The sequence below is a fragment of the Balaenoptera borealis genome (genome assembly GCF_965194805.1).
Source record: "Balaenoptera borealis genome assembly, chromosome: 17".
Lineage (NCBI taxonomy): Eukaryota > Metazoa > Chordata > Mammalia > Artiodactyla > Balaenopteridae > Balaenoptera > Balaenoptera borealis.
The window spans coordinates 60,354,806-60,426,894 of record NC_138876.1 but is presented as its reverse complement, the minus strand read 5'-3'; the positions used below and the strand labels follow the sequence as shown (position 1 = coordinate 60,426,894).

At 38.3% G+C, this 72,089-nt stretch overlaps 1 protein-coding gene across 1 annotated transcript; it reads left to right on the top strand.

Moving 5' to 3' along the window:
• Nucleotides 1-13,481: 13,481 nt before the first annotated feature.
• On the top strand, nucleotides 13,482-64,306 carry STMN2 (stathmin 2). The gene is made up of 5 exons (XM_082363646.1): nucleotides 13,482-13,642; nucleotides 40,303-40,398; nucleotides 44,121-44,293; nucleotides 54,770-54,961; nucleotides 62,945-64,306. The coding sequence occupies exons 1-5, from the start codon at nucleotides 13,624-13,626 to the stop codon at nucleotides 63,002-63,004; spliced, it is 540 nt and encodes a 179-aa protein (XP_082219772.1). The 5' UTR covers nucleotides 13,482-13,623; the 3' UTR covers nucleotides 63,005-64,306.
• The last annotated feature ends 7,783 nt before the right edge of the window (nucleotides 64,307-72,089 follow it).

Sequence of the window (72,089 nt, the reverse complement as noted above, 5' to 3'; positions counted from 1 at the left end):
TGATAACTACATTAGAAGGAATCAGTAGCAGAATAACCGATGCAGAAGAACGGATAAGTGACCTGGAAGACAGAATGATGGTATTCACTGTGACGGAACAGAAAAAAGAATGAAAAGAAATGAAGACAGCCTAAGAGACCTCTGAGACAACATTAAACGCAACATCATTCGCATTATAAGGGTCCCAGAAGGAGAAGAGAAAGAGAAAGGACCCGAGAAAATATTTGAAGAGGTTATAGTCAAAAACTTCCCTAACATGGGAAAGGAAATAGCCACCCAAGTTCAGGAAGGGCAGAGAGTCCCACACAGGATAAACCCAAGGAGAAACAAGCCAAGACACATAGTAATCAAATTGGCAAAAATTAAAGACAAAGCAAAATTATTGACAACAGCAAGGGAAAACTGACAAATAACATACAAGGGAACTCCCATAAGGTTAACAGCTGATTTCTCAGCAGAAACTCTACAAACCAGAAGGGAGTGGTATGATATATTTAAAGTGATGAAAGGGAAGAATCTACAATCAAGATTACTCTACCCAGCAAGGATCTCATTCATATTCGATGGAGAAATCAAAAGCTTTACAGACAAGCAGAAGCTAAGAGAATTCAGCACCACCAAACCAGCTCTACAACAAATGCTAAAGGAGCTTCTCTAAGTGGGAAACACAAGAGAAGAAAAGGACCTACAAAAATAAACCCAAAACAATTAAGAAAATGGTAATAGGAACATACATATCAATAATTACCTTAAACGTGAATGGATTAAATGGTCCAACCAAAAGACACAGGCTTGCTGAATGGATACAAAAAAAAGACACATCTATATGCTATCTACAAGAGACCCACTTCAGACCTAGGGACACATACAGACTGAAAGTGAGGGGATGGAAAAAGATATTCCATGCAAATGGAAATCAAAAGAAAGCTGGAGTAGCAATACTCATATCAGATAAAATAGACTTGAAAATAAAGAATGTTACAAGAGACAAGGACACTACATAATGATCAAGCGATCAATCCAAGAAGAAAATATAACAATTATAAATATATATGCACCCAACATAGGAGCACCTCAATATATAAGGCAACTGCTAACAGCTATAAAAGACGAAATCAACAATAACACAATAAGAGTTGGGGATTTTAACACCTCACTTACACAAACGGACACATCATCCAAACAGAAAATTAATAAGGAAACACAAGCTTTAAATGACACAATAGACCAGAGAGATTTAATTGATATTTATAGGACATTCCATCCAGAAACAGAAGATTACACTTTCTTCTCAAGTGCCCACGGAACTCTCCTGCATAGATCACATCTTAGGTCACAAATCAAGCCACAGTAAATTTAAGAAAACTGAAATCATATCAAGTATCTTTTCTGACCACAACGCTATGAGATTAGAAATGAATTAGAGGGAAAAAAACGTAAAAAACACAAACACATGGAGGCTAAATAATACGTTACTAAATAACCAAGAGATCACTGAAGAAATCAAAGAGGAAATCAAAAAATACCTGGAGACAGATGACAATGAAAACACGATGATCCAAAACCTGTGGGATGCAGCAAAAGCAGTTCTAAGAGGGAAGTTTAGAGCTATACAAGCCTACCTAAAGAAACAAGAAAAATCTCAAATAAACAATCTAAACTTACACCTAAAGGAACTAGAGAAAGAAGAACAAACAAAACTCAAAGTTACAGAAGGAAAGAAATCATAAAGATCAGAACAGAAATAAATGAAATAGAAACAAAGAAAACAATGGCAAATATCAATAAAACTAAAAGCTGGTTCTTTGAGAAGATAAACAAAATTGATAAACCATTAACCAGACTCACCAAGAAAAAGAGGGAGAGGACTCAAATCAATAAAATTAGAAATGAAAAAGGAGAAGTTACAACAGACACTGCAGAAATACAAAGCATCCTAAGAGACTACTACAAGCAACTCTATGCCAATAAAATGGACAACCTGGAAGAAATGGACAAATTCTTAGAAAGGTATAACCTTCTAAGACTGAACCAGGAAGAAATAGAAAATATGAACAGACCAATCACAAGTAATGAAATTGAAACTGTGGTTAAAAATCTTCCAACAAACAAAAGTCCAGGACCAGATGGCTTCACAGGTGAATTCTATCAAATATTTAGAGAAGAGCTAACACCCATCCTTCTCAAACTCTTCCAAAAAATGGCAGAGGAAGGAACACTCTCAAACTCATTCTATGAGGCCACCATCACCCTGATACCAAAACCAAACAAAGATACCACAAAAAAAGAAAATTACAGACCAATATCACTGATGAATATAGATGCAAAAATCCTCCACAAAATACTAGCAAACAGAGTTCAACAACACATTTAAAGGATCGTACCCCATGATCAAATGAGATTTATCCCAGGGATGCAAGGATTCTTCAATATACACAAGTCAATCAATGTGATACACCATATTAACAAATTGAAGAAGAAAAACCATATGATCATCTCAATAGATGCAGAAAAAGCTTTTGAGAAAACTCAACACCCATTTATGAGAAAAACTCTCCAGAAAGTGGGCATAAAGGGAACCTACCTCAACATAATAAAGGCCAAATATGAAAAACCCACAGCAAAGATCATTCTCAATGGTGAAAAACTGAAACCATTCCTCTAAGATCAGGAACAAGACAAGGATGTCCACTCTTACCACTATTATTCAACACAGTTTTGGAAGTTCTAGCCATGGCAATCAGAGAAGGAAAAGAAATAAAAGGAATACAAATCAGGAAAGAAGAAGGAAAATTGTCACTGTTTGCAGATGAAATGATACTATACTTAGAGAACCCTAAAGATGCCACCAGAAAACTACTAGAGCTAATCAATGAATTTGGTAAAGTTGCAGGATACAAAATTAATGCACAGGAATCTCTTGCATTCCTATATACTAATGATGAAAAATCTGAAAAAGAAATTAAGGAAACACTCCCATTTACCATTGCAACAAAAAGAATAAAATACCTAGGAATAAACCTATCTAGGGAGACAAAAGACCTGTATGCAGAAAACTATAAGACACTGATGAAAGAAATTAAAGATGATACCAACAAATGGAAAGATATACCATGTCCTTGAATTGGAAGAATCAATATTGTGAAAATGACGATACTACCCAAAGCAATCTACAGATTCAATGCAATCTCTATCAGAATACCAATGGCATTTTTTATGGAACTAGAACAAAAATCTTAGAATTTGTATGGAGACACAAAAGACCCCGAATAGCCAAAGCAGTCTTCAGGGAAAAAAACGGAGCTGGAGGAATTAGACTCCCTGACTTCTAACTATACTACATAGCTACAGTAATCAAGACAATATGGTACTGGCACAAAAACAGAAATATAGATCAATGGAACAAGATTGAAAGCCCAGAGATAAAGCCATGCACCTATGGTCAACTAATCTATGACAAAGGAGGCAAGAATATACAATGGAGAAAAGACAGTCTCTTCAAAAAACTATGCGGGGAAAACTGGACAGCTACATGTAAAAGAATAAAATTAGAACACTCCCTAACAACATACACAAAAATAAACTCAAAATGGATTGACGATCTCAATGTAAGACTGGACACTATAAAACTCTTAGAGGAAAACATAGGAAGAACACTCTTTGACACAAATCACAGCAAGATCTTTTTTGATCCAACTCCTAGAGTAATGGAAATAAAAACAAAAATAAGCAAATGGGATCTAATGAAACTTCAAAGCTTTTGCACAGCAAAGGAAACCATAAACAAGATGAAAAGACAACCCTCAGAATGGGAGAAAATATTTGCAAACAAATCAACGGACAAAGGATTAATCTCCAAAATATATAAACAGCTCATGCAGCTCAATATTAAAAAACAAACCCAATCCAAAAATGGGCAGAAGATCTAACTAGACATTGCTCCAAAGAAGACATATAGATGGCCAAGAGGCACATGAAAAGATGTTCAACATCACTAATTGTTAGAGAAATGCAAATCAAAACTACAACGAGGTATCACCTCACACCAGTCAGAATGGCCATTATCAAAAAATCTACAAACAATAAATGCTGGAGAGGGTGTGGAGAAAAGGGAACCCTCTTGCACTGTTGGTGGGAAGGTAAATTGATACAGCCACTATGGAGAACAGTATTGAGGGTCCTTAAAAAACTAAAAATAGAATTACCATATGACCCAGCAATCCCACTACTGGGCATATACCCTGAGAAAACCATAATTCAAAAAGACCCATGCACCCCAATGTTCACTGCGGCACTATTTACAATAGCCAGGTCATGTAAGCAACCTAAATGCCCATTGACAGACGAATGGATAAAGAAGATGTGGTACATATATACAATGGAATATTACTCCGCCTTAAAAAGGAACGAAATTGGGTCATTTGTAGAGACGTGGATGGATCTAGAGACTGTCACACGGAGTGAAGTAAGTCAGAAAGAGAAGAACAAATATCATATATTAATGCATATATGTGGAACCTAGAAAACTGGTACAGATGAACCGGTTTGCAGGGCAGAAATTAAGACACAGATGTAGAGAACAAATGTATGGACACCAAGGGGGGAAAGCGGCAGGGAGTGGGGGTGGTGGTTTCATGAATTGGGAGATTGGGATTGACATGTATACACTGATGTGTATAAAATGGTTGACTAATAAGAACCTGCTGTATAAAAAAATAAATAAATTTATATTTTAAAAAAACTGGGTACAAATAGTGGGATTCCAAATATTTCTTTTGATATTTATGATTCTTCTTGGCTTTTCTACTGAATGATATGCAGGTGCTTAAAAACTACCACAGTGCCAGTATGCCACGCTGACGCTCAGCTTATGCTACTGCATCAAAAAGACTGAAGCCATTATGGCTCACTCAGCTGACTTTGACCAAAAGGAGGACAAAGTTATTCTAATAGAGAAATATTACAGTCTTACCTTAACGAAAGAGCAGAGTTCAGCAGAAGTCCAGCCAAGAGTTCAGCAAAAGCCATACCCAGAAATAAGACAATCACTTTCAGTCACAGGATTTCTCAGAAAACTCATAAATAACTAAAGTTGCCTTCCCTGATAACTGCCAGCCCCTGATGAATGCCACCTTGTTTCAAGGAAAATGTTCCCCCTGATAAATTTTAACTAATCACCTTGCCCATGGGCCAAAAATAATATTTCACTGTTCCTCAGATGCTGTGGTTTTTGCTTTTATAAACCATTCCTTGCCTCGGTTCCATGATTGATCTCCATCACATGTGAATAAATATCAGCTATGCTTTTAATTAAACTGAATACATCTGAGTTATTCTTTGACAAGATGATCCTGAATCTAATCAAGACTTGAAATTTGACTTCCATTTACAGGAAACTCAGTAAAAAGTTAAGTGACCAACTTAACTTGGAAGCATATAGGTACATGCAGAATGTAAAATAGTTCATAGGAAAATTGATCCAGTTTCTGCAATAACTCAATGGCAGGAATTTTTTAAATGAAGGGAGGTCTGCTCCAGATTAAAAGAGATTTGAGAAACATAAAACTGAATAGAATGTGTGCACCATATTTAGGTACCATTTCAAAAAAATAAACTGTAAAAAGGCATTTTCAAAACAATCATGAAAATGTGATTATGAGCCAGGTATTAGATGTTACCAATGAATTATTAAAATTGTTAAGAGTGACAATAGAATTGTATTTATGTAAGAAAAGGTGCATATGTTTTAGAAATACCTACTTAAGTATGTAAGAGCAAATTTAATAATGTCTATTTCCGCTTAAAGATTTCAACAAAGGTGGAAAAAATAAAGAAAAATGAAAAAATAGAAGCAAGGAAATCTTGATAATTTTTTAACTTGATTGAAATGAGTTCATTATTTGTTCTCTCTTCCTCTGTGTCCATTTGAAATTGTTCATCACAAAAATATTCTTAGTAAATATTCTTAATTTTGATAATATAAGATGTGTGCACAAGTTTTTGAAACCCTTTTTCCAAAAGAGGACATTTCCTGCATATTCTAAATAAACCCAAAGAGGAAAACTGTAGGCACCATTTGCTACCTAATCTGTACATTTCTCCCTTGTCGCTGACCTGAATTCCTGAAAAGTTAGCTGTAATTAGTTACCCTATGATTAAGGAAGCAACAGAAGAAAAAAAGAGGAAGAAGGAAGAGTCCATCAAGATGTGAAAAGATGAGAAAAAATAGAATGAGATTCTACTGTCTATAGCAGAGCTCAAGGCTAATGTTACTGTCAAACTGAATTTTTTATGAAATCACTTTTTAAAAATTCTACCTACATCTATTAATTCAATTCCATCTGATAATAAAGCAGGATGGGGTGTGGGAAGTTCAGAGGGTCAGAGAATGAGTTAATAAATGATTAGTGGAAAAGTATCTTTGGAAGACAGTACAATAAATTGCTTTTGCTTTTCTCTTTCCTAATTCCCCCTCCTCATCCTTCCAGATGCGATTTAAATAAAACGAAGTTCTTAGGCAACTAATGTTAACTGTGTGTATAGTGCAATGATTATGGTGGGGCTTCTGTTTAAAAAATAGAATAGAATAAGCCCTGTGGGATAAATGGAGTGAGTCATACTTCTCCTAGGTTTCTCTTCCAGGCACTTCAATATTGTCTCTGTTGTGTTCTCACTCGAGTGTTGAAAGCTAAAATGCTGAGTGGAATCCCAAGGGGAATCAAATTCCCAGCTTCAGTGGTGTCCACCTAATGTTCTCCTTGGACTCAAGTTGTAAATCAACACACAGAAAGAAGGAAAACATTACAGTAGTTGCTGTCAAGATAGCAAATAGTTTTTCAACATTACCAATTTAATGTAAAGATTCAACTTATTAAATGTACATTAAGTCTTTCTTATGATTAGGGCAAGTTCATTTCCAGAAAAGTTCAATTACAAAATCATCAATAACACTTATGAATTTCAATAAGTCATTTTGCTTCTGGGTAAATTATTCTTATTACTAATATGTGCAAGTCTCATTTGGACATAAAGAAAACCCTAGGTATAAGACAGGAGATAATAATTAACTAAGCATTCTTCATTTTTAATAACTAACCTAAGAGGAAAATAATGATATGTTCATTCACCACTGCAGAATCAACCAGAACTCACTGAACAATGTAGATTTCATTGTTAATAAGGAACACTAACTCCCTCCTTGGAATGACTTTCCTTTTAAGCAAACCATATTGGATGGTTCCATTAAAGGACATCACTACAAACAATAAATGCTGGAGAGGATGTGGAGAAAAGGGACCCCTCCTACACTGTTGGTGGGAATGTAAATTGGTACAGCCACTATGGAGAACAATATGGAGGTTCCTTAAAAAACTAAAAATAGAGGTACCATATGATCCAGCAATCCCACCCCTGGGCATACATCCCAAGAAAACCATGGTTCAAAAGGATAACATGCACCCCAGAGTTCATTGCAGCACTATTTACAATAGCCAAAATATGGAAGCAACCTAAATGCCCATCGACAAATAAATGGATAAAGATGAGGTACATATATACAATGGAATATTACTCAGACATAAAAAAGAACAAAATAATGCCATTTGCAGCAACATGGATGGACCTGGAGATTATCATACTAAGTGAAGTAAGTCAGACAGAGAAAGACAAATATCATATGATATCGCTTATATGCAGAATCTAAAATAGTTGATAGAAATGAACTTATTTACAAAATAGAAACAAACTCACAGATGTAGAGAATGAATTTATGGTTACCAGGGGAGAAAGCTGGGGGGAGGGATAGATTGGGAGTTTGAGATTGACATGTACACACTGCTGTATTTAAAATAGATAACCAACAAGGATCTACTGTATAGCACAGGGAACTCTGCTCAATATTTTGTAATAACCTGAACGGGAAAAGAAATTGAAAAGAATAGATACATGTATATGTATAATTGAATCATTTTGCTGTACGCCTCAAACTAACACAACATTGTAAATCAATTATACTCCAATATAAAATAAAAATTAAAAAATTTTAAATCAAATAAAAACAAAGGGCTTCCCTCGTGGCGCAGTGGCTGAGAATCTGCCTGTCAATGCAGGGGACACGGGTTCGAGCCCTGGTCTGGGAAGATCCCACATGCCGCGGAGCAGCTAGGCCCGTGAGCCACAATTGCTGAGCCTGCGCGTCTGGATCCTGTGCTCCGTAACAAGAGAGGCCGTGATAGTGAGAGGCCTGCGCACCGCGATGAAGAGTGGCCCCCACTTGCCGCAACTAGAGAAAGCCCTCGCACAGAAATGAAGACCCAACACAGCCATAAATAAATAAAATAAAATAAATATTAAAAAAAACAAAAAATAAATACATGATAACGGACATCGGGTCCTTTTATTTTTCATTAATCTATAAGGGTTTAAATGTGGCAAAACGATCAAAATGTTAATCAGTTAACTTTTTTCATGTGTTACTATTTTAGGTGCGTCTCTAGATATTTTCAGCTTTTACTGCATTTCCAATCACCTAAAAAAATTCTATGGCTCTTTTGCTTTTTCATAAACTTCTTTTGTAATCAACTGAGGTCAGATCAAAACAAGTAATTCAATTCTAACAATATTTTTCATATCTCACTAACTTTTAATAATTACTTTAAGATTCTTTCCCAGTCCCTTGATTATTATTAGCAGAAAATCATATGACTGTATTAGATGACATCAGCTAATCCTCCAAAGCAACTGCTCCTCTCCAGTTTGGAAAGAAACCAACACCTCAGGCCTCCTTGCAGAGATAATACACAATACACCACCGAAACCCACAGTAATTAAAATCTCTGTTAGCACGCCTTTGATTTCCACAACTTCCTCTTACTGCTGTTAAAGATTTTTAAAACTACCAAGGATCTTCTACTGACATGAGCTTTATCCCCTTAAGTCCTTTTGGGAATGGGGCAGGATATAAATAAAGAAACAATAGTAAACAGCTTAGTACCTGCTCCCAAGATGAGCTAAGCAAAGAAGGGCTGTTAGAAGCATGCTATGGTTTCAATGGGTTCAGTCATCTTGATTTATTTTCAACAGTGTTGAAAATTGTTGTTGTTGTTGTTATTTCACACACATTTATTGACTATCTACCCTGTGAATCATGAAGCCAAACACTAAAAGGGATATAAAGATATACACTACCCAGTCCCTACCTTTAAAAAGGTTAATTGTATTGAAAACCATAAACATAGTAGCCATAATTTATTAAACATTCATGGTGATTTAGGCAGTTTACACATGGTAACCCTTCAGCCTACCTCAAATTCTGTAATATAGGAATTGTTGTCCTTATTTACATTGTACATATCTAGTACCTATTCTTTAATTTTGGCATCCACCCATCCTCATCAAAACCATTTGCTTCATGGAAAGCTGATTCTCATCTTCAGACCTCTGGGACCTGCTCAATCTATAGTTAGATGAGCTGACAAATCCCCTTCTATTATCAAAGCCAGTTTGCATTGTTTTTTCTATTCTTTGCAACCAAAAGCACTCTAACTGATACACAGGATAATATTCATCCTTCAAAATTAATAACATTTTCTTAAGGAGGTGGGGGTTATAGTTTCCTTTATTTTATAATTTTTTAGACACTAAGGAGAAGCTTAGCTGATTTCATAATATAAAAACCGGAAATTTCATTAAATAAATATTTGCTGAATGAATGAACTGAACAAATGAATGAATAATGATTAAACTATTGAATATGAGATAATCTCTCTGTCCTTATTTTGCCCCTACCCCATCAGGCTAAGATGCATGATTGACATGGTTATGTTAAAAGAACATAAATATATAACAATAATTGATGTAACTCAGCTCTTTGAATTTATTTAGTTTTTCTTAGGCAGTTGATGATAGCCCCAGCTTGACATTATTTGAAAATCATACATAACAGGGGTTAAGTAGCTAGCACCTAGAAAGTCAGAAATAGAAAAGAGTCACCCATGTGACACTTGCCCCTGTGTATATTGACCTCCATCTCACATTCCTATACATCAGTAAGTAATGTTCCCAGAGAGTGAGAGATTAGACCGTAAAATGTGTGTTTTGTTTTGTTTTACTCACAGCGATCAAAAGTGCAATAGATCTTGTTCAACTGTTAATGGTGGTTGTTAAAGACATTAATGCCATGACTTAGGGACCTTTTTCTCCAAGGAAGCTAAAGAATGGGTAGAAATGACACATAGCCTGAGGGGAAAGGGTGTGGTGGGGAGAAGAGGAATACTTTAAGGATATTAATCACACAGACATACTGAAGATCCCTCATCTCATGATTGGAAACTACTCCACTGAGAGGGAATTAGCTCTCACATTTAAAGTGGGAAGTGACTATAGAGAGGGAGAAAAGGGTTGTTTATTTCCAGACGCTGCCAACTTCCATATTGCTCTCTTGCTGTGTCATAGTCACAGACCTATACAATGACAGGAAAGATAATTTCTAATCTTCCTGTTCAAGAAATGATTTTATTGATCTCCACTTTATCTTTTATTTTTCCTATGACTCAGCAGGTTAGAACTGCTCCAGCTCCTGTAGCTTTCTATCATTCAGCAAGATGTCCATGGCGTTAAAATGTCTTACAAGTTAATAGGTGAAGAAATTTATTTCAGCACCAAGGAGAGTACCCTGTAATTTTCAAATGGTTTTATGCATTCAAAGCTGCATATTACTCATGAGGCTAGAAAGAAATTTTGAAAGGTGGTTGGACAGAAAGCTGCTAAGAACTTATTTCATTCATGAGAAAAATTCTAATCATTTCTATAAAATTAAAAACTTGCCAGAGTTTTGTACCTGTACACGATTTCAACAATGCACTATTTTTTAGCTTTAAAATGCAATGGAATTAGAGATTATTTGTCTATTTCTCAAACGTCAAAACCACAGATTCTGTATGGACTTAGATTGAAGGAAGTTTCAGTGAAGTCACAGAAGAGTTAAATTAACAGTGATGCCCCATGATGCAACTAGAGATTATAATACTAAGTGAGGTAAGTCCAAAAGACAAATACAATATGATATCACTTATATATGGAATCTAAAATGTGACATAAATGAACCTATCTATGAAACAGAAACAAAATCAGGGACATAGAGAATAGATTTGTGGTTGCCAAGGGGGAGGGTCGTGGGAGAGGGTAGGAGTGGGAGTTTGGGATTAGAAGATGAAAACTGGTATATATAGAACAGATAAACAACAAGGTCCTATTGTATAGCACAGGGAACTATATTCAATATCCTGTGATACACCGGTCAGAATGGCCATCATCAAAAAATCTACAAACAATAAATGCTGGAGAAGGTGTGGAGAAAAGGGAACCCTCTTGCACTGTTGGTGGGAATGTAAATTGATACAGCCACTATGGAGAACAGTATGGAGGTTCCTTAAAAAACTAAAAATAGAACTACCGTACGACCCAGCAATCCCCCTACTGGGCATATACCCTGAGAAAACCATAATTCAAAAAGAGTCATGTACCACAGTGTTCATTGCAGCTCTATTTACAATAGCCAGGACATGGAAGCAACCTAAGTGTCCATCGACAGATGAATGGATAAAGATGTGGCACATATATACAATGGAATATTACTCAGCCATAAAAAGAAATGAAATTGAGTTGTTTGTAGTGAGGTGGATGGACCTAGAGTCTGTCATACAGAGTGAAGTAAGTCAGAAAGAGAAAAACAAATACCGTATGCTAACACATATATATGGAATCTAGAAAAAAAAAAAAAAAGGTCATGAAGACTCTAAGGGCAAGACGGGAATAAATACACAGAACTACTAGACAATGGACTTGAGGTTATGGGGAGGGGGAAGGGTAAGATGTGACAAAGAGAGAGAGTGTCATGGACATATATACACTACCAAATGTGAAATAGATAGCTAGTGGGAAGCAGCCGCATAGCACAGGGAGATCAGCTCGGTGCTCTGTGATCACCTAGAGGGGTGGGATAGGGAGGGTGGGAGGGAGGGAGACGCAAGAAGGAAGAGATATGGGGATATATGTATATGTATAACTGATTCACTTAGTTATAAAGCAGAAACTAACACACCATTGTAAAGCAATTATACTCCAATAAAGATGTTTAAATATATATATATATATATATATATCCTGTGATAAACCATAAAGGAAAAGAATATGAAAAAGAATGTGTATATATATATAACTGAGTCACTTTGATGTACAGCAGTAATTAACACAACATCGTAATTCAAATATACTTCAATAAAAAATAAATTAAAAATAAAAAAGCTCCATGAGAGCAAGTCCTAAAATCTTTCTCACTGCTCTATCCTCAGAGCTTGGCACATGGTAAATGCTCAATGAATATTCATGTGAGTCAAGTGAGAAAGAATGAATTAATGAATGTCATTCATTAAGTGAGTAGGAAGGAATTAAGGAATATCTTGTTTGTAATGAATCACTTTCTGCAACTGGTCTCAGAGACCCTCACATTGCTCAGCCTGAAATGTGGACACATCTTTCTTTGCCCTGTACCAATGGTGTTCTGGATCTCAGAAAAAATCACGCCCCAGATCATGCCTCTCGGCTCCATTAAGCTTTCAGTGTAAAGGGTTCTCCTTAGAGCCCTGGAAAGGTCACTGAAGTTTCTACCCATGTAATCCTACATCTCCAGGGTAGCATGCCATCCACCCACCTGTGGCTCCTCCAATGCTCAAGCCAACCAGTCAAGTTGGTTCTGCCCTGTTACCAGTCGGACAGGGCCCAGACACAGGAGGCTAGCTCTCATCCTCTTCCACAAAGTCCCCAGGTAGACCATAACTACTTGTCCTTATTCCCAAGCAACCCAGGCAGCCCCTTCCTTCTGTGCCAAAAGTAGAAAATATCAGGCCTTGCTCTACTGAGAGATCCTCAAGAGCCCAGAGACATCTTAGTTCAGCTGTGCTAGGAGACAAAGGACAATAGTGCAGTTCTCCTCTGAGTTACCACCATAGCCAGACATGAGGTCACCCTGAGAGACTAGAATCTACCAGAGACATGGCCAAAGGTGAAAGAGGAAACATGAACGAGTAAAAACAGTGTTGAAACAAATGTTTCCAGCAGTCAGCATGGCATGAAGAGTTCTCAGTCCTCTGAATCCCTTTCCTTGTTTTATGTCTATTTGTTCAATGAAACACGCGCAAATCAAGTCAAGCCTCCTGGCTCCCAGGTAGGTACAGCCCAGTTCTTAGCTCCTAGAAGGATTCTGGGCTAAGGCTCCACTCAACTTGGACTGTACTATCAGGCCCCCAAAACGGGGGGAGCTGCCAGGGAAGGACTGATTTCCATTTCAAACTGCATTCTGGTACTTTGTACTCCAGCACCATTGGCCGATCAATATTTAATGCTTGGAGATTCTGACTCTGCGGGAGTCATGTCAGGGGACCTTGGGAGCCAATCTGCTTGAGCTTCTGAGTGATAATTATTCATGGGCTCCTGCCTCTTGCTCTTTCTCTCGCACGGTCCCACTCTGCAGACTCAGTGCCTTATTCAGTCTTCTCTCTCGCTCTCTCCGCTGCTGTAGCTGGACCCTCCGCCTTCGCCAACGCTCAGCATCTGCACATCCCTACAATGGCTAAAACAGCAATGGGTAAGGCATCGCGCCTCGTTCTTCCTCGGCTCGACCTGGAGCCCACCTCTCACCCTCTCTCTTACAGCTTGGAAGACATTCGGAGATATTTTATAGAGAAAAAGACATTACTGTTAACATAGCAATCGGGAAGGATGGAGGCCGCTCTGGGGTTTGAGGGAGGGCAAAAAGGGGATCCTTGGAAATCTAAAGCTAAAGATTTTTTTTTTAAAGGTGGAAGCAGGTAAGTTGCCGTCCCATGGGTAGCGAATTTATTCTGTTTCCCTATTTAAAATTGGGGCGCAGTCGTGGGGGGGGAGGGGTCTACTCTAACTGTATGCCTTAAATGGGGTTAAGGGACATTTTGGAAAGTGCTTTGTAACATCCTTTATTTCTTCTCTAGTTAAAAAAAGAAAAGAAAAGAAAGAAAAAAGAAAGAAAATAGGGGAGAGGAAAGGGGGCGGGAGAAAGGAAAAAGAAAAACGCAAAGTCAAAGCGGTCCCATCTAGGCTGTTTGAAAGATGGGTGGAGACGAGGGAGGCGGGAGAAGAACCGGGCAAATGTATGGCATTGTCTGGTCGGAAAAACTGATAGTCCTGGGGCGCGGTGCGGAGAGGTGAGGGCGCGGGGCGGGGTTGGCGGTGGGGGGGAGACTTACACTCCTTTGTTTTAGGGAAAGGGAGGGGGAAGGAGAGAGGAAGTCGGGAGGGCACGGAGGGCGCGGGTGGGCAGCTGCAGGGGCGGGGAAGCGCGCGGTTGGGGAGGGGTGGAGGGACAGCGGTTTCGCAGGCTCTGGGGTGGGGTTTCTTTGTGTGAGGACGAGCTGTCCCGGGGGGGAGGCACCTGCAGCGCTGGGCACACAATGCGGACGGCCCCACCCTTTGCGGAGCCGCGCTGGCGCCCGCCCCCTCCCCCCAACCCGGTGCCGCGGAAAGGGGGCCGGGTGCGGAGCGCAGCGCGACGCCCAGGAGCCCAGCCCTGGGGAGACAGCAGCGCCACGCCCGGAGCCCCGCGCTCCCGACTCCCAGCCTCGGCTTCCGAGTGAGACCTGAGCATTGCCCCCGCCTTCCCCACCCTGGCCTCATTGTTCCGTTTTACAGAGAGAAGGGGGGAAAAGTGGGTTAACGTTTTTCTTTTCAAAACCACATTACATAGGGTTATTAGACATAAACGCGATAAAGCCTTCTTTGAACTCATTTGATCGTTTGGGGGGAAAGCTTCTGGAACCTAGATACGAGTATACATAATAATACAGACACAAAAGGGGTCAAGGTCTTAAATTGAGGCAAGTGAAGTATCTGTTTTGTAGGTCAGACAGGGCCACATATCGGCAATTTTCATAGGCTCAGCCTGTATCGGAAAGACGGTCGAGACGCAGAGACCAAACAAGGTTCCGGATCCAGGGCCTCCATCCCCAACGGGTCTTGCGCCTCCAGTGCCCCTCGGTTCGGCGCTCAGTGGCCCCGGGAGAAACAGGCAGGGAGGGACCCGAGGTCAGGTGGCGGCTGGAAGCACCCCTTCCGCGGGATCCGGTGGGGGATGCGGAGAAGGGGGAAAGAGGCGAAAAGGGCTCGCTCTGGTCAGCTCCGCCCTGCCCCACCCTCCCAGGCGGAGCCGGAAAGACCTCAGGCTCAGATACAGGGCAAGGAAAGGGGGCTGGGGAGGGGCCCTTGAGAGGTCTGCCGTCCTCGAGTCCTTTTTTCCAGCCCCGCAGTCCAGAACAGACCGGGCGCCCCTCGATGTGCGCAGACAGCGGGCGTTGCTCCGAGTCCCAGCGCCGAGCCCCTCCCAGCCAAGTGCGTAGCTTTGCGGAAAGGCCGGCTCGAGCCCCGCCCGGCCACACAAAGGCGCGGCCCCACCCCAGCCGGCCGCGGGACCGCAGAGGTGACCCCTTCCCAGGAGCGCGGGGAGGGTCTCTTCTCGCCCTCCCACAGCCCGTGGAGCATGGGGCTGTTTCCCGCAGCCAAAGCCCACGGTCCACGCCCTGTTCTCCATGCTTTCCTGGGTGGAGACCCCTTGGATGGTCTCGGTAGGAGAGACCCTCGCTCCTCGAGCGAGGGCCTCGGCCCCACCCTTCCCAGCTGGGGCCCAGACCCGACAGCCGCTGGCCGGATGGGGGCGCACGTGGCGAGCCGGCGAGTGGAGCGCAGCCAGCCCTGCAGAGCCCCGCGCCGCGCCCTGCGCACCGCTCCCCAGGGCTGGGCGCTCGCCCGCGTGGGTGCAGCCGGGAGAAGGGTTTCTGCGCAGTGTCCTGAACTACCCCGGCCTCCCGCGGTTTGCGGTTCGCCTGGCAGTCCGGCAAGGTTCTGAGAATGGGGGGATGGGGGCTCTCTCGCTCTGCGCTCTGCACCTCCACCGAGAGGTTTCTGCTGCAGGAGGGCGTCTGCAAACTCAGCAGCAGCAACATTATTGCTAGTATTTTAAATTATTATTGTTTCATGACTCACCGGCCATATTTGTTCAAAAGGTTTGAATGACTGCATCTGAATAAGGATTAACCCTTGTTGTGCTCACTTTTCTTTTCTTCCTCCTGTTCCCAACCCCCCTCCCAAAAAAAGAATGCGTTCCCCCTTTCATTTTACCTTATAAAACAAATACATGTTCGCTTCCTTTAGGGACTTTGTACGTTCATGTGGGTCAGATACAAGTGCAGGTGCTTGCTTAGGGCAGGGCTTGTGTGCCAGAGATTGCTGGAAAATTCTCCGCAGAGAATTGTTTGTGGCCGCAATGGATGAAAATATCCGTATATAATTGAAATATTTTGATCTTCACCTTATAGTCCATAGACCCTATCTACAAATATATAAATATAGGTTATGCACAAAATTTTAACTTTTTGTTTTTATTGCTAAATTCTTCTTCCAATTGCTGATTCTTGATACGGACTCAATTCTGCACAGAAACATGGATGGTGAAATAGCCACCATCCCATTAATAAAAATCCCACCCCAAATATGACAAACGCAAGGGCCCTTTCTGCCATGAGTAAGCAAATCATGAAAAGAAGTACAACCTCTGCATTATTAAAATAATGGAATTTGAAGTCATTCCAGTTGCAAAGCATAATCAGTTAATCACCAGGGCGGGAGTGTTTTCCTGATTCATTAAACAATTATTGTATTCAGCAAGATTGCACTAGGTGCATATAATATTCCCTGTTATCTTCTCTAATGAAGTGGGCACCTTATAAATGGATATATAAATAACTAGAAGTGTAAAGAGGAAGATTTTGTCAAATTTTCAGGATAAAATTGAAAGAGAAATAGCAGTAGTTTATCACTTAATCTTATATGCATAATCTTATATGCATAGTTCGTACCAGGAGAGTAAGCTGAGACTGCAGTAAGCATTACTGACCCAGTGTAGCAGCATTGCTGACCCAGCGTAGCTCAAGGCAGGTAGCTGGTTTAATGATATAAATTAATACACTGGGTGGTGGTTGTCTACCTACGCATGGTAAAATTCTCTGAAAGAAAATAAATTTTTCAATGATAATTATCAATGATTATTGGATTGGATGGTTTGTCATATTAAAATACACAACTTTAAAGTTAATTAAAATTAACCATGGTTTTGTGATGTGACTTACCAAATAATTGTACTAAATTATTCTAAGGGGGAAGGGAGTGTTTTTATTGTCAGAGCAATTGTCTCTGCCCTTAATCATTAACAGTTTTAGCAGAATTGTATTTGTTGCATTAAAAATACTTTTACTTACCTTCATATTCTTTTAATTGTTAATGGATAGATCGTGGAATAAGCATTTAATCATTTGGCACAATATATTTACCTTCAAATAACTTGTTCTCAATGGTGAAATGCTGCAAGAGGGTACATTTTCCTTAGATTCAAGAAATGTCCTCTCAGTGTCATAAAGCCGGTTCACGCAATAAAATAGCTTTCCTCCCTGTAATTTAGAATCAAAATAGTTACTCAATTCTGTGAATATTTAGTAGTAGCTATTAAGCAGAGTTTTAAAGTTAAATCTGTACAATTAAAAATGAAATGGAAGATAAATCAATTACATAATTAATTGAGGATTTTTGTCATTGATAAATCCAGACCATCCTTAGGAAAATTCCTGATTTATCGGTCACCGATGTTTTTTATTCCAACCGACTATACACCCACCCCAATAGCTCACTGCTCACACAGGCTGGATGACGCTGGCCTCAGAGCTGGTGGTTACCTGCTTTGGGTGTGGCCACCCCAAGCTGTTATATCTAACTCCAGCTCACACCAGTTTCCTCTGAGGTCTTAGAAAAACACACATTATTCTGTTGTCAAAGAACCTGTGACCTTATATGAAGAATGCAAGAAATTTTCCAGACAAGAAAAATAAACGGAATCAGCCAGTGACCCAGATGTTTCCAGAACCAAGGCTTGGAGTCTGCATTAACTTTTCACCCCACTAGAGGGCAATCAGGTTCTCCAAAGAAGTAGATTGATTTAAACCCTGTTCCAAATACTTGCTATTTAAGAACGTCTTTTATCTGGAGCATTCAATTGCTTATTGGATAAGTTTAATGCCATGCTTAGCCTAGTGAATGAAAAGGGTTTGTACACTTTTTCAAGGAGACGAGATGAAATGAGCCATCTTCATAATCTGGAAGTAGGTGTAGGTCCTGGTTAATTATTCTCTGATGATTTTACTTTCTAGTATCATTACATTGTTACTGTAATATCATTTATGTTATTAGGGAGTTTGTAGTGGATAAATAGTAGATGGTGGCCAGCAGTACTATCAAGATTATATAGGAACAGAATGTTTCAATGTTTAAATAAAGGAATAATTAAACAAAAACATTGTTTAGTTATTCATTTATTTAAAATGTGCTCAGTGTTGAGGACACATCTGAATGTCACTCACCACTTTCAGGGAGATGTCAAGTTAGTAGATAAAGCAGGTAGATACAATGTGATACTGAGAGGGGCCCCCCAAACAGGCTATTACTCTTTTTCCCACTTCTTGTTTTTTTTTTTTTCCATTTAAAGGATACCTTTTAAACCAAATCCAGTGTGATTTCAGCTTGAATATTCAAATCTAATGTTATGTCAGCTTTCAATAATTATTGAGTACCTCCTTGTAGTTTTATTATTTAGTAGAAAATTGATGTTAATTTTAATGAAATAAGAAATCGATAAGCATAAACTAATTTTTAGGATTATCAAAAGTGGATTTTTTAATGTTTGCAAAGGTAGGAAATTCTTTTTCTCTTATGTCATGTAACTCTAATCCAACCGTAAAATATTTAATAGGTTCATATTACTATGCTCCCCAGACTTTAATATGCATGTGAATTACCCTGGATTTTCATTAAAATGCAAATTCTAATACAGAAGGTCTGGTTGAAGCCAGATATTCTGCGTTCCTAACAAGCTTCCAGAAGATGCCGATTCTAGCCACCAAACACATCAGTTTAAGCAATATAAAATTGTGATAGACACGTTCCTTCCACAATAAGCTCTGGCATTACGTCTTAACATTCAAGTCTATGGCAATCTTTACAAAATATTTCACCTCCAAACTCATATACTTAGGGATTTTATTCCTCTGGGAGTTATGTGTTCTGTGCCATCATTCTCTTTTAATGGGATTTTTGTAATATATTCATATTGCAGGATTCAGCAAAAGACCTTCAAGAGAAATGTGGAAATAAGAATTTGACTCTGTTTGGGGGGGGCAGTGTGTGTGTAAGAAAAAAATGAATGTGGCTTGCAGCACAGTTGAGAAGGATGATAAATCAATACTGCTAGTTTACTGTCATTTACAAAACAATGCACAGAGCAAAAAGTTCAATTCAGAAACTTTTAGTTATGGAATATCGTGCAAAAGTCTGTAACCCCATTTACAATATGGCTAATTCATTGCAAATACTCTACATACTAAGGAAATTAACACAGAGGATTGAGCAGTCCTAAAGTTGTCTCTCAACATATCCCATACTTACTACTTACCAAATTATCTAACAGAGCATTTCTTCCTGGATACCACATGAGCAAATTATTAATACTTTATTGAGTATGGCTGCATATTTGAAAACAGATTACATGTGTGTTTTCTGCTTACTTAAGCCAATAAAGGACCTCCATTATTCTATACTAACTTTCTAAGAAAGTCAACCTAGAGGTAAAAAATGGGTCTTCAGCGATTATCATCAAAGATGTATTATGTCAGTCCCGGCATTCAGTGGGTGGGTGACCCAGCAAACATCACCACATCTCGGGAAATGCTCTCCTGCAAAAATGATACTATGCATGAAATATCTCAAATTAGAAATTTACCATTTCCCAAATAGGGCACTAAAAACATGGTCCCAAATAAAACTGGCCATAGAGATAAGAGGATATACTGTTTTTCCCCATGAAGTTGAATTAAGCCTCAAGGTTATCCATCCCTTTGTTCCTGTTGTTTTTAACTGTTCATTTCAGGGTCTCTCAAAAGCTAGGAAACTTTCAATTTTTGCAACTCCTGGTACATTTAAAAAGGAAGAAGACATGCTAAGCCAGCATTGTAAAAGTAATGATGTGTGTTTTAAACGTTTAATCCTAGCAGTCTGTTGTAGCTGTATGTATACTTCATTTGGAGATAACAGAAATTTAAACTAGTGGACCCTGAAGAATGAGGCAAAAAATTTCCTGACTGGTCCTTCAATCAACAATTTTCCTGTGACATTGCTTATTTTCAAGGATCATTTCTCTGGCATAGAAGTAAATTTCAGAGTGTCTATAAGAAGTTACTTTAATTTATTGCTTTCGTCCTTATATAGTATATATAACATGCTAGGCACTAAGCACTTTACACATATGAGCTATGTTCATCATCCAATAATCCTAAAAAGTAGGTACTATTACAGATGAGGAAACTGAGGTGCAGAAAAGACGAATGACTTGCCCAAGGTCACACAGTTATTCAGATCCAAGATTTGAACCCAGGCCTTCTGGCTCCAGAATCTTCACCTTTAACCAGTACCCTTAGACTTCAGAGGTGTTCTCATCATGGGGTTTGAACCAGTGATACTGCTATTTTGTTTAACAAGCCTGATGGTCTTATCCTTTCTGAGCACAGATCCACCTTGAAGATGAAATACCTTCAAATTAATGACTATTTTAATAGCTAACCTGGGGCCTGTTAAAATAATTGCTGGGATTTAGGCTTTTGGTGAAAGAGAGCTATAAGGCTTGGGGGCTCTAATGTGTGGAACCACCTCACTTTCTGAAGGCTCAACTAAGAACACTGCAGGGACTTCTCTTGTGGACACAGTGATTTTTTTTCTGGAAAAAAAGAATTCTTGACTTAATCTAATCAGTATCTTCCGGTTAACACATTTCAAAATGGGCTCTTAGCTGGTTCCGTAGACCCTAGATGTTTAATCTTAATAAAGATGTTTAATCTTTGTTTTATGAAATAAATCTAGAGCTAAAAGAGAGATACAGCCATGGCATTCACATTTAACATAATCATTAGATATTACTTCAAGACTTTCTCCATCTTATTACCTCAAAAGCAGACACTCAGGCAAGAGACATCTGCGGGGAGGCTCTTACTCCCTTGCAAACATTTTTAATTATCTTTTAATAAAGGAATCAGGTCTGTCATTTGTCAAGGAGACATCTGCAGTAGTAAAACCTGTGTTTATATAACCCATTTTTATTAGTCATGATTAAGATAACATTTTGTGTACATTTGTTCTCACAAAACACTTTTATGTGAATGTAAAGGTTAATTAATGCATTTCAGCAATCATTTTGCTAGTCATCTGGAAAGGTAGCTTCTCTAGGAATTGTACTTAAGAAAAGAAGCCACACATTATACTATAAAACCATAACAAAATTTTAAGGTTTTTCTCATTTGCAATTTTGTTGACCTCCAGATTAAAATATTTAATACTCTGAAAAATTATAAGATTTTAAAAATTTGTTTTTGTGATCAAAAATAATTACAGTTCTTGTATAGTCCATTAAATATAATATTATCTGGAATTGATTTTTTTAATTGTAAACCAATGCCTATAAGTATGCTTATTTAGCAGTTACTCTTCTGGAATAATTGTACTTTGGATGTCAGAATTTGTAAATCATCCATTAGCACAAGTACTTAGTATCACAATAGATGATCAGTAATATGAATCTGTCAACCATTTAGTTGTAGGTCTTTATATCTGGAAAAGAAATGGATGAAATTCATCTAAACTTAGTTCCACAAATACTCATACAAGAAAGCATTTTAAAGTTTACATTTTCATTCTACTCCCTCTTTCGGAAGATTTTTTTTTTCTATTAATGGCAGCCATAAAATTTAATTTCCATTCAACAAAACTGCTTACAGTAAACCTAATAACAGTCTTTCAGTTTGGGCTTCCTAGTAAATAGAAACCTAACTCACATGATAAAGCTCAACGGTATAAAACATTTGACTGTTGCAAAACTGAGACCAGAAAATCACATCAAGATGTCACTTGTTACCACTTCCAGACTCTAATGCGGAGGGCCACCAACCATCTCAGGCAACTGAACAGCAGCTAGAGTTACTGTAGCGTGCCTTGGAACCCTGCTTAGGAACATAATTGTCTTTACTACTGCGTGGTTCTTTTTGTTCCTGACACACTAGTATCTACTGTTCTTTTTGTTCCTGACACACTAGTATCTACTGTTGTTTTTTAAGTCTATGAGAAGTTAGCATACTTCTCATAGTCATTGTTCAAACACATGACAAATTACCAGAGTTGATTCTAGCCTTTTCATGCACAGATTACATGATCCAAGACTCCTGTCGCTTTAAAAATCATCTTTTCATTCTATTTCTGACCTAATCTTTACTTATAGAATAAAAAAAAAAAAAAAAAGGAGAAGATAAACACAGAAGATTGAAAACATTCAAAAGAAAAATTGGATAGCATGATCTATCAATGTGGGACCTTGTAGGTCTTAGAAAATACCCACCTGTGCCATAATTTTTAACCTTCCTATAATCCTTATGAGATGGGCATAGTATACATGTTACTCTGTTTAAAAATGAGTAAATTTAAGCTCAAAGAATTTAGTCAAGTTCACATGTGGTAAGTTTTAGAGCTAGGGCCAGAACACAGGTCTATGTGTGTGTGTATGTGTGTGTGTGTATATATATATATATATATATATACATATATATATGTAATTTCACTGATGGAATCCACAAAACAAATGAACAAACAAAACAAAATAGAAACAGAGTCATAGATACAGAGAACAAACTGGTGGTTGCCAGGGGGCAGAAAGGGGGCTTGGGCAAAATAGGTGAGGGAGACCAAAAGGTACAAACTTTCAGTTATAAAATAAATAAGTCACAGGGATGTAATGTACAGCATAGGGAATATAATCAATGATATTGTAATAACTTTGTATGATGACAGATGGTAATTAGACTTATTGTGGGAATCATTTTATAATGTATAAAAATATTGAATCAATATGCTGTGCACCTGACACTAATACAATATTGAAGTCAATTATACTTCAATAAAAAGATATAGATATCTAATATATATTAATATATATTATATGTATTAGATAGGATTAGATTAGATATGATATATATGAATATATCTAATGTATGTTACATCTATATTAGATATGATAATATATAATAAAAACAAAACTAATAAAATGTAGCACTTTCTTCTGTCCAGTAACAATATGCACAAGTGAGGAAAGGCACACACTAAGTGGGTTTACCTTCAGTCTAAATTTATTAATAGTTAATGGCATTCGCATAGCACAGGGAGATCAGCTCAGTGCTTTGTGACCACCTAGAGGGGTGGGATAGGGAGGGTGGGAGGGAGGGAGACGCAAGAGGGAAGAGATATGGGGACATATGTATATGTATAGCTGATTCACTTTGTTATAAAGCAGAAACTCACACACCATTGTAAAGCAATTATACTCCAATAAAGATGTTAAAAAAAATAGTTAATGGCATTAACTGCAGTAAAATAGATTCAAATACCAACTTTGTTCTGAAGCCTATGCTAGGTATTGTAAAAATATAAATAATCATGGTCCTTACCCTTGGAGAATTTAATCTTTTGAAGAAAACAGGACCCTGTACATACAAAAAAAATTAATAACCAGTAATTGTAGCTTGTAACTATAAATAGAAGTCTCCACCATTTTAACAATCTTATTACACTACCCTACAATATTATGAGGCAGCATATAATGATGTACTAAGACCACCAATTAGGAAATACAGAGAGCCACTCAAATGCTATAAGAGACCTCTAGCGGATAAGAGGTGGGTATGGGGATTAGATGGATGTAATTTTAAATCTTGTTCCACCTATTCACTAGTCGATAATCCTTGAGTGAATTATCATTTCTGTATTACAATTTTCTTGGTTATATCTCACAATATATCTCAGGTATAGCTCAGTTATATCTCAGGGGGAAATAAGACCACCTAAATTACACAGTTATCAGACAGAAAAAGACAAATACTGTGTAATATCACTTATATGTGGAATCTAAAAAATAAAAAATACAAATGAATGTATATGTCAAACAGAAACAGACTCACATAGAAGATAAATTTGTGGTTACCAAAGGGAAGAGGGAAGTAGCAAATTAGGGATATGGGATTAACAAATACAAACTACTATGTATAAAATAGATAAGCAATAAGGATAACTGTATAGCACAAGGAATTATAGCCTTTATCCTAGTAAGCTATGATGGAGTATAATCTGCAAAAATACTAAATCACTATGCTGTGCACCTGAAACTATTATAATATTGTAAATCAACTATACTTCAATTTTTTAAAACATCACATGGTTGTTGAGAGGATTAAGTAAGCAATTCAGTGTTAAGCACTTTGTAATCCAAAAGAGTAATCCCCTTCCCTGACACCCTAGATGGATGATGAAAACACTAAATAAAAATATTAATTTAAAGTAAATAACTAAATTCTTATACTTTGTAAATTTCTACATGTAATAACAAATTTACTGGAATTACTTGGAATTTAGGAAATGAGCATCACTCAATAATTCTTTGTGGTAGAGGGAGAACTGATGTGATATTTATGACACAGCCGTCAATATAGAACACCTCCAAGATAAATCCATTCCAGGTAATGCCAGAATTAAAAATACATTTCTTTTGCATTTATTTCTCATCTCATGTTTCCCTGTTATACTTCATATCTCATCCTCCTTCAAATACATACATAGCTTCAATAAAACTAACCCTTCTTGCCTACCCAGTAAGGCTCATCAACATAAAATGTCACATTCAGTAGAAATAAAAGCTGATTCCAGAAACATTAAAATGTAAAAGTCTTCCCTGACGTTTCTTGGAGAGCAGGAAAGGGGAAATTATATCACGTACCACACACATACACACACACACACACACACACGCACACGCACACACAGAGTCTCTTGTTTTTAAAATCTTCTTAACCCATCAATTTCACCCAAATCTCACATCACTTGACTGTTTCATAATCTCTCATTTCTGTTTCTCCAGTCTCCTCCCTGCCTGGAACTCTCCTGCTCTCCTACTTCCATTTTCAACACCGATCTTTCAGCTAGATCTTTTCTTTCAGGGATAACTTCAGGTATTTCTTACCTGGATCAATTTAGCCTTGCTACTCTCCACGCATTAGCAGATAAGTACAACAAAAATACTAGAGCCAAACAGAACAAACAGAATATTCCTTATATGACTGTAGTAAGAAAAAGGATATAGATACTTAGAGTTTAGTATTATTCTCCCAGTACTCATGAAAATAATACCTTTTCAATCAGTAGTGTTCCAGGTACCCATCAATAAAACACTGTAAAATGTTACTGGAATGTCATTATTAAAATAATAAAGATATCCTGAGAAATCAAATTAGCATTCATCTGACATCTGACTTGACAAAGGCTTAAGGGAGTGTAATTCTGTTATAAAAGAGCATTACAACTATTTTGTTTTGCCTCCAAAATATCATTTCATTTAAACATATGGTACATAAAGTTGGAATTATATTTATGACATAATTACAAGCATATTAATAGAAATATGTTTACATTTGCAAGTATAGTCCTTTTTCAAATTAGATACTGTTGATAATAACAATCTACATATAAAAAAACTCAATATTGTTCATATTTATAGGCCATAAAATGCAGATGATAAGATATACTCCTACTTTCTCATAAACATGAAATAATGACAAAGGAGGAGCTTTATATGAAAGCATCAATACAATTTAAATCCTCACGAGGTCATAATATATTGCAGTGAGTAAAAGAGTTCAGCTTTAAAGAAAATGTAGACATTCTTTCATTTAAAAAAAATTGAACAAGCTTCCGAAATGCCTAACCAAGACACAATGGTAGAAAGAAAAGAACTGCATCTCTTCTATCAACCAAAAACTTGGTTTAAAACAAAAAAGCTTAGTAGTAGAACAAATAAAAGAAAATGAAATTCAGTACCTAGGATGAGAATTTTTTCTAAGTTCAGCATTAACATTGAAGAAATATTGAATTATGCTGCTTTGAAAGAACTGGATTCCACTTGCTGAAATTTTTCTTAAAATGAATTTTTTTCAAGCGTGTACAGTAGCAGTCTATTTGTTATGAGTTGCAGGAAGCTGTATTCCAACTTATGCAAGAGAAGAATTGCAGAAAAATGTAACTTGGGAGAGAATGATGAACTTTATGACCTGCTTGCAGAGCCGAAGAGAATAAACACCTACCCACTTCTGCAAAGGGACGACGCTGCTCCTGACAAGAAATAGCCAACATTTTATCACTTTTGATAAATTTTAGACGTGAATGGTGAATACATAGGGTGAGGACGGTCAGCTAAGAAGTCAAATAGGATTTCTCAGAATTGCTTCTGAAAAAGGTTTTGTTCTCCTTGAGACAGAGTAGCAGGCTTTGCAAGGCAGCCTCAGATCTAGCTTTCCTTGATCTTCCTGTGAACTCTACAGCTTTACTGTCTAACAGTGAGCTTGGGGATTAGCCACATACCAACTTGCAGCACCTTCTTGTGGTCATCGTATTTCCCATCATTTATTGTCCCCCTACTATGCATGAACCAGTCACATGTCACGTGTCCCTATGCCCTTTTTCTCATTTCATTTTTATGGCAACTTTTAGTCAGGTTTCATTATTCCCACTAGACAAGGAAGGATGGGAGAAGCCAAGGGAAGTTAAGTGACTTTGTCAAAGTCACACACCTTGTTCAGGGCAAAGGTGGGTTTCAGATCTCAAGCCCTCTCTCTTCACTCCAGCTGCCTCACTGGGAACAGTTGTTAACTGTGTGTTTTGCTACAGACATTTCTTTATCTTATATGCAACTACACTGAGGGCTTCTTTTAGGCCAGAACCACATTTCATGTATTTTGTCGCCCTCACAGCATCGTGTGGCCGGCAGTAATGATACTATTGGGTAACGTGTATTGAGTGTAGTGTGCCGAGTGCAGTGACAGCTATCCCAAGCACCTTGAGAAGATTATTATCACCCCCATTTTCACAGCTGGGAAAGGAAGGCAGGGAAGGAAAGCCACGTGCAGCCAGTAGGTGCTAAGGCCAGGATTTGAAACAAATCAGTCTGACCCTGGAGCCCTCTTAGGCAACCACTATACCTACAGTCTCCCTTGGACATAGTAGGGGCTCTGATTGTGTTCAGTAATTTGATGAGATAAGGATGAAGAGACGCCACAGCATTACAAGAAGCAAGATGCCACAGCATTTCACTGTAGCCACGGCCTGTAGACGTCAAAAGCCACTCAAAGAAAAAAGAGCAAATCAGAGAAGATTAATCTTTGCTAACAATATCTCATATGAGTTAGCACTTCAGTTTTGCAATACATTATTTAATTCAATCTTTACAATAATATCCCCATTTTGTGGATAAATAAACTCATGTTTAGAAGGTTTAATAAATTGTTAAGGTTGGTTAGATCCTGAGCTAGAGCCTAAGTAAGTCTTCAGCTTTTACTCATATTTTTTCCATTATCCCAAGGTAATATCTACTCATCTTAAGTCAGTTTTGTGGCCAAAAAAGCAACAGAACATATAAATGAATGCAGAGGAGACATTCACCTGCCTCCTTTTTCTCCGTGCATAGACAGAGGTGATTACCTGTTGTCATGAAGTTGACCTTATGAAGGATTGAGGTAGGTGGGGCTGCTTAAATTTTGCCTGGGAACCAAGCAATTACAGTTGTGCCACTAACTAACTAGTGCCATTTTGAAACTATCACCATAGCTACAGCTATGGGATAAGGGCTAAGTGAGATGAGTAGGCCACTTCAAAGCACCCAGAAATACCAGGCTAGCATAAAAGGAAGTTAGTAAATTTAGTGGAGAGAATCGGTGAGCTCAGTCTGGCTCCAACATCTGGACTCCTAATCCCCACTCTTAGCCTAGTCTCAATGGGAAGCCAGCTGAGCCACTGACAGATCCAAGGGGGTATCATTTGCAGCTGTTGACAGCTCCTTCCTGCTCAGCCACCAAAATATAAGCATTTAGAGAACACTAACTGCTACATATAACTACATGCATGCATTAAATGAGACACCTTCTCTCGCCCTCAAAAAACTTAAATATAGTTGGGAAGAAATGATTAGCCGCGAACCCAACAGTAGAGGAATAAGGGCTAAGCTTTGTGAAACAAGCCAGGAACATGACTCTGTCTTTGAAAGAAGAAGAGACTCAAAGCCCTTTGGATGGAAACCATTAAGTTTGAGTCACTTCTGTTTTTAGGGAGATGCAAACTCAGCCTTATGGAATTGCATGAGTCAACCATTGGAGACATTTCTGAATTGTCACCACATCCTGGTACACAGATCCTCTGTCCTGCTCTACACATTATTACTTGGCCAGCTTTTTGAAATTTTGAGCAATATCCCGAACCACAAGTACACTTTTTTATGAATGTATTTAGGCCAAATAAATCTAGAGAAAACAGAACATGAAGGAAAGCCCATATTGTGCCTTTAAGTATTATGTATTACCAAGTTATGATTTCTAAAATAATATCAGCAATTTATTATGCCAAGTTCAGATTCATATTTATCTATGCAGATCAAACACTTGATACCATTTTACCTTCAGTTTTTTACTAGGAGTGTTTATGACCAAGTCTTGTAATACTTGCTGCCACAAAGAAAATAAGAAGCATAGGTTATTCTGATCTCACTCAACCAGTTATACCAACATGTAATCTTTCTCATATCTTAGGAATGAGTATCATGAATTCAAAAGGGGCTCCAGATGGCATCCAAAAAGCTCATATTTTATCAATCACCTATTCTGCCTAATCATAAAATATATATATTTTATATATATTTAAAATAGATCTTCCTTGTAGTATGGGGAAAACTAAGTTTGCTCAAATAGTTTGACAATTTGAAATTCAAATGATGAGTTGCTTTATGAATCACATTATATATAACATTTTGTGTCTATCATGTAAATATTTGTTATGAAATACCAAGATTTGGAAAGAGGAAACAATTTACAAAGCAGAAATATGAAGAGTAAGTTTTCCTTTTCTTTAAAAATGTAATGCCTTAAAATAATTTGTTTAAAAGAAGGTAGGTAAAGAAAGCCCTTAATGCAGAAAACACAAAAAAAATGAATCTGCATGTAATGAGGAAGTTAATTCATTTAAAGACAATATTTGCTAAATTTGTAGAATCATAGAATTCCAGAGCTTGGAAATAACCAACTGTCAATGAAAAAAAAGGTCCAGAAAAATTAAATGACTTGCTCAAGTTCTTAACAGAAAAATCTTAAGTTCTGAGAAGACCTCAAAGGTCATATAATCCAGTCACCATCTAATACTTATTTTCCTACCTGAAACATGGGGTTAATTAAGACTTGAGCTACTATCCAAGAGCGTAGTTTCATTAGAATGGCAACACATTACATAATTTTGTAAAGTAAAAGAGAAATGCCATTCTTCATGAAAATTTTGTAAATGGAGGAATTCTACAAGTAATACATGGTACATATATATTGCCTTGGTCAGCAGAAGCAGCAAGTACCACCATTCTGGATGCATTCCAAGAATTTTGTATGTATACGTGAGGCACTGGTCTTCACATGCAGATGAATTTGCTTCCCAAGAAGGATGAAAGTGTGTGAAGCCCTCTGAAAGGCTGTTCCAAGTGCTCTGGAAGAGGAGATCAATGATCCTTAGGTTTCAGGAAAGGAAAAAAAAAAAAACCTGCCACAATGCAAATGAATTGCTTTATATCACCCAACATCAAAAATGTACAACCAGATTTAGAAGCAGGAGAAAAAGTCAAATATGGAAGAAAGATGATTTTTTAAAAAGCCTTTCATCACTTCCACTCATTACACCTTTCTTCCATTGCTGTTTTCCCCTCTGTCCCTGTCATCACCACCACCTCACCACCTACCATCCCCAAAGTGGGGGAAGGCCTTTAATAATACTAAGGTTTTTAAGTTTCATTTCTTCATCTATAAAATGAGACTATCATTAGATTATTTACATTATTTCTGCTGTTCCTTCCAGTTCTACGATGCTAAGACTAGTGATTCCAATTGCATTAGACAAAATGCAGACTTATTAATAATCTAAACATATTTATATTGGTGACCTTAAAGTAACTCTTTTTGAGAAACTGCTCACCAATCCAGGTCAACCAGATTTCACTAAAGTAGAAAAACAAAATGCACAACCAAAACAAACTAAAAACCTTCATAATATGTTTCCTCAAAGTATGAACAAACCCTCCTGATCGCTCAGGTATTTTTATTTGTATCTTATAGGTTAAGCGTATTATGAAATCCACCTGTAAGAGAACATACGGTTACTTTTTAAATCTTTCTGGGTTTTTTGTGATGTGTATTGCTTATTTCAAATAAATCAAAACCCAAATTTCAATCTCTTTATCCTTCCTGTAGCCATTTACTTTATTACAAAAAAGGCAAAGTGATACTTTGGCATGCAAAGAACAATAACTTAACAAAACTACATTTATCATAGCACGAGCATACAAAACTTTTGCATCACTGAAAATTACCATTTATTAGAAGAGCTTTTATTTCCAGAAGAAACAAAACGCATGTGAAAGAAAGAAAATTTAGAAAACTTTTCTTGGACCAAGTTGTCTTTTATATTTTAATCTTGTTTGTAACAGTGATGACACAAAATGGACTGTGGAATTCAGAAGCTCCCGACGTTTTTCTTACTTGCTTTTTATACTGCTTTTCATTCCTGGCAGAAAGTTATACTAATTCAAGTTCTAGTATATGATGGGATGAATCCTATTTCAGAAAATGAGTCTTTACATGGCAAAGCTTGAGGAAGCAGCATTTGATTTCCAAAACAAAAAAGCAATTTTCATGGCATATCTACATTAACCTGAGGATTTCTTCCACGCTATTTAGCTGCCTCGAGAATGGATGCTGAAGATAATTACACAGTGGAAGCCGTAATATTAAGAGGTTTCACACTCATCTCAAAGGCTCCAGTACACTCACATACTCGCAGAGATATTCAATCAATGGTATAGCTCATTTTTTTAAATATCAGTGGCAATTCTAAACTTTGACAATATTTATATTTCCTATATTTTTAAATATATATTTGTTCATTCTATTCTCTTTGACACAAAGTGACTGTAGGACATATTACTTAAGTGTGACTAACAAGGTCACAAGACTTGTTTTCATTCAGGGGAAAAAATTTACCTGACTGCTCAGTTTTTGTTCACTAAGCCAGTTACCTAAGCTTTTAATACATAGGTTTTGAATGGATGACTAAAACAGAACTCTAATAAATATGATTTAAAAATCCAACTTTTAGAGCACTACTGAGTAAATGTTACATACTGTTGCATTTTACAAAGTTTCATTGAGTAAGACTCTAGAATTCTCTTTAGGTTTTGGGAAGCAAGCAAAATGCTGGCTCCTACATGAGGCTTTTGTGGCCTTTTCCTGAAATATTGTCTATTAATCTTTTATATGCCATTCATTTCCTAAGAAAAAATTTAGAAAAACTGCTCTAAGGACAATTTGTATACTACCCAGATAAGGATTCTATTCAATGGAAATTTAATAAGTATTATTTGGCAATAACAGCAAGTTAAATACTTCTTTTATTGGCAGTTGATGCTAGTAACTATTACAAGTAGTAAGGATTTTGTAAAAAATAATGGGAAGAGATTTAAATCTCTTGGGTGTCACATTCAGCCATTGTGGAGACACAATTCAGAGAACATCATGGCAGCCCTCAAATGGAGGTTCCCTCCCCATCAGGAGACTGCAGGGAAGGGGAGAAAAGAGCCATTCCTCTATGAGAACTCCACTCAGCCAGATGAATGGTCTCTGTTCTTTCACTCTGGCTTTGTCTCATTTAAGTCCCAACCAATTTAGCTATCATCCTAGGCTTGTGACTACTACTAGTGACTTAAGAAAAAGACATCCCTCGGTACCCAGAATTAGGCTTGCTGATAAAATCTTGAATTGCAGACAGAATAAAGTGCTCCCATTACTCCTGTAAACCACAGCGTAATTTGGTCTCCATGTAGAACTACAAGAATTTCTTTCTCAGGGGAAAGATAAAAGAACAAGACCCTGCATGATACAGCGGAATTCTCATTAAACTCAACAGGCTCTTGACCTGGAATCAAGAGTAAGGTGAGGTCCCAGATTGATACAATTTACTGCTTTTATTACAATTTTGATCACAAGGACTGATTCATGTCACCCAATTTCTTTTCCTTGTCACAATTGTTTTGCCAAGAATCAATGGAATTGAAATTTAAGAGCCTCATATGTTTCTGTAAAATCCAATGATGGGTTGTACAGCTTTGACCTTCTTAAATGTTCCTTTATTTGATTTGATATCTATTCCTACAGAAAAAGTATGCTGCTCTGGCTGATCAAAATATTAATCTTTCAGAACCTCCCTGATTATTATAGCTTAGGAGATCATAATCCTTGTGGGGAGATGTGAGTGGAATAAACACAAACTGAATCCATATTTATACTAAACTAATTAGCATTACATCATCATGGCAGAAATATCTAGAACATTACTTCATATCAGTGATCTTCTGGGATGTTAAAATAGATCTTGAAAAATCTGAGATTTCTTTTTCATGTAAATGTTGAATTCTCAATTACATATTCATCAAGCTAAGGTTTTTTTAGGGTCCAAATTGAAGCCAAGATAGTATGCGAATGTTTTAAATAGAATCATTTTAGTCTGTTTCATCTTTCAAGAAGAAAATCACTGTGATGGAACTCCTGAAAGTATTTCTAAACGGGATGATAGATTTGACTTTTAGAAGATAATCTGACCTCAGGCTCTAGGACCTCAAAGCAATCAGACTACCAAACACAATACACATACACATACACACACACACACACACACACACACACACACACACACACAATAACACAATATGGCCAAAATCAAGTTAAGATGAGCAGCAAGAGCTTAATTTATGACATGGATAAAGAAGGCATCAAAAAAAGAGCTTATAGGTAACGGATTTCCATCTATTTAAAGACAGATAATAGGAGGCACGGAGAGAAGTCAGATTTAGGAGATCAGTGGTAGAGTGTGGGTTCAGTGTTTAATAACTGTGGGTGTAAGTCTTGAGTCTTTTTAGAATCAATTAGCAGAGTACCCTGTTTCTCCCATTATCTGTCATTTAAACCCTGGCACCAGCAACGAGGACTACCAGGAATGTCCACAACTATCGCCCCCAACTTGCCAGATGCTAAAGATGCCCCTACCTGGAAATGACAGCGTTTTTTCCCAAAGAAAGAGGTGCTTTTAATTCACTGTTTATATAAATTGGAAAGCTTCAAATAAAAAAATGTTGTCAATGAAATCTCTTAGAAACCAATGCAAATCTACTTGCTGTAAAATCATTGCAAGGAATTTACATCCTGCATTCTGTATATCATCTAACTTTGTCCTTTACTTTCTGCCCAGAGACCTTTCAAAAGAAGAAATTTAGGTTGACTCCAAATTGAGTAGCTTAGGACTTGCCAAGAAACCCCACCCCTACCCCCTACTGGACTAAACTGATCAATGATTGCAGGTAAAACATGAGAAAGGAAAGGAGGAAAAGCAATGTGCTAACAGACCCTGAGCATCCTTCATCGGAGCCCCCAAAACACAAGCCCATGGTCAGGCAACCAGCGCCCTGAATGACTCTGTCCTTATGGTTAACACTGCTATGTGGGGACACAGACCAGTAGCGCATTCAGAGATTATGAGATATTTTCTTCCAAAGTAGTATATTAATGACATTTTCAGAGCATTCCTTAACTGTCTTTCACATGTTAACAGGAAGTCTAATACATATTACTTCTTTTTTATACTCTGCATTAGCCAAAACTGAGTCAAATAAAATTTTGCCCAGAATGAATAAATGGAAGATATTTTTGTGATACTACTGATTCTAAATCAAATAACAAAGTAAGTATGAGAACTCATATTGATGGTCATTCCCACACAAGCCAGGTGAAATAGAAAATTGAACATTTTTAAAACACTTATTTTTCATTATTCAAGCCTTTCAAAAGTAATGGAGTATATTGTCATGAATAATATAGATTATTGTCTTGTTGAAACACAAAGTGTATAAAATTAAGATGTATTTGAAATTTTGAGCAAAGGGCTTAGAGTTTGTGATATATATTTAGAAGAATGGGAGAAATAATTTTATATGTATATACATATATATGTGCGTGTCTATTTCGTATTTTACTAAGTAAACAAAATCTCTCTGCTATTTTAATCTATCCCAAGACCTAATCTGATAATTAAATCTCTAGTACGGATTGTATTGTTCTCTTCAACCACTCTTTGTTCCTCGAGGGAGGACTACAATCTCCAGATTCACACACACATGCACACACACAGGAAAAAGCAAAAAAAAAAATTGAGAAAATTTAGGTGATTGCCTGCCAAAATATATCATCCTTAAAATAATAATCCAAATAACTGATGCGAAAGTATTTTTTTCCTAAAATACCTAGATAATTACCACTTTATCTTTTTACCTCATTAGCTGGAATATGAGTGTGTAAGGATATATTTACTCATATAATAAAAATATATATACTCAAAGTTCCTTTTGAGAAACTGTTCCTGCGTTTTCTAGCCATCTTTGTACCGAGTAAAATCCACAAGCAAAAGAAAAGTTACATTTTCTTTCTATAAACCCCTACACTTACCTATAGCCATGTAGCCAATAAAGTTAAAGAACAAATGCCAAAGAAAAAAATGGGAAAGAAAAAAGTCTTGAACTCATTATTTTAAAACTCAGTAACAATATGCATTATTTTCTAGTTAGAAACAATATATAGATGGTGAAGGTGAGTGTAATACATCTGAGCAAATTCTTGGGGAAGTGAATAACATTAGCAGCAAAACATTTAGAGTCAGACAGACCTACATTCAAATTAAACTCCACACTTTATCATCTACTACACATTGGGCAAGCTACACCACTTCTCTGAGTCTTTTAATTTCATCTGTAAATCTGGACTAATTATAGTACCTCTCATCGTATTGTTGAGATGATTAAATGAGAAAATACATGCAACCAGCTAGCACCAGGCCTGGTACATTGTTTGTGCTCAACAAATAGCAGCTTTTGCCATTATTCATAGTTCATTGTAGCCATTTAGAAGAATGGAAAAAATATCAGCGATCATACACCATTAGGTTAAGTGGATATTGCTATAAAATTATTACGCATCATGTGGGTTGAATTTTAAATGAATTTACTAGAGAAATACACTTACCTGTAAACATTAATAATAAATAGCAAATGCAACCAACAATGAAAAACATTATATGGAATTAACTATCTCCTCCCGCATCCTTACAAACATGCACACTGCTTGGTGTTGGGTATAGTGAAAAGATTAATATATGCTGATTTCCAAAAACCAATGAAGAAAATGATTGTCAATTCAAAGTATGAAATTTCAATAGGGAAATCTTAGTAACATGTTTCTAATAGCATTCACATTTGCTTGGGATTTGTTTTATTGTCAATAAAAAAGTTTATCCAAATTATATATATTTCCGTACCTCAACCCATGGTCTATTTTCTGCAAGGCAAACTCATCCTACTGGACTCAGTTTTAGCGACCCTTTTTCTGGAAAGCTTCCCTTGGCTACCCATCCATGAGGATCTCTCACTCTCTTCCATCTGCCCTTGACTCCAAATTTAGTTATTCTTTTCTATCAATTCATCTTTCATAAAGTCCCCTGCATCTTCCCTTTCCTTTTCCTCTGCACTACCATTTCCCAAAACCACACTGCATTACCTGCTGAACTTTATTCAATTGTTTCTTAAGTCTGTCTCCTAGTGATGGGTCTTTCCTGCATAAAACGGCCAAATAGGTCTAAGAAGAGCTTTTATCAGGTAATTCCACTTTCAAAACGTTAAATGGCTTCCTATTGCTAGGATGACTTGTAATAGCCAAACTTTTTGACCGTGAATGGGGATGTCATTAATGTTATTAATGGGCTTAAACCAGAATCATGCAGGCAAACCAGGACTTAACAGCAAACCAACCCATTGCCACCTCTGTGCTTTTCAAACTTTCTCACCTAAATATTCCTAAGGGTGGACTCAAAACTAAACTCTCAAATTCAAATTTCTTTTAAGTTTACACATTTAAAATTCTTGAAATTCTGACATTCTTGTATATATCCATGTTCGTTTTAATGTACACATAATGTTTTTTAAGTCCCAGCAACCCTTTTACATGAGCAAAATTTCAAAACATCTTACCCAAAATCTTGGAGTAAAATTGACCTCAAAGAAGACTTACTATCAGGACACAACTTCTAAAAACCCTTTGTAGTGCAGTCTATGAAAAAGCTGTCTCCTGAAACACAGAGAAGGCCATTCACCAAGACCTGGAAGTGAATTATGCTCCCTGGAGTTGAGTTGAGTCATCCATCCTTATGTAAACTCACTGCTCCACTCATAAAAGTTTTCCATATGGTCTCTTTATAAACCCATTTCCATGTCAACACTAACAAATATACCTCCTCTCTTCTTTGCTTTCCTCAACCCTCCTCAACCCTGTGATCCTGGTCCATTTGCTCTGGTTGCCATATAAAATACAAGGTACCCAGTTAAATTTGAATTTCGGAAAAGCCAGGAATGGTTTTCAGTATGCCCCGTGCAATATTTGGATTAAAACTGAACTAGGTATTGGTATTTTTATTTGCTAAATCTGGCAACTCTAACTGTAAAGCCATTGCTGACCACCATCCCCACAGCCCTAGGGCTTTGAGGTTCTTCTGAATTTCTAGTACAAATCATCTGCCTCTATTTGACACTTACCCTATTTTGCATGTGTTTCTATCACTTTTTATATCCATATACTTCATTCCCCTGACTTGAAAGCTCCTTAAGAATGAGGACACATATATTACATCTCTTTTTAATTTCATAATGCCTCACAGAAGCTCTTGACCATAGGTGGTGATCATAAATATTGATACTTGTCAACTGAGAGATTGATTTAAAATCAGTGAGCAAAATAGCCAACAACTATTTATTAAGCAACTGCTTTCTGTTCCATTCAGAACTATGCTGTAAATTATTTCATAAAGGAGTAAGATGCAACATTTGCCTTCAAAGAGCTTAGTTTAGTAAACAAAAATTACACATCAAAAACCAGTAGTGAATGACCTGAAACAGTATATAATCATGTATAACAGTGTATAATCATGATTATGTAGTAGAGCCTACTAAGGACAACAGGAGATCAATGTGGGAGTACCCCCGAAGAGAGGGAAACACTGAAGAGGGGTGATCTGAATTGGGATTCAGATCTTGAGAAGGATGTAGATGAGTGGAGAGGATTAGGAAGGGCAATGCCATCTGGGGAAAATCTTGGGCAACTGCAGCAAGTGGAAAGGAGACCCATCTTCACCGTATGCCTTTGCTGCATGAAAACAATCAGAATTTGTTTGGGCTGTGGTTGCAACTGGTTTTATGGGGTTCCATAGGATCAGAGCAACTATATCAGCGAAAATCTATGCAATGGCTACTACTGGATAGAGTCGTGCCATGTAGAGTCACAGGCCCTGATGTTTAAAAAAAATAATCAAAGTAAGGATGCCATTAAAGAAATCACCCACAGAGATGAGCTGGGGTTTGTCCCCAGACCACCTAAGAGAGGAAAGAACAAACATTTTTATCAGTCACAGTTATATATTACACATGGGCTCTAAATGTGTTGGTTCCGGACAACGTTTACACCTTTATCAATCTTAATTAGATCAGTGACCTTACTGAAAATTGGTGAACTTCATCTCCAGGAAACTGAGGACAGATGTTGAGGAATGTTTTCTTCAGTAGAAATTCATTTTCTTTTACAGCTTTAATCTGTTACCTCTCTATAAAATGGAAAATCTTTTTTTATTGAAGTATAGTTGATTTACAATATTGTGTTAGTTTCAGGTGTACAGAAAAGTGATTCTGTTTTATATATTTTTTGGATTATTTTCCATTATAGGTTATTACAAGATATTGAATATTGTTCCCTGTGCTATACAGTAAATCCTTGTTGCTTATCTGTTTTATGCATAGTAGTTTTTAATCTGTTAATCCCATACTCCTACTTTATCCCTGCCCCCTCCCTTTCCCCTTTGGTAATCATAAGTTTGTTTTCTATGTCTGTGAGTCTGTTTCTATTTTGTATATAGATTCATTTGTATTATTCTTTAGATTCCACACATAAGAGATATCAGATAATATTTATCTTTCTCTGTCTGACTTACTTCATTTAGTATGATATTCTCTAGGTCCATCCAGGTTGCTGCAAATGGCAATATTTCTTTTTTATGGCTGAGTAATTTTCCATTATATATATATATATATATATATATATATATATATATATATATATATATATATACACACCCCCTACATCTTCTTAAACCAATCAATCACTTGTTGATGGGAACTTGGATTGTTTCCATGTCTTGGCTATTGTAAATAGTGCTGCTATGAATATTGGGGTGCATATATCTTTCCAAATTACAGTTTTCATCTTTTCTGGATATATGCCCAGGAATGGGATTGCTGGATCATACGGTAGTTCTATTTCAGTTTTTTTAAGGAAACTCCATACTGTTTTCCATAGTGGCTGCACCAATTTACATCCCCACCAACAGTATAGAAAGGTTCCCTTTTCTATGAGACAGAATATCTTTTATTTTGCTTTTGGATTGTCCTTCTCTAATAAAGTTGATGTCTTTAACATGTGCTTCTAATATGTGCTTAATTTTGCAAAATATTTTGGTACCATTTGGCATCCTCTTACCAGAAAAAGGTACAAGCCTACAAAGACTTGCTGTTTTGGTTTTAATCAGTTCATGGAATTAAATGCATTGAACCACAGAATGCTTTTATGTGACAGATATTGTGATTCACACTGAACATCCATGAGAAGATCGGCTTGGACCTTTATAAGTGACATAATTTTATTAACTAAATAGACACATAGGACAAAGAAATATGGTTTCAGCCTTCTAAAATTCCCAAGGCATCCAGTAAAATCTCTCAGAATGGGTGTTGGCAGGACTATTCTGGCACAAGGCACCTGGCAATAATGCCCAAACAATCTTCTGCAGATTCTCACCTTCCCAAGGTACTCCTCTTCCATGGGTTACATAATGATCAGAAGACCCTGCCAAGAGGTACCTGCTCCCTGTGAGGTTCAATATGTTAGGACATCACCATTTGTTTATACTTTCTCACAAGTCAGTGCACATTATCTCTATTATTTTTCTTCCATTTTCCTTAATTTATTAATTTTGCTAATTAAATAACCAACAAAGGTGAGAGGATCCCACCTCTTTATCCCCATCTTGTTGTCACTTGTCCCGGTGATGACCAATGAGATAAGAGGCCCTCTAAGGTTGCCTGGACAGGAGATCTCTTGAAAGACAAAGGGGAAAATGAAATGGGGGGGGGGGGTTGGGGGGAGTGAAAGGGAAGGAAGGTCTGAACTCCAGTAGCTGCTTGGTATCCAAACTGAGTGTGCAGAGAGGAAGAGACATCCTTATCAGATCTCAGGTCCAGGTTTTTGGTGTGTGTGGAAAGAGGGAGATAAAAAAAAGGTGCACTTGGGATGAAGAGAAATAAGCAACATTGGTCCTTGCAGAATATATCAATATTTGCTTAATAACTATCCTGTTGAGTTCTCTGACTCTCCCCAAATGAGTATGTGGCCATTCAGGGTCAACCAGCAAAGGACACCTCCTGAAGCTAATTTATATACAACAGACCTGTGTGCACATGTACTAGAATGGACCTTTCTCTTTGCCCATTTTGTCTGTTTCTGCTTGCTCCATATCTTTCCTGTCTCTCCCTCCTACCCTGCTGGATCTCATTTCCTTCTACCTTCCTTTCTTTCTCTAGCTCCCTTTCTCTCAGTTCTTATCTAACCTGCAACAATTTGTGTTTTATGTCCTCTGTAGTAAGGAATATGCACCCCAGAGTCCGTCCGCTTCCATCTTTCATTCATTTATATTTTGTGAAAGAGGGCAGTGTCCCTGGCAACATTCACTCTGCAGGAGGCTACAATTATTACTCAGGTTAAAAGAAACGTTCAGAGGAAATTCAGAAAATGATAGATACTAATCTTGAGCCTTTTGTTTCAGCCTACAAGGAAAAAATGAAGGAGCTGTCCATGCTGTCACTGATCTGCTCTTGCTTCTACCCGGAACCTCGCAACATCAGCATCTATACTTACGATGGTGAGATGCCTACAGTAGAAATGCCCCTGCTGGCTGGATCAGTTGGCAAAGCTTGGATGTATTTGTTTCTGTCTCACAGTTCCTGGTATAATTAAATCAATATTTTGTAGATCTTACTATTGACCTGCCGGGTCTAGCTAACGGGTCTTATTGATTGCCGTTTGCTCAAAACAGTATGAGTTTGATGCTAATAACAGCACATTAATGTCTCTTAAGAAACATGACTGAGTGCTTATTAGCCATCGCATCCAACATGTCAACATCCACAATATGTCCGAGGCTTTTCTTTGCAAATAACATGATATGCTAAGCTGTAATTGGAGATCACAATTTGCAAGAAAATGCTTTGTAGTTAGAAAACTCAGGAGAGAAAATCAACCACCATCACAGTTTTTTAGTGTAGTCTTTATAAAATCCCCGTATTTTGTGTGCGCATGTCAACAACCTAATAAGTTCCAATAGTAAAACCGACCTATGACTGAAGCCCCAGATAAAGAGGATTTTAAAAGAAAATCCTGAAGAAGTGGCATAGCTATGAACCTTATTTTGCAGTAAAACCCTTTTGGTTTGATTTATCCTGATTCATACTACTTAATTTGATTACCTTCCTGGTTCTGCCACTATCTGCATGACCTCGGGCAAGTAACTTAGATTCTTTGAGCCTGATTTAACTCTAGTATCTTCCTCCCAGTGGTGTTGTTGGGTTTAAATGGTTTCATGTTTAGCATAGAGCCTGGCCTCTTGTAAGCATTCAAAATGGTAGCTGTCATTATCAACAATACCATTTTTACTTAATTCAGTGCATTTAATCAAAATGTTTGGTGCAGTTATATATGTAGTAGATAACGCTGAGGCATATTTGGCTACCTGTTCGGCTCACAACGATTTTCTTTTCCACATGTATAAGGAAATACATTAAAGGTAAGGTGAAAGGATCTATGGCAGTTAACCCCTTCTATGCATTTAAAATATTCCAGGACTCAAAGACGTTTTTCTTTCAAACTGATTCTATCATGGCACAAGCATCATAAATATGAATTAACTGTTTCACAAGGAAATGTCTTTCATGCAAAAAGATTTTGGTTTCCAACCAAAACTCATTAGAATGCAGGCCCCATGTCTACTTCGTATAAGTTCATTCAGTCAACAAATACACTGGCCCTATCCTTAATCTGCTAAATGTGGCTGTGACTAGTAATCCAGCTATGTTTCTTCTGAGACTGTATCTCACCATGTGTTGTCACTGAGGTTCCAGTGATGAATACGACTCAGGCCTCTTCTTCAAGGCACTCATGGCCTAGTAGAAGAGAATTACAACATACAAATAATCAGTAAGTGGAACTCAGTGTGGTTATTTGCTAAGGCAGCATTTACTGGTAGGACACAGAAGACAGTGATGGTTTCTGCCCTCTTAGGGACTGGAGAGAGGGAAACGAAAATCAAAAGTTATATGTAAGCTGAGACTTAGAAGTCAAATAGACAATTTAGCATAGCTCATGAACTGCTTCCTAAAAGAACTGGTAGAGAATTTCAAATTCCCAAAGTCTTTAACCTTGTCTTCTCTTTCTATATTAGGTAATAATGTGAAGTGTTTATTGTAGACAAATATTATAACAAGAATTAATAATAATTATTATTATTTACATTTACAAACACTAAGTGCTATGGCCTGTGCTTTACATTTAGTATCCTTTATATCTTTTTTTTGGAACATCTTTACAATTTAATTTTTTTAACAGCTGTATTGAGGGCACTTACAAATCACTGCACATATTTAATGTATATAATTTGATTAATTTGGACAAGTATCCTTCATCTTTTAATCTTCACAACAGTCTTATGAGAAAGGTGCCTTTTATCTCCATCTTTTAGATGAGGAAATGAAAGCTTAAAGAAGTGAATTAACCTTCCCAGTATCACACCCTAGTAAGCAGGGCTTACTATTTGGATGCAAATACAGGCAGTTCTGATTTCAGTGTCTCTAACTCTATCCATTTAAAATACCATCACCTTATCAAATAAGTGATTTTTATTTGCCTCTGTTCTCTGTTCTCTTGAAATCCTTTTCCATAAATTTTATAGAATTGTACTTAAGATATAAGTACAAATTTGGATGCCTTCAGGAAGATTTAAAATATTTTTACATTTGTGAAAAAAGCCACATCATTTTTAACATACTGAATTGACTTTGTCTATATGATCTGTTAGCATTCACAGGACTAAGTAAGGTCAGTTCCTGTTCACCTGGGGTCTTACCTGACCACAAGCTGAAAGTGCACTAACGAGGCTGCTAAAAGAACATTAATGGAAGCTAATTTATAATTCCTCTCTGCTCTGCTCGAGTCAGAACTAGTCTGGAGACCTGGCCAGCTTGGTTGCCACAATTTTCAAGGGACATTAATAAATCAGTGAGCCCTGTGAGATTAGGGAGTGATGCAGTAGTAAAGATCTAGAAACAGTGTCACTTTAGGACACTGAGAATGCTTTAGACTGGGGAAAAAATTTGAAATGGAAAATCATAACTATTTTCAAATACTATTGTGATGCACGACAGAGACTGGCCTGACTTTGGGTGGGTTCCGAGGACAAAACAAGGACTGGGGGGCCGAAATGAGAGGGGTGTAGTCTGGGGTTCAAAATAAAAAAACGCTCATCTAAAAGTGAGAGCTGTCCAATGAGCTTTTAAAAATCAGTATATTTTACTAAGCTGTAAGTTGTGTAATTACACTAATATCCTAGCAGGTGCTAGCTATCACTCTATTTTATACTATAAATGGTATTATTTTACATTATAAATTATATTATGCATTTATTTTCAGGTTTTTGCCCATTTAATTACTATGCATATTATGCAGCTATTGAGTTTAAATATTTTTAAAATGTACAGAGTGTATAAATTAGATAAGCAGATGTTGCCCCCTCCTTCCCCTACCACAATGCCTCTTCTCCCGGTTTCTGTCTACAGCTGAGGGATGACGAAGAAGGACATTCTAAGTAGCAACAAAGTAGAAGCAAAGATATTACCATGGTACCCTGTCTTATTGTCTTCATTAGACTGTAAGCACCTTGAAGACAGGGACCCCCATCACAGTGTCCTCCCCAGAGTAGACATTACATTGCTTGATGACTCAAATCAACAGACACACTGAAGGGCAAAACAGAAACCAGCAGGATACCTTGCACATGAGCCTTGACTGCTCCAAGTATTTCCAACCATTCAGGGAGCTACATTGGTTCCAATACAGCTCCTGTGATTTCTAATCACAGGATTAGGTGTGAGAACTGGAGGACTTTGTTATTTTCCTCATTATTTAATCTGAAAATGTTTCCAGCTATGCTAATTTCCAAAAAAATAAATAAATCTAAATCTGTGCTCCTTGCTTTTCATATGAGGCTCATATTTATTCAAAAGGAAAATAAAGTTAGTTTAAAATCGATTCAGGCTATTTTTTTCTGGGCACGCCTACCATGATTCAACTCCCTATGGACATTATTGAATTTCCCAACACTGTAAATATTTATCCAGTTAAAATATATCCATAATTATACTAAAGAAAGAGGTCTTATATGTTCAAACAATGTAGAGTAAATGATCATATGCAGTATTTTACTCATCTTTGCCAGACTAACAAGGCTACTTTTAATTGCCAGCATTCAAATTATTTTAGTAAACCCATGCCTGTGTTCTGTGGGCTTAACCTTCTCAAATATTCATCTCTCAGATATGGAAGTGAAGCAAATCAACAAACGTGCCTCCGGCCAGGCTTTTGAGCTGATCTTAAAGCCACCATCTCCTATCTCAGAAGCCCCACGAACTTTAGCTTCTCCCAAGAAGAAAGATCTGTCCCTGGAGGAGATCCAGAAGAAACTGGAGGCTGCAGAGGAAAGAAGAAAGGTAACTTTTTCCACAGGTTTTTAAATTCTGCTTCCTCTTTTCCTTGCCTTCTCTCTCTCCTCTTCTCTCTCCCTTCCCCTCCCCCACCCCTCCGCTTTCACAAACACACACACACACACACACACACACACACACACATACTTCCATCAGAAGTTCAGACAGTGATGTCTGAACCTGCACATGTAGGTCTTCTAGACGTAGATCCAGGCTACTTCAAGTAAAAACTGCTGCTTTGAGGCTAGTTAAAACCAAAGATCTCAGACACTGAAAGAACTTCAGTGCCCTAGTGCCCTCCCCCCATCTTGGACCCATTTTGATAAAAGCCTCCCTGCCTTAGCCTATCCTTGCTGTCAAGAAAGCACAGCCTTAGGTACCGTAACTCCAGGGGTTGTGGTGGGGAGAGGTACCCAAGTGGTGAGCCCTTCCTCTCAGAGTCTGTGTCCTGCCCCAAAGCATAGTATATGGTTTTCCTTGGAACTAGAAAGCACCGCATACTCCCTCTGAGATATTTCCTGCCCAGAAAGGCTGTCCACCCCAGGGTAAGGGCCAGAAGCTTGCCCCTGTCCCCAAGGCCTCACTCCCTGTCCTTGAAGTTGGTTCATCCAAGATCAGAACCCTCTCGGGAATATATGAGTATCTTCCTCTACCCATTTCTAAGCCTTGATGGCATTTTTTTCTTTTTTCCATTGGCCCTTGTTTGTATTAAAGAGCTTTTTCTTACAGAGCTAAATCTTTAATTTTCCACAATCAGCTGAATAAGAAAAGCCAAGGGTATTAAAAATGGAGGGCATACAGAAATCCCTAAGACTGTATACATAGAGACAGAAGTTATGTCTGAATATGTGTGTATCAGCTGTGTGATTATGGGGGTCCATCCCATCGAGATGCTCTTGATTAACCCAAATGAATTACTGCAGGTAACTCATTCCTATGTTGTATTTTCTACTGACTTTATCATGATATATTTTTAGAATCATGTAGTCACTAAGAATATGCTCCATGCATGGTCTCATGACTTAAATGGAAACTCTGTATTTATAATGATTTTTAAATTTTATTTAGATGTTTATAAAAAGTTAGCCAATACATTAAACATTTCTATGTTGGATACTTACAAAGAAAAGGAAAATAGTCCTTCTCCTAAAGACTGAATTCTCTAACAGGGAGTGCAGAACAAACCCAAATGTGTGTGTATGTATATGTGTTTATATATACCTACATGCACACACACACACTCACACATATGTACATATATAACTGTAGCATCAAATAACAAGGCTCAGAGATTATAAATCCTAGATTAAGTTTTCTGAACCAAAAATACTTTTTGTTTTAATCTTTGTGGTTGCAAAATCTTCCTATATCGTGTAACTTTCTGATCACAATTTCAATTTTTACTCAGGTGAAGTTCTCTTTACATCCAGTGAGTATTTCTTTACATATTATTTATTGTATTTGACCAATTACTTTTGTTATCAATTTGGATTTCAAAGGAAGGAAACTAAGCTACTAACCCAAGTAGACATAAAGGAAGTTGCTTTAGAAATATTTATCAGGTTTTTTTGTTATCATTTATAGCTTTCTTCTCATAGTAAAACTGAACTAACGTATTCAGAGTTACAATCCTTCGAGACTGTCGCCAACAAATATGAATAACTAACTACAATAGTAGAGAGCATGTTACAGTCAAGGTAATTTAAGTTCTCACCAAAGCATTGGCATCTTATAGCTAACAGGTGTGAATATAGGTCATAGGTTGACATATGGAGATGCCATGGCTTGATTAGAAGTCAGTAACTGACCTGAAATTGAAAATTAGAGATGAAAATTCAACATCATAGTTCAGGATGTTGCTGGTATATTTAATTTGAAGGAAATTATTAAAAGAAAAAGAAAAACACAGAGATGATCAAAATTAACTGGATGTGCTCATAAAATTCCCTGAGTTAACTAGTTACTGATTCTGGTAAAATTCATGTACCCTGACAACAATAAATTATCAACAATTACACATTTAAACAATTGAATTTAACTAGAAATTGGCCACGTGGCTAAAAGACATTTACAAATGTAATCATCCAGCATTGCGACACCCAGGAGAAATATTCTTTGGAGCCCTTTAAAATCAGTATTCTGTCACATTTCTGCTCTTACTAAAATTTTCAAAAAAATGATTTTCAAAAAAATCATTGTATAGATTATGTCCAGGTACTAGGGTTTTAATTAGAAGAAAATACAACTAATTAACAGAAAGTGACAGCTTAAGAAATCATTAATTGATTTTTTTTCTATTGGCTTGTACTGACTTAATTAGCACTCATGTGAAGAACTGTTAATTCTCTTTAAAGAGAATTCTTTAAATTCTTTAATTCTCTTTACAGAGCCTTTAGCAAGTGCATATATCTCAGTAACTATCTAAGTGAGGACATGCATATAACCAAAATCCAACTCAACTAACTGAAGCAAAAAGAGGGTATGGGACTAAAATCCTCAGAGTGTTACAGCTTCAAAAACAGCTTGATCCAGGAGCTCAATATTTCTTTTTACATTTATCATTTCTTTCTGCAACTAATTGGTCTCAATACCAAGGATTTTTTGTTTCAGTCAGTCCCAAATTATTTTTCTCACAAATTAGCAACTCCAGCAGAAAGAGAGCTTCTCTTTCCTAATAGTTCTAACAGAAGTCTTAGAATTGAGTCTCAGTGACCTGTGTCGGGTCACATGCCCAACCCAATAAGATGGTAGTAAATAAAGCAGGACAAAGAGAACTGGTAGTTCTGGGGTGAAAAGTGCTATTCATATGGGGTGGTCAGAAAAGGCCTCTTGAATATGAGAACATTTGAAAAGAAGCATGAAGATAGTGAGGGAAAACATTTGATAAAAAGGCAAGAAGGTAAGGAGTGAGCCATGGGACTCTTCTCTGGGGGAGAGAATTTGAAGTAAAGAGAATAGCAAGTGCAAAGGCCCTGAGGTAGGAGTATGCTAGGACTATTCAAGAAATAACACAGAGGACAGTATGGTGGGAGTAGAAGGAGAAAGGGGAGACTGGTAGGAACTGAGGTCAGAGGTAGCATTTTTAAGGACTCTGACTTCAAATGAAAAAGAAGGTCATTGGGAAGTTAAAACCATTTCACTCCTTGTGAATCACAGCCTATATTCAGAGAAATATCTGCTTTAAAAAGCTGGATGACTAGAAAAATAAATAGTGTTAGATAAATGGAGAAGATATGAAAGTGTTCTAGATGTAGAGAATGGTTCCAGAACTAAGGATACCCAGAGGTGAGAGTGCAGAAAGTGTGTTTTCAGGGCAGTGGGTAGACCAGTAGTTTGGGCTAGTGGCCTTGGGTAGGGAGTTGGAGAGTAGTGAGGTGAGATCGTGGAGGGCCTTCAATGCCAGGTTAGGTGTTCAAACTCCATTTTATCTAAGAAATGAGGAGTCACTAAAGGCTGTCAAAAATACTCAGATGTCCAACCTAACTGAGTGACCGGCAACACTCATATTGCCCTGGTTCCATTTCCTTTCTTACAAGCTAACAGTTTGTAAAGATTCCGCCTACCAAACATAATACATTTAAATAAGTATTAATCAATTCCTTTTGTCATGGTTATAATCAAAGCATCTATAACTGCCAATTAATATTTTTGATTATCATAAAATAAGCATTCTCTCACTAAATTAACATAATTCTAACTCAGAGTAAGGATAAAGATAGACACAGAGGTATTTCACAGAGGTGAAATATGACTTCTGATAGGACTTTTAACAAAAAGGTTATGAGACCCCTCCCCCTCCATTAGTACCCTTGAAAGACTTGCTTCTGGGACCTGAGTTTAGAGATCATGTCTGGGAAGCAGTGACCTACCTAGGCTGTGCTGCTGGAACCTGCTGGATTTAGAGCTGGAGGGCTGCCACTGACTCACCTCCATGTGGGCTCAAATTCACTTTGTGTTCAGTGTTTTGGCAGTTTCCTCAATTCCTCACTCCATCTGTTGATACTATTGCAGCACTGACCATCTGGTCACTACATTAAATGCTCCTCCCTTAGGCTCCTTTGAACCAGAATTAATGCTCCATTGATTAGTTGGTAGAAGATTATTATAAAAGGAATAAGTCCTTTTCCTGATTTTTTTCTTCCTTCTTTGATTATCTCTGAGAATCAGTATTCACCTCCATGAGACCACATTACCTCATGAGGTCAGCTTTGAAGCTCATTATTTGAAATTAAAGTTTCCATACAGCAGCTTACCCATGTGGATGAAATGATATGAACACTTCGGTTATCCATCCATCCATCCGTCCATCTATCCATCTATCCATTTATTCATTCAACAAACATTTATTTAGTGAGAGGCAGCAGAGCTAAGCTAACCATACATTCCAGTTGGCCCAGGACAACCCCAGCTTATTCCTACTGTTTATCATTATTATCTCAATCTCGTAAGTATCCCAGTTTGGACAATAAATTATGTGATTATGGTAAGACAAGCACGGTGTTTAAGAGCATCTTTGAAAGCATAGAGATTAAGAACACATCGTTAAGGAGAATGCCTGTGATCAAAGTCTGGTTTCACCACTTAATAGCTGTGTGACTTTGGGCAAGTCACTAATCTCATTATGTCTTATTTTATCCATCTGTAAAATGAGACTAACAGTAGGACCTACATCCTGGAGTTATTGTGAGAATTAAAAGAGTTATTCCATATCACAAGCACTGTGAAAGTGTCAGCTATTATTGTGTAAAAACACATCCAATTCCAACCTCACAGAGATGATGATCTAGCAAACTCATGATTTTATAAAGAAAGCTTCTCATTAACACAGATACTGAAATGTTACTGTATAATACATTTCATAAATATTTTTAAACATTATAAAATATTAGTTATCAAATTACAAAGGTGGTTTGATAGGTAACAGATATATAAATAGTTCAGCCCAACTAAAAGTGGCTTGAAAAAATTAGTATTATTAAAAAAAATGATGAAAACTTAAGGAATTGAATGATATTGGTAAAATCTCATGCTAAAATCAATTAAATTAGAAAGAAAGTTATTCATACCACTCCAGTAAACTATAATTGGCATACTGACAATATTGGCACAATCAACTCCAAAGTCATCGAACCTCCGAAAGAAATCTGTGTTGCTTATTTTTAATAATATGGTCTCGAAGTGGACCATTTGTCACCAAACATGATAGACTTACCTTTTCCATTTGTCGGCATCTCACATTGTAGATGACAACTAAAGTCGAATCTGGTAAAAGAGGGGTGGTTTGTATAGCAATGATTATGAGCTAAAGTGCTGGATTATTCACAATTCAACATTCAGGAAGCATTCTGCTCCTTAGAGAATGTGACACGTGGTCCAGACTCTTCCCGTGTGTGAAAAGCACCCCCGTGATTCTTTCCTAGGAGTTAACCACAGTAAATGCACTACAGACTCTGGCAGAAGGGCTCATTCTAAAGGTGTTTGGATTTCACTCATTTTAAATTTCTTATTATGCTTCTGATTCTTCAACACAGAGTGAATATTAAACCCTTTTGTTTTACATAATTATATTCAATCATCATATTTAACAAGGCTTTATTTGTGACTTTAGCTGAGTTAATAATGTTTTTTCATTGTTAACAGTAAAGCAAATAATAAGAGGCACATCATCTAACCTACTACCGTAAAAGCACTTAGGTACTAGGAGATCTAGCATCGGATAAATGATTCCAGAAGGCAAGAAATATATGCAAATGATGAAAAGGGACAAGAAATAGAGAGGTATGGGGACTTCCCGGCAGCCTAGTGGTTAAGACTTCACCTTCCAATGCAGGGTGCAGGTTCGACCCCTGGTCGGGGAGCTAAGATCCCACATGCCTCACGGCCAAAAAACCAAAATGTAAAACAGAAGCAATATTGTAACAAATTTAATAAAGACTTTACAAATGGTCCATATCAAAAAAAAAAAAATACTTTAAAAGAAAATAGAGAGGTAGAAATGTGTATACTTCAGAACACATAGAAATAAAAACTAGCACTATCTAAAATATAGTCTTAAATCTCCTCTGTGTACACAAAGTAAAATGAGTTTTATTATACCACTTAACTCAAATTTATCTTCCATTACATTATACAGTAATTAAATGCTTATACTCAGTAATATAAGAAATGGTAATGAACCTCTTTGGAAAATTATATAGTTAAAGTGTTCCTAAATGTACAATAATTCTTCTAACCATCTCATTATTTTTCCCTTCACGTATCTCTCTTGTAATTATTTCAGTGATACTGAGTTCAATGTGAGGAAATTTATGCCTAGAATAGGTGTTCACCATCAATGTGGCTCCGCTATTACAATAGCAAGATGGAGATGTTCTGCATCTCCCAGAACATCATGTTGGATGTCTTAGCTCTATAAATACTTTGCCTTGACATTCGCATTATACCTGCTGGTCATTATCATGCCCTCAGTTTCTATTTCCACATTTCAGTGACCTTCAACATTAGGTACATGCTATTCAGAAATGTTCCTCCATAGTCAGGTCCTTTTCCCTTAAACAATTTATTTTTAACAACTTTTAGCAAATCCCACCTCCAGCTTCCCTATAAGTCAATCAAGATTCCTTTCTGCTAATCTGCCCAAACAAGGAATAAAGTAAGAATACCTATTCGACCACGTAGCAAAAACTTTACTCCTACTGAAATGAAGGAAAATGCTTCTACCTTTATATAACACATCCTCACATTCATTTTCTGTTTTAAGGCAGTTTTCTGGCCCAAATACTTATTTGCTTATTGATAGAAATCTTAGAATCGGAACCAGTGAGGCCGTGACTGGGAGATTAAAGCTGTATTCATAGAATCAATTTCTCCCCAGGAACAAAGTTAAAGAGGTTATAGGTGGTGATATCTGGATGCCAGGCTATGTAAGAAGGAAGAAGAATTATGACTTTCTGCAGCAGTGGAGTTCCAGAGACCCTAGGAACTGAGGTCAAAGCCCTCAGGGCTGTTAGCTCCATGGAAGAATTTAAGAGTTGAGTACGTATGAGGAAGAATCAAAACTGGGAGGCAGACATATTTCTTGGTGAGGAATTCTTTCCATAATCAACTTCTCATCCTGTATTTTTTTTCCATGGACTTGAGCTTTAAATATTTGAAACATGTATAATTATTAGATCCTACTAATGCATGAGATGAGGCAGTGGTGGTTGTAACAATCCCTACCAGCGTGTAAGGAAAGGCTTCATGGAAGCGAGTGGCCCTGAAGGGTGGCCTGGCCCGGTTAGGCAGGTCTTCATCATTGAGCAGCGGCCTCACGTGAGAACGTTCTGTACTGCCTTCTGTTTCTGTTTCACCCCATTAATTGTGCTAAAGGAATGCACTTGACACCTAGGCTGGGTAATCTCATTTAGCCCCAGTGGCTGCAAAAGTACTAACGCCATTAATTGAAGCATTTCAAACTGAGCCAAACGCCACACTCCACAAATGCAACAGGCCTCCCTCCTTTACTGATTATGGGCCCCCGAGGGAGTCTGTGTTCACACAGTCCAAATGTGTCCCACCAAGGCAAGAGATCTGAAAAGGAATGTATTGCTCTATTACCCTTTCAATGCCAAGGCCTTCCCTTCTCAATCCTATTCCCCTGCTGTCTCCTGACTGGTTTTGGCTCTTTCACAAAAGAAAATTAAGAGCACAAATATAAACATCAAGTTACAATACAATTTCACAAAGTGCCAAAGTTAATTTGAGCATCTGAAAATTAAAAATGACACAGTTGCTTCTGGATAACTATCCATGGTAACTCTGCAAGAAACAGCCACAGAAAAATCCAGGTAGATCCTATCCAGGGCAGCGCTGGAAGCACTGATCTATAGGAGAAGGAGGAGGGGAAAGGGACTTACTAACATACCGAGCAGAAAGTTCACATATCTACTGGCTTCAGCAGCCTTGGCTGATGGACCATGTCATACAGAGGAATACAAACTAAAAGCACTGCTATAGAGGATTTTGAAAAATTTTGTTTTGCTTTATTTTGATTGATTTGGTGTTCTTTGGTTTCCTGGAGCTGCCCCATCGTTTTCTGCCCATTACAAGAGATACCTAAGGCCCCAATCTTATCCATAATTCTTGGACACATTGCACCCTTGTTTTGTGATAACCCAGAGTTCTCTCCCTCAAAAAGTTTTCTGGACTTAGGTTATGTAAATTGAATTGAACTTTCTGAAATGAAAGATCAAAGTCATTTCCTCTTACTTCTTTGTGGTGCTTCCTTAACTGTGAAAATTCTTAGCAGTACAGCCCCATTCAGTGTACGTGTGCTGGCAGAGAGGAGGGAGTTAAGGAAGGGCTGATGTCACCAACCACGAGGACACCTGAATCCACTCACTGTCAATAGCTAAAGGAATGTGAACAGATATCCTGCACACGTGAGATAACCAAGATTCTACATCTGAGTTTAGGTGTAGCAGAAGGTTCATTTGCCATCCTCTCCTGTCACAAGTGTTTTGAGTTTTCCTTTCAATAATAATGGCTGCCGTTTGCTCAGCACTAATTTACTCGATATTAGACACCGTGCTGAATACCTAGTAAACATTATTTCATTTGATGCTGGCAAATAGTCCTATGAGAAAGCTACTATCTTTATGCATATGCCAAAAAAATAATTTCATGAAGACTTCTCTCAGAGAGAAACTTTAAACACACACACACACACACACACACCTTTAGTCAGTCTCTCTTTCCCTGTGTCACAATTCAGTAGTCCTGGTAGCAGTAGATAAGCAAAATCAATGTAGGATGTTTTACCAATAGTCCCACCTAGAGGCAGGACGATGAATAAGCTAGAAAATATTTTTTCATGTTTCTTCCAGAAAGGCTCCATTTGATCTTGAACTTACTTTGTGTTAACGTTTTATCATTTTTCATAGTATTTTTTGCAAGCTATAGCAAAGCAAGAATGAAATGGGTCCACTAAAGATGTCAGTGAAACGATTATGGGGTTAAAACAAGAAGTGGGGCTGGTTCCCAGAACTGTCTGTTTAATCTCCAATGAGTCACTAGACATATTCCTGATAAACTTCAGAATAACCACATCAACAAAGACTCTTAAGGCCGTCTGATTTTACCATTCCTGTAGAATTTTATCTAAAGAAAAGTTTCTTTCCCTGTCAGACTTCGTATTGTTTATACATCACAATCTCTCCAGTAAGGGCCCACGACCACTCCCATCAACTGAAATATCTTCCTATTAATGTTTTTAATGGTAATCAATATTTAGCCCATGAAATGTTCGTTTGATCTACCATTGTTTAGATATTCACATTTACGATTACTCCTGTGAAGCCTCACCTCAGAGGACCAGCTGATCCCAAGGAATTACCCAGGAACTATGGATGTGTAATAATTTAGTCTTAAACCTGGGTAGTTCAGTATTGGGTAAGACTTCTCTTAGCTGCATAATTGCGGAGGAGAAGATGAATGTGGAAAGATGTTAATATATCCAGGGTCATTGACACAGTTAGGACTTAAACACAGACCTGACACCAAAGCCCATGCCAGTGTATTTTTCAAAAAGTAGGCTGTGAACTGCCTGCATTACAATCACTAGGGATGCTTATCAAAAATGTAGCTTCCTGGGTCTTACCAAAGAACTGCAGAGTCAGAATCTCACGGGTGGATACCAGGCCTCAGCATAATTATCAAGCACCCCTCTGACTGTTAACATACAGAACCGTATAGCCTCCTGATGCTGCAGGAGAATTACAGTGCACAAAAATGTGCGGGACGTGCCGGAGCGGGGTACACAGGTTTCTGATGTTTCTGCTGTAATCACTGAGCAATCACAGGGTTTCACAGGTGACCCAGGTGGCCTTGGCATATTCAAGACAGGGCCAGAAAAGGAGTTTCTGTTGTCTGTGGCCATATGGAGATGAAGTTTGCGCTGTTCCCAAGTCTCCAAAGAGAATTTGGTGCACGAAAAAAAAAGAGCAGAGGTGGGCATGGAATAAAATGAGAAAGTGAATTTAACAATTTGGGGAAAGTTGAAAGGCTCATTGCAGGGCCCAGCCTACAACTGATCAAAAACAATGAGGCAGGAAAAAGATGGGAACGTGCCCCAATCCTCACCTATTTTCCTCAGGCTTCCGTGGATGTTGCCATCAGGTGATTAATTACAGCATTCCCTGTTGCGTAAATGCTTAGCAGCAACTTATGAAAACAAAAACTCTTCCAGGAGGGTAAAATGCTTCTTCTTCTAAAACAATCTGCCCAAAAAACTCACAGCTGAAAATTCATCTCACTACATTTCCCCACTCACCACATTCTATAGAAAATTCTAAGGCATGCAGATGAGCAGGGAATTGACAACGGTGCTCAAGGCTAGAAGTACTATTCATTTGAAAAGAATGCTGTCTTGAATCAGTGGACCATTATTCCACCAGGTTTGTGTCTGGGTGATTCTAAGATGGATATGTTTTTCTTCCCCAGTCTCAGGAGGCTCAGGTGCTGAAACAATTGGCAGAGAAGCGGGAACACGAGCGAGAGGTCCTCCAGAAGGCTTTGGAGGAGAACAACAACTTCAGCAAAATGGCAGAGGAGAAGCTGATCCTGAAGATGGAACAAATTAAGGAAAACCGTGAGGCTAATCTAGCTGCTATTATTGAACGTCTGCAGGAAAAGGTAATCATAACAGAGTCCTGAGCAGATGCACGCATTCATATGCAACACGGCCAGATGAACTCTCAAATGCCCAAGCACCAGAGACTTAATCAATCTCTGCTGCAGGTGCAGAAGGCACCTAACCCCATGGGCAGGGTTTCCCGGGGTAGCATGGCCTTAGTGGGCACTGAAGCATGGTTGAGGAATGGGAGTAGGACTTAAAGCTGGAATTCTGTCAGATTTTCCAGTGGTGAGTAGATTGCGGGAGGCTGATTCCTGCTTTTCAAATGTATAACAGACTTCGGTACAAATCTTAGGAACCCATCTACTGGAAAAGTATTAAATTGGAAATATTAACTATTTCATACAATCAGTAATAAATGACAATAATATATAGTAAAATAATAAATTTAGTCTAATAATTAATATATAATATTAAATATGCAAAGGTTTTTGTCAAAATATATTTGGACATATTTCCATACATTTGGAAAAACATATTTGTCAGAAAAGGGCAGAATATTTATGGACAGCGGAAAACTCATTCTCTCCATGTAGGAAAATCTACACTAAAAGCTAGGAGGGGAAGTTCATTTACTCAATTTCTGGCATCCTGGTGCCTTTCTTCTCACCAACCTGAGCATATAACTATTCCCATCAGTCAGGATGAACAGTCCCGGAAATCCTCTAGAAATTGTTCTTTCAGAACCACTGTATCTTTTACTCAGGATAATTGTGAATCAACCTTCATCTCTCATCCTAGGCCCTAAAAAAATAAAAGCAAATGGCATTGCTAGGAATGGGGCATGCTGATCTTATTCCAGGATTGGCAATTAGACCTTTAATATCCAGTGCAAGATTTATATCAATCCAAGTGATGGGATGAATTGGGAGATTAGGATTGACATATGCACACTGATATGTATAAAATAGATAACTAATAAGAACCTGCTTATAAAAAAATAAATAAAATAAAATTTTTAAAAAATTAAATTAAATTAAAAAAAGACATATCAATCCAAGGCTATCCAGGAGCATTACTGTTTTTTAAAATTACACATACTCAAACACACAACAGATCCTTCTTGATTTCAGTTGTAAAATAGTTCATAAAATTTGCATATTTAACTATTATTTCCAGAAGTGCTGGATTTTAATGGGCAATTTATGTTTCTCTGTGTATTTTTCTTCACCCACCCCTCTGGCCAGCTCCTTTTTTCTCTCTTCTCACTCTCACCCAGAATTGGTCTCCTCCCTCCATGCATACATATTTGCATACACACTTGCATGTCTACATACATGCATACATGCATACATACAGTTTGTCCTGGAAATAATCAACCTGTGGAATGCTTAATATTCCTGGCATCAAGCTGCAGAATCTCCAGGGGTGAGACTCAGGCATCCATATTTTTTTTTAACTCTCCAGATGATTCCAGTATGCAGTCAGGTTTGAGAACTAGCGGTTTGTAGCCTGTTCTGATGTAAATCTCAGCTGACAGCATTTTATCCTGTGCTGAATGATGCAGCCCACATCATTTTTAGGGCCACATTTTCCCTGGAATTCCATAGCTAAAGAGACAGTTTTCAAATCTAATAGAATCTTTGACCAGTGACAGCCAAGATCTGTTATCTTCTCAGTAAAGTGGAGACACTCCTTAGAGCATACTAACTTTACTTCCATTTGTTGTATTTTAAGTACATTGTAGATTTTTTGTTGACATATGGTATATGTGTTTGTATGTACACATGTATGTATGCTTCTTCCTAAAATAAGACAGTTAGTTTTTTATTGTGACTTTTTCTGAATGAAATTACTGCAATGAAGTTAGAAATTAAAAAGAGGATCAATAATAATAATTATGCTGAAAGTGCATGAAACTGCCAATATAACATAAGCTTTTCTGGAATCTCCCACATCAAAAGATGATTATTACTGAAATGACATCTATTAGTGAGATAGTCATGAGGCGACCACACTAAGTGCCCACCATTTTGACAGCCCTCACTGGCCCTACCGATTAGCCAAGAGATGTGATACAATTCCACGTGAGCTTTTGCAGCGATCTGCCTACCACCCAGCCCTCAGTCCCCCTCCTCTTCAATTAATCAAATTGAGCATTTGAGCAGAGCATGTCCCTTGATGGTGGCTATGATGGTATCCTCAGTGTCATTCACTGATGAATTCCCACAGACCTCTCAGAGTTCCAGCCATGTTAGAACAAAGTCTTTAGATAAGACTGAAAGCCTAAAGCAAAATCAATGCTGGTTGCACTTTAGAACCTACTGAAGAGCTCTTTAAAATGAGAGCTTCTGATGTAGCTGTCTGGGGCGGAACCCAGAGATCAGCATTATTTTTAAAGCTTACCCATAGGCACTCATATTTAGCCAGGGTTGAGAAGCACTGAGTTAAAGGCTTCTTAAATATGTTTTCTTATGTTTTCATAAATGATATTTAAATCTTTTTTATTTTTTGTTCCGTAAACGTGTTCCTTCTTCCTTCAACAATGTTACACTCTTTTTTTTAACATATATTACTATTCATTTATTGAATAAATGAGCACCTATAAAAATATAAAAGCACTAACATGTGAGTAATATGTGGGCAGGTACTGTGTCTATATTATTCACCACTGAACACACAGTGCCTAAAATGTGGAAGAACTCAACAAATATTTTTGAATACATACATACATACATACATACATAATTCAGTTCATGATCCCTCTTCTCTCTCTATTCTATTCCCAGGATTCCTTATGCCTCTCACAATTTCTACTGTCTCCTATATGAGAACATACCCTATGATTATTAGTTTATTAATCATTCAGTTAATAATTATTAATGATAAATGTAGTTGTGATGATGATGATACATTTACTGAACACATGACACATATTAGCTTTGTGCTCAGTACAATTTTGAATGTTACACTGTTTTTAAATTTCCTTAGCACTTCATCTCAACACTCCAACTTATCATATAGAAAAGAATCAAATGAAGAGGGTGTGAGAAAAAAGATGCCTGTGCCACAAAGACCTGCATTAGGCTGATCTGTTTCAGTCACTCAAATTGAGTGACATAAATAGTCACGCTCAGGGCTCAAAATCGTAGTCTATGGATTATGATTGACACTGTGGTAAAATTAAAAATGTTATTATTCTTGGAGTTTCTATTTCTAAAAAATAGAAAGAGACAGACAGAGAGAGAGGAAACACCTATTCTCACCATACAGAAAGGATAAGAGACACGTTCTCCTTCTCCCACGTGTCCTTCTTCCCCTAACCCACTAGACAGTATCCCACAGAAAATTCACCACCTGACCCATTTGGAACCCTGGGTAGTAGCAGCTCTCTTATCAAACCCAACCAGGAACTGTAGTGAGTAGTTAATTTCGAAAAATCAGTTAAAGCGGGTATAATCATTTTGACAATAGATACATTCATTAAACATATACCTTTAACATCAAACATTTAAATGTACTTCCAATGACAACCTTTGAATGTGGACCAGGACCTGTCTGAGAAATGGATCAGTAAATTGGAGTTCCATGTCCTTCTCTTTCCTTGCGTTAGCCACACCTATATCACATTAGCTATGATTTACAGTTTCCTTTTTTTTAATTGCGTGAAGGCTAAAGACATATGCAAAATAATCTGGATATAGAAAGGATAAAAAATGTTTTTTCTTCAGGGAGTAACATTCTGTGATTCTTTTTCTAAGAGATGATTTTGATGATATATAACTCTTTAGATAGAGATTTCAACCATTATCAATTTCCGTCTGTTGTAACCGTTCATTCTTCTCATCTGACTTTTTTTCTTTATCATTCTGATTCACGAATGCTACTTGTGTAACTATTTCCTATGGAATATGTCTGATAAATGAATAACGAAAGGAAAAAGAGGATTAAACTAGCTTTCACTGATTTCTCACCATAGGCCAGGCATTTGACACATACTATGGAATTTAATCCAAACCACAGCCCTAGAAGGAAATACTGTTATCAACCCCATTTCACATCTAAGGAACCTGGTCCTTAGAGAGGTTAAGCCATTTGGCCAAGGTTACAAAGCTAAGCAGATGGCAGAGTCTCGGTTTGAACCCATGTCTTTTTGACTCCAAACTTTTATACTAGGCTAAAGCTGTAACTTTGGCCATCCTCAAACACTGCATAGTAAGCAGACTTGGCAACGGCATTGGATGTTGATAGTGCCCCCATGACCAGCGTCATCTTCGTGTATGACAATGTGCTTTCCTGCACTCCCGACTCACTCCTGACCCCTCTTTTGTACTGCAAGCTCATAGTTATTAGTAAAAAGAAGGATTCTGATGATGTTGAATCTCATCTTGCATTTAAATACTCATATAATAGGATTTCATGGATTGGAATTGATACCCTAGGTCATCTAGTTCAAGCCGCTTGTTTAGATTTGATACCTAGTGAGGTGAAGGGGATATTAAAAGGTAAAGTAAAAGAAGGACCTCATATTTCTTCGCTTCCAGTACAGAAATCTCTCTAATAACATTTTCTCCGAGAATCAGAATTTTTTCCTAAAACCATCTCTTACACATTTTTGCATATCAAAAGAATAGTTGCATACAGGTGCTTAAGCACTATTATATTGATGGGAGCAAGAGAGTAAATTGTAGAGAACATTGTAAATTTAGATCTGCTTCACTCTAACCCAGCGTGTCTGACAGTGCCTGGCAAATATTAGAAGCTCAATAATGAAATGAATATTATCAAAGAATGGACTTGACCTCTTGATGCGCTTTCTCAGAGTATCACAACTTCCTCAGTAACCTCTTACTCAAGGTCTGACAATTGCCAACATTTTGATGATTAAAAAAAAAAGAGATTATGTTGAAAATTACATGCCCCCTGCATATCTGCCTTTGATTCTCCCACATTTTTATACAAAATCACATTACAATTTTGAGGATATATTTGATGATTTGAATGTAAGGTTTTCAAATAATAGATTTACTAAAATACCTGAAAATAAACAATATTTTTCCCAGAAGCTCAGCATTTATTTAAATTTCCTTTTTTTTTCATGTTATCTCAAGCTCACAGATTATATTTGTTCTTTCCTATGGCAAAATCCATTTCTTTGCAACTAATTTTGAGCTGAATAAGAAGTGTGCTCCAAAGTAGCCTAATAATACTGATTATAATCTTTCCTTTTGAGTTTATATGAATCTTTAGACTTGAGGCTGGTTTTTTTCCTAACATAGTGATGGTCTGGGCTTTCTCTCAATTTTTGTCAGAGCTCAGGTCTTACTAATTAGTTTCTTTCTGCATGAGAAAAAGATTTTATGGCATCTTTTTCCTCACCGTAGCAGAACAAAAAGAAAGAAGAGTCAGCTGCATTCATGCTAGTTCCCCTGTGACATTTCCAAACAGGACATGATTTCTCTATACATACTTTTTCCCTCTTCTCTTCATGGCTTTTGAATAATGACAAAAAGCTCATTTAAACCAATTAAATAAAATTGCTTTTAAACTCTTTCTCTAGAATCAACTTCCTGTTTACTCTAACTCTGTACCTTTGAAGGAAATGTAGGGCTGTACATGCCTTTCTCTCCCAGAACCTACATTTGAAAAGACACCTTTTTCCACACAACTATAAAATTTTCCCCTCACGTTCACATTGAGGCTACATAGCAGTGGTTGAACGGGGGCTGCATAGCCAGGCTCCCTGGGTTGGAGTCTCAGCTCTGCTGCTCGTTAGTTTTGTGATCTTGGGCAAGTGACTTAGCCTTTCTGTGCCTCAGTTTCTTCATCTGTAAAATGGGCACCAGAATAAAGCCTCCATCACAGGATTGTTTCGAGGATCAAGGAAATTAATACAGGTAAAATCTGTACCTATGCAGAACTGGTACATATTAAGTGCCGAATAAATGCTTCGTATTATAAGGAACCTATAAGCAGAGACTCCTTGAGATTAATAGAGCTTAATGATAAGATTTACTTTATAGCTGGTCAAGATCATTGCCTCTGAACTAAAGGAATCTATAGAGCAGCAGTCCCCAACATTTTGGCACCAGGGACTGGTTTCGTGGAAGACAATTTTTCCACGGATCCGGGGCGGGGGGTGGAGAATGGTTTTGGGATGATTCGAGTGCATTACATTTATTGTGCACTTTATTTCTATTATTATTACATTGTAATATATAATGAAATAATTATACAACTCACCATAATGCAGAATCAGTGGGAGCCCTGAACTTGTTTTCCTGCAACTAGATGGTTCCATCTGGGGGTGATGGGAGACAGTGACACCCGAAGTGTGTTGCTTGTGTCCAGTCTATTCTGTAAGATGCAGCTTAATTGTCACTTGCCACTCACTCATAGGGTTTTGATATGAGTCTGCAAGCAGTTGATTTATTATGGTCTCTGTGCAGTCAAACCTGTCCGCTAATGATAAGCTGTATTTGCAGCCGCTCCCCAGCGCTAGCATCACTGCCTCAGCTCCACCTCAGATCATCAGGCATTAGATGCTCATAAGGAGAGCGCAGCCTAGATCCCTCGCATGCGCAATTCACAGTAGGGTTCACGCTCCTGTGGGAATCTAATGCCCCCGCTGATATGACGGGAGGCAGAGCTCAGGCGGTAACTCAAGCCATGGGGAGCAGCTGTAAATACAGATGAAGCTTCGCTCGCTCGCCTGTTACTCACTTCCTGCTGTGCAGCCCGGTTCCTAACATGCCACGGACCAGTACCTGTCTGTGGCCTGGGGGTTGGGGACCCCTGCTATAGAGCCACAAGAAATTTCTGGAGCTGCAGGGGAAAAAAAATAGCAATATAAATAATATTCTAAATAGAAAAATAAATAATACTAATAACAATTAATATTTTAAAAATTCAATTTCAATTTAACACCCACTTATTTATCACCTATGATAGGCAAGCCCATGTGCTTATAATCATCCAAGGCAGAACTGTGTACTAAAAATAGAATTCCACCTTTCCTATCAGTTCCCTTCTCAGAGAGTTTAGTTCCCAAATCAAGTTTAGTGCCCCAGATCCTCATGTAAATAAACATCTATTGATCATGCACTATGTACAAGAGAACCTGCTGGGCCCTGCAAGTGGAACAACAGTGAGAAAATGCAGCCCTGGCCCTCAGCGAGCTTCTAAATAAGCATCTGCCTAAGAGAGCTGATGAGATAAGAACAGAAATGACCAAAGCACAAGTTAGAATAAAACGGCTGCCACATAAAAAGGGAAGATTAATGCAGGTTTTCAAATGGAAAGTGAGATAGTTTTCAGTCTCATGAAAGTCTTCACGGAGAAAGAGGCAACCGCTACAGGGATTAAAGAGTCTGTTTACTTACTATCCTGGTGGATGGAGCTGGAAGACTAGGAAACTCAAGCATTGAAAAGTGCATGAAAAGACAATTCCGTTAAACCGAGAAATCAAGCAGGCGTAGGATAAGGGTGGAGGGTAAGACTGGAGAGGTCATTTGGACTCAAGTTTTGAAAGACCTTGACTAAGGGGTTAAGAATTTAGGAAGTATACAAAAAGTCTTGTCCCTGCATCTCATCCTCCCAAAGTGTCCACTGGCAATTATAAATCCCTTAAAATGTTAGGGAAAAGGAAAAACACCGTTCAGAATGATAGAGAAGACAGTATGATATTTTATTGCTATTCTCTGGATTTATACAGTAATTCTAATAGTCAAAATTCTCCTAATCAAAAAATAAAAAAATTTTTTAAATTCTCTTAATCATATGTTCTTTTGTTCATCATTTTAGTCAAATACAGTGATAAAATTTTTTTAGACACTATTAGTCTTCTATGATCTCCTGTAATGTGACCCTTATTGGGTTCCACGTTTTCCTTTCTTTGAAATGAGAACATTTCCTAACGGTAGAAGCAAAAGAGGGTTACTTCCGGTCAAGCGCATAGTAGCCAAATTAGTGGGCTGGCCCTCCTAGTTCTCTGTGGACCAGGCGAGGCTCCTGATGTCTCATCTCCCTTCGGTGTTTTTCAGGAGAGGCATGCTGCGGAGGTGCGCAGGAACAAGGAACTCCAGGTCGAACTGTCTGGCTGAAGCAACGGAGGGTATGGCACGCCCCACCATTAGTAAAATCCCCCTGCCTATATTATAATGGATCATGCGATATCAGTATGGGAAATGTATGACATGGTTTAAAAAGAACTCATTATAAAAAACAAAAAACAGAATCAAAAATAAAAAAAAATAAATCAATGCGGTCTCTTTGCAGAATGTTTTGCTTGATGTTTAAAAAATACCTTGGATCTTATTTTGTAAATACTTACATTTTTGTTAAAAAATACAAGTATTGCATTATGCAAGTTATTTCATAATCTTACATGTCCTGTAACAGGCTTTTGATGTTGTGTCTTTCCACTCAAGTGAATTTGCTAGGTCTGTTCTTTTTGAAGCTCCCCATGTCTGACTCCATTCCCTGCCCTTTTCATTCCAACAGAAAAATGAGGTCAATAGACAGTCTTTGGTGCTAGAAACCCACCATTGCCTACTGACCTAGACAGCTTGGTAATCTCTGAACTTGACTGAGACCATACCTAGATCACAGGTATTACAACTCCACACAAATCACCACGTTTGTCCGCTCATAATCTACTAACTGCCTAGGAACTACAAAACCAGGCTAAGAAAAACCATGACTCGTAGCATTTACTTCTGCTTCTACTGGATTATGTGCTACAAATGTGCTTTGGCTTTAGAAAGGGATGGATGAAAAAGACAGATCTGAGATCAATCTGGGTAGAAGCAAAAAGCTGAACCTTTTAAAGTGCTGAACACAGATCCTAACCCAAATGGTTCAAGCAGCCGTGAAATCGCTTTTCATGAAGTGGGCTTATTCTCTAGTTTAAGTTCTTTTGATGGAATGAATTAATGTGTCAGGTGGCTTATTTGTGGATGCCATGATTGGTGATGTTCATTTTAAGCTCTTACCTATAGTACAAGTACATGATGCTACTGAATATTTTTCCACTTGGAAACTGTGAGCTGATTGTTGCATTCAAACACACACGCAAACAAAATCAAAAACACTGCGGACTTTCACTTAAGCTGGTCTTTCTTCCCCAGTGTGAGGCAATCCTGCCTATTTAAAAAATATTTATATATATTACTCCATCTATGAGGGCTGATGCAGTCAAGGGGGCTAGGCAGGGCGTTTGTGCCAACTGAGAGAATCAACAGATACCCACCATAAGTACCTATCGCAGTTTTGAAGTCGTTTCTCCCCCAACTCCCAACTCCCGAAGGTTGCTGCCTGCATATTTACTCTTCATTAGTGCTATTTTCCTGTATGTCATTGTGAGCAAGCTGTGATTAATAAAGAATTGGAGTTCTGTGAACTAATACAGGTTTGGTCTGTTCTCTTGCCCCTCCGTGTGTCTGACCCTGGAGTTCAGATTTTAAAAGGGTGGCCGTTGGATTAGGCAATCTCAGAAGCAAAGACAGTAATTAGAGTTTGAAGGAAACCAGGGCCCTGCTGATTCACTTCCCTTCTGGAGCAGCAGGAAGCATCACTTTTCTCTCTCCCTCTGACGGGCCAACACAGCAGGAGAGGGCTGCAATCTGTTCCCCTTCAAAACATTCAAAATTGAAGGAGATACCACAGGTTCAGACTGATAATTCTGCAGGAGAGAGCCCCTCTCAAAGAGCTTGGAAGCTTCCTGGCACCACCTCACGTTCTCCCACGCGGCCACAGGACACCTTCCCCAGCCTGTTAAAATGTGATTTCCCTGCCATACTGCCGAATTTTGCACTGCCAATAAACACACTGCACACACGGACCCAGCGGGGGCGTGTCAATGACCCAGATGGATACTGAAGGACCAAAGGAACCACATCCAGTTTTAGCAGAAAATCATAAATAATTGAAACCACACAGACTTATGAGTAAGCAAACTGAGCTACTGCCCATAGGAGTTCTAACAAGCCAAGTTTAAGGTGGAGGCCACCTGGTCCCTATCTTGAATATCCTTTATTTGTGGGCATCTAACACTGCAACCATTGATACACATCCTTAAAAACATGAATTCCGTGATCTTCCTTTGAGAAGTCAATCAGAGCTTCTGATTAGCATAAAGTAAACTATACTTTCACACAGATTTTTATGTTGCTTAATTCAGTAAACATTACTTGAAGGGCTTCCACTGGGCCAGAACCTGTGATTAAGCCCTGGATTTCCTCAGGATTACGTTTAAATTGTGTATATGACTTTGAAATGTTCTTTAAAGAAAACTCACATAATCCCATTGATTTAAAGATTCACCCTCCTCTCATCTCTTCTACTCTCAAAAATGTGTGAAACAGTGGAGGATTGATAAATGTTATTCTCTTCCCTGGATCAGGCACCAGACTTCACAACACTTCAGAGGAGAAAGCAGAAGTAAAAATGCACTGATAGCCGTACTCTACCCCTCCCACCACCCCTCCCACTGAGGGAGAGAATGAGAAGGGAGACATGGCACCCTTGACTTTAGCAAGCAATCACCTCTTGCATTCCCAGGCTGGACAGGACAACGGTCCTTGACTTCTAATCAGGCAGTTTGCTGAAAACTGCTAAGGCAAACACAGAGCCTAAAGCAAAACTAACATCCTCAAGCTCCCCCAAATTATCCCAGATCATCTTAGATTCCTCTCTGTCTCCACTGCCCACCTCCAAGTGACCATCAAGCAGCACTGATTTGACTTCCAAGTTGCCCCTCATTCCTTGCTTTTCTGCTTTCATAAACACTGTCTTAATTTGGATGCTATTAGACTCTTACAAGAGCCAACTAACAAGTCTCTTCTGTGCCAGTCTACAGCCCCCTCTACACGCTGATCAGGTCTCTCCCACATTCTACTACCGCCTCCCCTTTACCAGCAGAATAAAATCTGCACTTCTTTACATGACATTAAATTGTCCCCAACACACCTCTCTTTTCTCAAGATTGTCATTTTCCTTAGACACCAAACTATGCATCCTGACATACCAATGATGTGAAATTTCTGGCCTCCATGCATATGCTGTACTCTCTGTCTAGAACTATCTTCACTACAATATCAATCACAAGAGCCTAACTTGCTCTGTAATAAAACCCCCCAAATCTCAGTGAAATAAAACCACAGAAGTTTATTTCCTTCTCCTGCTGGACATGTCCAACATGAGTCACAGTGGACGCTGTTCTGTTTCACTGCTCACTCTGGGGCCAAAGGCCTACAAGGACTGCCTCTATCTGGAACATCGATGGCCACCGTAGAAGAGGAAAAGTGTAAACATGGCCAATCACGTGCTGGCTCTCTTAAAGGTTCCTCCCAGAAGTAGCACAGTTATATTTCATTGGTCAAAGTAAGTGATATAACCACATTTAATTCCAAATGATCAGGAAAAGTTCCATCCCATCAGAAGCCCAGAAGGAGGAAAGCCAGAAATATTTGGTAAGCAGCACCAATGACTACCACCCTACTGGTCACCAAATAGCAGGTTGACTCTCCTTCCCACATGTAAAGTACACTCACACTGTTCCTAAGATAGAAAATCCCCAAGTCCCATTTGTCCATGACATCAAGCTCTATGTCCAGGATCTCTGGGTGGTGCACAGTACTCTCTCCGACAGATGTGGATGTGAGTCCTCTTGACAAGAGACAAATGTAAAATACAAGTTATCTTCCCTAACATATTCAATATACGGTGGTGAAATGGGGACAGATAATCACGATAAACAAGCTTGTTCTAAAGGGGAACAATAGGGAATACATGGCATTCACTGAAGATAGAAATTCTGGTGACCCATTGGCCAGTCATTATGAGGGTCCTCCTCCTTTGGGATAAGGAACATTCCTTGCTTCTGTCTCTATTCTACTCCCAGAGGGGGGCTCCCCAGTCCGTGGCTCTTGGCTCTGTCACCTAAGCAGATCTTCCTGTTCCTTTATTCCCCTTGGGGCATTGGAGAATATGCTCTCCATGGAATCTGGGCAGCTCCTTGCCAGCTTGCTGCCCACCAAACTTGTAGATCCAAGACTCATTACGTTTTTACTATCATACTCCCACATATTAGTCCTCAACCTGGCAAGAAATAGATGGCATACTATAAAGGGGTAAATGAAGTATATTTAATGAAGATTCTTTTATGAGGATGTGGACAGATTAAAAGAAACCAACAAAGGATGGTGAAGGACCTAGTGTGTACCACCAGAGAGAAGCCATTTCCACCTGTGGCCTGTAGATCCAAGAGAAAGTTGTAGCTGTAGAAGAAGGCTGTCTGATCAGGGGTTATGACCTTAAAGAGAGGAATTCAGCTTCTAACAAATGCAGCCCAGCAAGGAGGGATCCACAGAATAGAATAGCTTTCTTCTCTTACTCTTCAATCTGTAGCCAAGGACTCGCAGTGGCCAAATCCAAAAAGAAACCAGAGGGCAAGGGAGCCCAGGTGATGCAGTGTGTGGAAGTCAGCCTCTGGGGCTGAGCAGGATGAAGAAAGGCAGAAAGAGAATCTGGAAGGACAAACAGAGTATATGACAACCTGTAGTACAGACCACCGACAGAATTAGAGAACAGTGCTAATGACAGCTAGGATACCTTCCATTTGTTTGTCATTAGTGCTATTCACTAAATATTTCTGGCTTCTTTTTTCTGGGATTGATTGCTTCCCTGACACTTCTAGTTAGGCGTGGTTGTGCAATTCCCTTTGCTCAGTGCATGTTGTGCGGGAGTAACCTGTGCCCCTTCCAGGTGGAAAACTTAAGAGGAAACTCACAATTCACCATGCCTGATTTCCCCCTGCTACCACGACCTGGAAGAAGATAAAGCAAAGCTCAGCCCCCATCTGTGAGAGACACGTATCAGGAATGGGGTGAACTCTGTTTGTTTTATGCCGTTGAGCTTTGAGGTTGTTATTCATTAATAACTATTAATGAATTGAAATTCTTTTTACCATCACACACCGTAACTTTTAGCCAACCACATCATCCCCAGTCTGAATTGAATGTTTCAACAGCTTTCAAGTGGTTTACATATTTTCAATTCATTTGAGTCTTAAATGGCAAAGAAACCATTTAACACTATGATATTGGGAAGGAGGCCTGACCTAACCAACTGAACTATTTATCTCAAATACGAAAAGGCAAATTGAATTTTTTCATTGGTTTATTTTGAACTATAGTCACCTGCATTGTTTTAAAAGATAAGAGAGCAAAAAGTTAAAAACCTTATACAAATTCTAGCATACAAAAATCTTCACATACATACTTGTGCCAACTACCTCTAAAAGTTATTTGCCTAACACACATATTCCCATGACTGAGGCTTCAGTAGACCCTTTTGTGTATGAAAGGAAATAATACGTTTGACTAATCTGACACAAGCATGGAATATTGTGAAGGATTCCATTTCAATTAATGGGGACTTCCAGAAAGTCTTTTAAAACCTGCTTGTGATGTTTCCTAAATACTAGTTAAATAAATGTATCAATTCAATTCTGTAGGCTACATGACAGACACTGAGCTACCCTACATGTTATATGCAATGGCACATACAATCATTGAAATGATCTTATCTCTTTCTCTCTTTTTTTTTTTTTTGGCTGCACTTCATGGCATGTGGAATTTTAGTTCCACAACCAGGGATCAAACCCGTGCCCCCTGCAATGTAAGCGTGGAGTCCTAACCACTGGACCACCAGGGAAGTCCCCCCCTCCCTCTTTTTTGAGTCACATTCAACTCTTCTCTGTCCCTCACCTCCCACCATCCAGCGGGGTCATCTTGTATGGAGGGGCAAAGATGTGATGGAGGCCAAACTTTAATCCAGCGGGGCCTCTCTACTAACTCTCAGGTTAGCACTAAGCACTCAGGTCTCTGAAGAAAAAAAAAAAATGCTATCTTCTATCCTATTCCAATCCTATTGTCATATTTTTTTCTACCCATCTTAGTCAAGCTTCTAGAACCTGTTTCTCTTCCTTCACCTCCCAAGCACCTTTCAACCTACCACCGTCTGCCTTCTGCTGTCACCTCTCCAGTGAAACTGCTTTCACCACTACCAATGGCCCCTTTGCTACTAAACTCCCAGTCTGGCCAAATACTACTCAGGATAAGCTCCAGTCCCTTCCTTCCCTACAGATCCGTCCTTGAACACTTCACGCCCCAATAGGTTGGTGAGCTGCATCACCTATGTGCTCCCAAAGCACCCTGTGCAAAATAGCGTAGTGGTCAAAGGCATGGGCTCTGGAGATTAAGGTCCCTAGCTCTCGGACCCTGAGCAAATTGCTTATCTTCTTTAAATGTCCTCACCGGTAAGCTGGGGATGATCTCATAGTAAACGTCTATAGTTGGCTGAATCATTGTCTCAGCTCTTCACTCTTTCCATGTGACGGCAGGACCTCTCACTGGAGAAGACAGAGTACATTTCCCCACCCACTGATGTTGGGCTTGACTACACATCAGACCTTGGCCAATGGAATAATACTGGATTTGCCATGAGTCAAGGCTTTAACCGAGCAGAGGCTTGCCAGCTTATACTCCTATGACCTGTCATGGAGACATGTCCTGGAGGAGCTGCCGTAACAAGGAGAATGTGGAGGCACGTGAGCAGACCCGAACCCAGTCAAAAGCCTGGAGCCAAGCCCAGCTGACCAACACTCTGAAACAGGAAAAATGTATATATATATGAAAGAAAAGTAAATATTTATGGTCATGAGCCACCGAGGTTTGAAATGGTTTGTAACGCAGCATTATTTTTTTTTAATTTTTTTTAAATTTATTATTTATTTATTAGTTATTTTTGCCTGTGTTGGGTCTTCGTTTCTGTGCGAGGGCTTTCTCTAGTTGCGGCAAGCGGGGGCCACTCTTCATCGTGGTGCGCGGGCCTCTCACTATCGCGGCCTCTCTTGTTGGGAGCACAGGCTCCAGACACGCAGGCTCAGTAGTTGTGGCTCACGGGCCCAGTTGCTCCGCGGCATGTGGGATCTTCCCAGACCAGGGCTCGAACCCATGTCCCCTGCATTAGCAGGCAGATTCTAAACCAATGCGCCACCAGGGAAGCCCCAACACAACATTATTATGAGATGATTAATGTAGTGTCTGAGAAGACTGCTGACAAGATTAAATGAGCTAATGTAAAGGATCTTTACACAGCACCTGGTGCATAGTAAATATTCCATAATTATTATTAACATATATCCCACTATCTTATAATTTCTGTTTGGTTAGCTGTTTCTCTCATTTAACCATAAGCTCCTCCAAAGCAGAGAGTCTTTTTCTAATTTATTGTTGAATCCCTAGTATTTAGCAAGGGTTCAATACACACACACACGCACGCGCACACACACACACTTTTGGTGAGTTAATGAATGAATGAACAAAATGAATGGATGAATTCAAATGAGAAGAATACTTACCGCAGTGCTGGGCATATTCAACGCTTAATATGAGTTCCCATCATCTTTCCTTCCTCTATAGTCTAAGAGTGTCTTCTTGGTTTCAAATTATTTGAGCTTGAAATTAACCTTTAGGTATACAAAACGATTTTAGATGATCAGAAAAATAAACCTCTGCAAAAAAGGGAAAACTTTTTAACATCTAACCATAGAGAAAAACAGAATAAAATCACTTGGAGGCAACTCTTTAATTAGGAATTTAATGGTAACACTTTCAGCAACGTTCCATGAAAGCAACACTGGTCCCAGCAGGTCACACCACGTGGGCTGCAGATTCTGCCCTAAGGTCAGGCCACTTAAAGCAGCAGCTAGTCCAGGGCTCTGAAGCCTGAAGTTCCCATTTGTTCCTGAGGAAATGGAGTTTAACTGAACTCTCTTCCAAAATGGGAAAGTACAGCAAAGGGCACAGTTCTCAGGGTCTGGTGACAACAAAATTCCTGGCATTTACGTGCCGAATACTGTACGCGCATTGTCTCCTTTAAGCCTTAAATTCCCCACGTAAACAATGTCTTTCCCAATGGAAATTCCCAATGGAAACAATGTCTTTCCTTCTCTCCCCTGGGGATTCTGCTTCCCCTGTAGGCTTCTCAAGGAGTGTGTGTTCTTGTTTTCCACATTCAGACCATTCTAACTCCTCCCTGAAATACCCACTCTTGCATCTCATGTCACCAGACTATTCAACCTCTTGTCTTCATTGTTGGGGTGCACTACAAACCCCCAGGTCACGTTCCCTCATTTCTCTATGTTTTTTAGTTCTTGGATCACTGTTACTCTCTTCAACTCTATTTCTGTGTTCATGATAATATCCACATGGATGAAGCTCCCACATTCTGCTCTGAGCTCTTTGACCTCTCCTCCTCTAGGGATCTAGATCCTCAACTTCTCCTCAGTCACCTAGTCTCCTGGTTATTCCCTAGACCTTATCAATAATCATATTATGATCAGTTATTATCAATAATCATAATCCCCCCATTATCTCCATTCTATCATCGCGCTCTTTGATTACCACCTCCTTTTTCTAGCTGAATCCCTTTCGTACTTTGATTCCTATCCTTCAGTCACACTGAGACTCCAATTCCTTGATAGAACCTCTTCATGTTCCTTATCCTTCTCAGTCATCCCTTCCCTCCCTACCAGCTTATTTTCCATGGGCAATTATTGCACTCCCTCTCTTACACATCCCTACAACTCCCTCCATTTAATGGGTTGTTCTCAGTTGGCCAAACCCACACCCGAGCTAAATTAACTCTCCATCTAATCCATGCTGTACCCATGCAGATGAACACAGCTGTAGAAATCACACAGCTATTCTCACTCGTCTATCTTTAAATTCACGAACTTGAACTCCAAGTGAGCCCTTAATTTTTCCAGGAAATCACACTTTATTACTCTAATTTTATTCTTATACTCTCTTAAACCTCCTCAAGCTTCTAATACCACCTCCCCTATCTTCACACTCAGCTTATGACTCTCCTTCACTGAGCAAATGAAGTAATTGGAAGATAACTTCCACAAACTCCCACCAACACATCTATCCACCTACCACACTTATGTCTGCCTTCCTGTCTATTACTACAGATGAGCTATCCAAAGCCAGCCCTTCCATTTGTGTGCTAGATCCCATCTCCTCTCACAAGCTCAGATATATTGCTCCAGGAATTCTCTCCTCTCCCTCTTATTTCATCATTTTTTTCTTTCTACAGTGTCAGCATAAAAACATGCTA

Bases quoted from the DNA above. Each gene is read 5' to 3' on its own strand.
- STMN2 (XM_082363646.1), top strand. The intron at 40,399-44,120 runs GTGAGATGCCTA...TTCATCTCTCAG, and splicing joins CAGCATCTATACTTACGATG to ATATGGAAGTGAAGCAAATC. The intron at 44,294-54,769 runs GTAACTTTTTCC...TTTCTTCCCCAG, and splicing joins CTGCAGAGGAAAGAAGAAAG to TCTCAGGAGGCTCAGGTGCT.